Here is a 70,811-nt window from a genome sequence, read left to right on the forward strand (position 1 = left end):
ATTGAGAGGGAGAGAGAGAGAGAGAGAGAGAGAGAGAGAGAGAGAGAGAGAGAGAGAGAGAGAGAGAGAGAGAGAGAGAGAGAGAGAGAGAGAGAGAGAGAGAGAGAGAGAGAGAGAGAGAGAGAGAGGGGTGGGGGGGGGGGCTCGTTTATAATTAATCATCTGATCAGTTCGGCCTCAATGTGATTCTACACATTTCTTCTCCCTGTTCTCTTCAGCAGGCCCATCTGGTCGGCCAAACTGTCCAAGTGGAAGCAGTGTTGGAAGCCTCTGGCCTCCCTTTGACGAGGAACTGTCCCTCTCGATGCTGGTGACTGCCACTGAACCCATTTGGTGTGTCTATAAAGGCAGATAGATGTATTGCTGACGCAGGGAACCTGTTTTTTTTTTAACCCCCATGATTTATGTTCCAACTCATCAGTCCATCCAGGGGATTTATGGGTTTATCCATCAAATACACTGCGCTGACAACATATTGGCCACAAAATGGTTCATCTGGTTCAGAATGGCAGCTTGTATCACCCAGGCATTTTCACATGAAAGGGTAAGCAGACCCCCTCAGTATTTCCTGCAGTGTACCCCCTCTACCCCTTGTCCCTCCCTAACGGTATCCCACAATGCACCTGCCCAGTGCCTTGTAAGGGATGAGAAGGGGGGAGAGAGAGAGAGTGAGGAAGGAAGGAAGGAAGAGAGGGAATCCCATTTGACCTTGACAGCTAATGCTAATTTTGGCGGCCATGCAACTGCAATGGAGCATCCCACTGCAACCGCAGCACAGGGGCCGGCCTGCCCGCCTAGCCCATTCTGAGAGCCCCAGAAAGACTATGGGTGAGGGGCCTCTGCGGGGAATAAGCATTGAATCGTTACATAAATCCATAGATGTATCCGCCATGGGCACCGAGAAGCCGTGCCAACCGCGACTGCTCGAGTTATGCAACCCAGAAAGACGAAGCCGTTGATCGTGCCCCCATGTTGGTTACGCGTTGGTTTCTGGTGTTTTAACGCTCTGGCGCTGTTGGGGAATCGGCCCAGGGTCTGATCTTCCATCGCTGCATGGACGATCACAATGCAGTTGCACCACAATGCAGCTCACTATGGTGGGCCATCCATTAAGGAATTTGGCTTAAAATAAACGCCGATATGTTTCTTCTGAATTAGAAATATCAGCCTTGCGGTTTTATTGTAAAAATATATATATATTCAAACGCACGTAGGGATACAATTGCGATGATGTAAAAAATATTATTGATTCATGATTTTTTTTCAGGAAAACAGAGGAATACTAACGACGACTCGTCGTTGTCCCAATCGAAACAGAGCCGGCGTCTCATACGGTGATACCGAGCGGCCCCCCTCCCCTCCCCGGGTGGGTCCCAGGATCTTACCCCAGCTGCTCGCCGTGCGCCCCAGCAGCTCGCCGGTCCGCGGGTTGTAGATGGAGTCCTTCCAGCTGGACTTCTTCTCCTTGTCCGCGGCGACCACTGCGGCGGTGGTGAGGGCGACGGCGGCGGGTTTCTCTTCGTTGCTTGCCATGGTGGAAAGACTGGTGGAGGATGGCTCCGTCTTATTGCCTTCTCTTTTAAAATATCCTTCCTTAAAATAAAGAAAAGCGCAGCGGGCAATGTGGTGATGAGACGATGTGCCGATGAGTGGCTGGGTCTGTGGTGAGGACAGAGTGGGCGGTAGAGAATCAAGGAGCGGGGCTCTGGTGTGAGGAGGAGGAGGAGGAAGAAGAAGGAAAAAAGAGGAGAGGAAAAAAAGGGTGACGTATACAGCAGCGCCGCGTGGCAGCAGATGCGACCGGGGCAGATGAGAGCGTTATTGCACCTTATATATAAAGCTCGCGCAGTGTCGGGGCAATAACGGTGGTTATTAACGATAGAAGGGGATCTTAATGTGTCCACGGTGGTGTGTGAGGTGTGGAGGCTTGCACCCATTCGGGGTGTTTCATTTTGCACTTAATTTCACTCAAACTCTCTATCAATCCGTTCCAAACCCGGTGCATTCACACGAGGCATGTGTGTTCTCACATTTTAGCATGGATGCATCTCAGTTTAGTGACAAAAGGTGAAATGCAAAGCCGCGAACATGTTCCCGTACATTAATTGATTCCCATGGAGGTGCGCAGTGGGTGGATTCCAAACCCTCGAGAGATCCACTTATCGCGAGTTGTGGCCTCTCGCGAGCACCGCTACACCTTTGCAGCAAGAACCGGAATTTATTCTTTTTTTTCTGCCCTCACCGCGTTGCCATGGCAACGCAGCATCACTAAAATAAGAATGTAAGCCAAGTGTAGCGAGCGAGCGAGAGCCTACCGTGAATGTATACGTGTTGTCAGAGTGAGAGACCACACAAAAAATATGTCCCAAAACGAATGGCAAAGGGCCACTACAGCCACAGCCACTACTCACTAACAAAGACGATGCCATTGACAGATAAAGGACGTTACATAACCACCGTTTGTCTAGAGGGAGGAGGAAGGGTGCTGCTATCTGATAGCAGTGCTATCGTGATGTGGGGAAGACGGTTGCAAAGCAGGCCATGTCGGAACTCAATATTGCCCCTTACAAACACACACTAACGCACCACACTGCAGGCACTGACGTTAAGGCTAGTCTATTTTAAGACCATGGGTAAAATTAAACACACACACAGTAAGAGAGAGAGAGAGAGACAGAGAGAGAGAGAGAGAGAGAGAGAGAGAGAGAGAGAGAGAGAGAGAGAGAGAGAGAGAGAGAGAGAGAGAGAGAGAGAGAGAGAGAGAGAGAGAGAGAGAGAGAGAGAGAGAGAGAGAGAGAGTTGTGGACATCTGGGATTGGAAAGAGTGGAGGAAGAGGACAGAGAGCAGACAAAATAAGACAATGTACGAAAGTATGCTGGAGGGAATGCTGGCAAGAAGGGAGGAACGTGAGCAATGAGGAAAGGAAGGAAGGGAGAGAAGGTTAAAATTCAGGAACAAGCAAGAGAGGGGAAGGGAGAACGATAGAGACTCAGCAAGAACATGCGAGCGGGGGAGAGGTAGAGAAGAGAGCTTTGACAACCAAACCAAGTGCCTGTGTGTAGAGGGGGAGGGGGACTTTGAAAGATCTTGAGGCTGAAAATCCTGTATCTCTCTCTCTTCTGCAACTGACTCTCACACACACGCATAATTATACCATTGTTTGTCCCAAAAACTAAAAACAGAAAATGAATCCCGTTACTGTGGATTCAATTAGCGTGAGCGCCGCCGCGGCCACACAATGAGGGAGAACAGGTCTCACTTGTGCTCAATCAATCCATTCATGGGTCCCCATGGCAACCATGGCAGTGGAAATCAAATACATTAATGGGAACATCCCCAAAACTGTCCGACCCAGGGTCTGCCCCCCCAAACTAGAGAAGACTGCATTAACCAGTGGGCTTTGCGTGGAAAATGATCTTCTGTACATCGACGTATTCTGTAGCAACAATCATCAGCAGCACAATTTTTTTTGTCCAGTTTATTTTAAGAATTTGGTACAGATAATTACGCAGACCAAACTTTAAACTACAAGTCAGTGATTACTTTCCTCCAATCATTTTAGAGAAATTGCCATCGTTAAGAACAATTAATAGAATTACACTTTGACATTAGAACAACGTTAAATGCACTAGCCCTTTAGTCCCACAAGAAGCAATAAAAAAGTTACTCCTCAACAAAATAAAAAAATATATTTGATATCACTTTCTAGTATGAATGCTTCTGTGACTCATGTTAGATTCACCTGGTAGAACTGGGTCAATGCTCTATAGTATTCAATAACCTCATGTAACAGGCAACTTCATCCTGAGTTCAACTAGACTGCACTCTCACTCTGTAATCTGCAGTGTGCTCAGGGGCACATGGACAAAACAGTGTCAACAACATCAGATAGCACATTTACAGAAATGTCCCATTTCATTTAACAGAAGGAAGATAGGTGACACAACGCTCAGGTTAAAGATCAGGATGGAGATCTTTAGATGAACCTTAGTGGGTTCGTCTGTCTTATCTTCTCAGGCCAGACGGGGGGGGCCTGGGCATGGACTCCAGACCCTCATGTCCATTCTGACACCAAGTGAATATTTTGGAAAATGGCAACAGAATAGAGTTTAACCTGAAAATGACTTATATTTGACATGAAGCAGGGATATTATACAAACAATTCTGCAATATTAGTTCATGCTAATCCAAGGATTTAAGATGGCACATATTATTACAGTATCACTTAACTTGATTAGATATTGTATTATCCAGGAGGAGGGGCTGCTTCGGCACTAGAAATGATTTCCAATTGCCTGCCTCCAAATAGTTTTGCACCAATTTCAATAATACTAATACTTCAATAATACAGCCTGTGTGTTTATGTCCTCATAGGAGTACACAGGGTAGCTTTTGGAAACAGTATTCACCCCATATATACCATCTGGCCGTTTTTAGGGTATTGTATGGTATGCTGATACTTGGCTCTTGTGGTACTACTGAGCCCCCGGATAATATTTAATTTAAAATACTATTCAATCAGCTCAAGTATACAAAAAAACATGTATTTAACAACAAGGAAAAAGCCATTTTGAAACTTAAGAGATGAATTGAATGCCAATGGCATCACCTAGTGGACTGTATGGAAATGACGATACAAAGTAAACCAATCTCAATTTGGTATTGTAATTTGGAGCTTTTAAAATACAGTATGATGCATAACTATGGAAAATACAGAAAATACTGCCGTCAAGGGCTTCTGTATAATGTACCTATACTTTATTGAGGTAACTATTTACATTTAATTTGAGGTATGAAATACATGATGTAAACACAACGCAATAGATGAAGGTATTCCTAGTGTGAGATGCACTAGTGTGAGATGCACAAGTGTGAGATGCACTAGTGTGAGATGCACTAGTGTGAGATGCACTAGTGTGAGATGCACTAGTGTGGACAGGACATGTGACATCATAGCAGCCCAAACACGGTCATTGACTTCAAGTCAGGTTTGTAGTTTACACAATGTGTCAAACAAATAATTCAGTTAGACATTTGGAAGGCCATATACAGTTATATTGCATATTTGTTTTTTCTCTTTCAAACACGCACACAGTCAAATTACAATTCTGAAGGAGCAACCTAGAAACTGACACAGTGGTTGGATCTTTCAGAGTTCAGTTTACACCCGCACATTGTGTATCACAGAAAACATGTTTTTAATGGACACTGGGGAGGGTTAGGGTAACCTAACCCTAGATAGGGTGAACCCAGCTTTGCACATTATCTTATAAGGAAGTATTAAAGGGACCATGTATAGGAGTAGTCAGGCATTAAACCCTTTAAATTGCTAATAAATGAACAAAAAAAGAAAAGACTGCGTTGGCAAGTGCTGAAAAAACCTGCCCACAAATCAATCATTGAAAAGAAGTCGGCATAATGGTCTCTGAAGAGCGAGCGAGAGGGAGAGAGAGAGTGATGTCGGTAAACCACTCCAAGGCCTCAACAGAAATGTAGTTGCCACCAGCGACAAGCTAATTGATATGAAATGGGGGTATGATCATGGAAACCTTTACGAAAGCTTCCACAAACATGTCCAGTGTGGTTGTCGGTGTGAGTGGCTCCTAGAACGGCTCTTTGAGCTTCATGCTCCCGTGCAGCGTGTATGAAGAGCACTGCAGCGTGGCCCTGACGGTCATGCCCTGCTGCTGTACCAGCCCATTGAGCGCTGCAGGGCCTTCTCCCAGCTCCGAAGGACCGCCTCGTACTCCGCACTCACCACCCCCAGCTCGGTGCCGCTCTGGGCCGCCTGTCGGGGCACGAACATCTGGTCAGCGGTGTGGAGCCGCTTCAGCTCCTCCTTGTCCTTCCAGAATCCTGCCGGGACAGAGGACGCCATTAGAGAGGGCGACTTTAAGGCAGTCTGCCATCTGTGTGGGCAATGCCAATGCAAATTTCAGAGTCATTGTGCAGGCAGCGCTAATGTGTGTGTGTGTGTGTGTGTGTGTGTGTGTGTGTGTGTGTGTGTGTGTGTGTGTGTGTGTGTGTGTGTGTGTGTGTGTGTGTGTGTGTGTGCGTGTGTGTGTGTGCGTGTGCATTTGCGCGTGCTCATGTGGCTCATCTCGGTGAGTGCTACTCCGGTGCTGGATGGAATGCCGTGTGTGCACCCGCTTCTTGGGCTGAGCTGGCTGTCGCTCTGCACGGTTGACGTCGTTGTGTGAAAGAATGTGTTTAGGAATGGGTGAATGTGAGGCAATATTGTGCAATATCGAACGCTTTGAGTGGCCGCTGGTTGGAAAAGCACTGTATAAATGCAGTCCATTTAACATTCACAAACATCGCTTCCGCCAGAGCCAACGGACCGGACTCTGATCATTAAGGATAAATTAGTAGGCATTACTTTGAAAGCTGTTTAGCCATGGACAAAGCCAGGCTACGCCAAGTGGCGGACCAACTCAACCGAGTCTCTCCGTCCGGTGTCTCCCGCCCCACTCCCTGCATGCATCACAGGCCGCGGCAGATCCTTGTGTGACTGGACACGTTGAGACGCGACATATAAGTCGACATATAAACAGGAGACTCCACCGGTTTTTCTACCTCTACCTCACCGTTACTATTGTGGTGAAAGCCAACACTGTGCTGATGCTTGGACTGTGGAGAGTCATGTGGTGGTGAGGCGAGGGGTTCCAGCCGAAAGGATCTGGTTTCCTACCCCAATGTCTGCAACCCAGGTTGTATTCACCGTTGTGCTCAGATGCCTCTTACTGTTCATTAATTACGTGATGTAAGTTGCTTTTCCCGAGTGACTAAATCAGGCATAGTCGGACAGAAATCCCAGCAGCAAGCTGAACTCGCCTTCATCAGACTGAGGTCACAAGTGTGACCTCATTGTTCTCCTGTTACACAAACTGATCTCCACGGGTCCAAGAATGCCGGATTGGAAGAGTGTGGAAAGTAGTTCTTTTAACCCTTTCTACAGTGCTTTTCTGCGTGTCTTTGGTACTCATGACATGGTTGTGCTCTATCGGATAAGGGCTAAAAATGAGGAAACGTAGGACGTTGGTGCGAAACATGAATCAAGTATTCATGTATTAACATGTGTGCGTCTGAAGTTGACACATACCCACTCCAAGTCCGGCCACAAAGGCTGCCCCGCGGCAGGAGATCTCGTGGTGGACGGGTCGGGCCAGCTTCTGACCAATCAGATCGGTGGTCAGCTGCATGACAAAGTCATTAGTGCACACGCCCCCGTCCACACTAAACACATGCACACACACACACACACACACACACGAGAAGAAAGAGAAAATACAGAGCGTTAAGGAGTCTTAATGTAGTGCATGTAACAGTATCAACGTATAGAGTCTGACCCATAATGTATCGTCTGTCTGCCTGTAACATCATCGCTCTGCGGATTTGTATGATGCACGTAATGTATTGACAATAAAACTGAAATTGCATTAGCAGAGGAAGCAGACATTCCTCACAGGGAAACTACTTAGTGATTCCCCGTGGTGAGCTGCTATAAATGGACGCCCGGCAACCGCTCGGAGAAGGGCTGCACACAAGCTTTGCTCCATACCCACGATTGGAAAAGGGCGATATCATGAACATTTGTAGTTTAACAGCCTTTTGTGTATTTGTGATTCGTTTTCTAGTGGAAACCAGGGCCTCTTTAAAGCGCGTTTGAACCAAAAGGTCCACCGTACCGGATCTTAGTGACGGGAATGCAGGTCTCTCTCAGCATGGTCTGGTAGAGCTGACGGACACTGAAACACAACAAAGTAAATGGTGAATGGACTGCATTTATACAGCGCCTTTCTAACCAGTGGCCACTCAAAGCACTTTGCAATGTTACCTAACATTCACCCATTCATTCACACATTCACACACCGACGCCGGAGTCGACCATGCAAGGCGACAGCCAGCTCGCCGGGAGCAGTCAGGGTGAGGCGTCTTGCCCAGGGACACCTCGCTCACTCAGTCAGGGATTGAACTAGCAGCCTTTCTGTTTCCAGCCAACCCGCTCCACCTCCTGAGCCCCATGCCGCCCCCCAGTACCATCGACCAAGACCGGAACAACCTGAGCAGTCTAGGTACAGGCTACAACTCACAGCCTTACAAAGAGCACATGGCCACGACCATTCACCTGAAGGCTACGGACTCCAGGATGGCTCGGACCAGGTGGCACTTGTTGGTGGATGGTGTGAGACCCATGAAGGAAGCACAGGCTGTGGGGTCATTGAGTGGAGCCTGTAGCAATCAAGAGGATGGAATGTTATTTTAAATAAAAAAAAAGATGTATACAAAAAAAAACACAAGTCAATCGCCTATAGATAAATGTAACCTCCTCTATACAGGGAGCCCTTTTACTTTATTTATTTTTTTGATGTGAAGCGCATTGGGTCCTACGAATGCTCTATACAAGACGGTTTTACTATTATTACATCAACATGTGCACACATCAGTGCATGCTAGGATTAGGTATTGTACATGATCGACAGAAAACAGACTTACACAGGCGACCACACAACATGGAGCAGAAAGGGAAGAGACAACAAGACCATGTTAAAGAAACTAAAATAAGAGACAACATGAAAAACTCAGACGAATACAAGGGCACTAATGGACAGCATCTTTTCACAGTTAAATTGATGAAAAGGACTTAAGACAGTTCTGTTTCTGATAAATTATATTTGCACTCGATATATAGTTATCAGTGTGATGTTGTTAGATGAAACTGAAAACAAAAAACCCGCAAGATAACCCTGATCAGAGTCTGACACACACACACACACACACACACACACACACACACACACACACACACACACACACACACACACACACACACACACACACACACACACACACACACACACACACACCTGTAAGCCGCTGAAGGACGGTACGAAGCACACCCCGTCAGAGTCGGCCACGCTGTAAGCCATGGCGCTGGTCTCCTGGACATCAGAGAACAGCTCTGGAACCACATCACCGAGCTGTCAGCCTCTCACACTCCGCCTATTAAATCTCCTTTCTGTCATCTTACCGCCACCTTACCGTCAGGTCATTGAGTGGACTGTTACCCAAAGAGATTAACAATGGAGAAAAGGTTTGGAGCTTCCAGACAGCCTTCTTAAACCACCCTACATTCTAGTCCTTTAGTGGACTGCTATCCAAAGAGACAAACACTGGAGATAGTGTTAGGGGCGTCTTGCCCAAGAAGGCCTCCCAGGTAGTCTGTGCTGACATGTGGGGCCCCATCCCTTTAATCTGTATACAAATAACAAGATTGGACACTTTCAAACCACGTGCAATGCTGCCCGAAAGTCCAAACCTGCGTGCAGTTGATAAACCGATCCTTCCATATGACTTCTGTGGAGAGCAGAATCGTCCGAATACCAGGTATTGATTGAACAGAAATGTGCAAATTGTTGTCATAATCTTCGTTCTGTGATGTTTATAACGTTTCGCTTGTCAGTTATTAAGAACGGTTATTCCTTCAGGTCCAGAAAAATTCTTGAATTACATTTTTTTATCGTTGATATGGACGCTGCTTTTGCTGAAAAACAAACATGGCTGAGATTCATTTTATTCTCAGTTCAAATTGCAATATTATGATTTTTCCCGCATTGAACTGCGAGAAATTAGCCCTTCATAGTCATAATCAGTGGTTGCATATTATGTTTATCTGTTGGTTAACTGCTTGTTTTACATGCAGATGTTGTGTTTTGAGGGGTTTTAAATAGGGGTAGGCGATATTCCATTTAGGAAATATCCAAAATGATTATTACACAACAAGAATTCCAACATGGGAAAACAATGAGCTACATTTTTGTTCGGAATACACGATGACCACCCCCAGTTATTGTATAAATCCATAAGTGCTTGTTTACGACCTATGGCCATGATTTAATTTCTTCAAGCATATATCCTGTATTTAATACATGAACAAGTAATATGCACACAATGTTCTGAACAACCCCAAAATAATTCATTCTTGGTTCCTGTGATAGGAGCGGGACGCTGTGATGAGGAACATTAACGTTACACAATGTAAGAACAGGTCAGAACGTTAGGTCAGAACCTAGTGGATCAGAACCTAGTTGATCACTACCTAGTTGGTCAACCAATTAACCGAGAGACTCAAGATGTCACAGAGTGATCCCGAGGTCCCCCCCGGTTGAAACGGCCAAGTGTCCATCTCGTGGTTACGAATTTAGATTCATTTCTAGCAGCGGCTTGTGGTTCAATGGAGCGTTTGATGACGCTTGCCTGCTGGTGACATAATGACCGTTCTAGGTGATCTGTGGTACTTGGACACATCTGCTCTCTGCAGAGGTCAATGGGGAGGATTGGCGTATGAACTGCATGCAAAATTGGACTGCACGCAGTTTGAAGGGTCAAATTGTGTTGTTTGTACGCACACTGATGAGATCGTGTAGAGTGGAACCCAGGGCCTTTAGGCCAAGGGGTTGAGACTAGAGATGTCCGATATTATCGGCCCACCGATATTATCGGCCCGATATTAGCATAAAAATGTAATATCGGTCAATATCGGTATCGGATTTTTTTGGCCTTAAAACCGTTTTTTTTTTTTTTTTTTTTTTTTTTTTTTATAGCTCAAATAAATGTTTTCAAAATTGTGCAGTACAGTGCACATTGTAATTGACTCATATTTGTGCATTTATTCAATTAAGGTTATTGAGTTTTAGTTAAAGAAACATACTGCTATGTTGCACATAGTTGTTCAGGTACAATGTTTTATCATTTGTGAAGTCAAGTTTGCCCTATTTGTTGTGGGCATTGTCAAGATTATCTCAGGGAGAGTGTAATCCAAACTGTTGTCTGAGACCATTAAAAAAATAAAAATAAACATGGCACTTTTCCCTTAAATTAAGTTGAAGTATTTTTCTTATTTTGCACAGACAATGTTAACATTTGGAAAGCCTTGTTACATTCAAGAATGCATCCAGTGGGGCATCACAATAACATTAAGCATGTTGTGTTCATTCCACAACAGGAGATATGTAATGTTACCTAAATTAGGTTTGAGGAAAAATAAATAACCCAAATATCGACATCGGTATCGGCTGATATCGGAATCGGAAATTTAGAGTTGGACAATATCGCATATCGGATATCGGCAAAAAAGCCAATATCGGACATCCCTAGTTGAGACAAAACCCTGGCAGCTCCCGGCCATCCTGCCCGTGTTGTCAGTCACCCCCAACACACCAGTGATGGTACTCACCCAGGCCCTGAGCCCATTTGATGGCGGTGCCCGTGTCGGCCGCGTTGCCCTCCGCCAAGTACACAACCTCCTCTCCTATCTTCCACCCCACCACTGGATACAGCCCTAGCAGAGTTGCGCACACACACACACACACACACACACACACACACACACACACACACACACACACACACACACACACACACACACACACACACACACACACCTTGAGATAACTATATTTATACATTATTTCTGTTTCGTTTCCATCTTATGTGACGTTACCTGCTGCCGATGTATGTGGTTTGCTGCCGGTGTTGATGTCGACGAAGGCGCCCGTTCCCATGGTGATGTTGACATTGCCCACATCAAAGCAACACTCACCATACATGGCCGCCTGCTGGTCGGCAATCTAACACAATAGGAATGCGTGATCATTTTTATGAATCCATGCAATTTATTATCCAGGTCCTAATTGTATACAAGTAAAAACAACAATACACATACAAATACATAGTTCTTTCATTTGCAGTATTCATTTAAAACTGAGAAAGTAGTAAAAGTTCTGGTACCAAAAAGTATATTCTTCACTTTTGGTCGCCTTTGCAAAGTTGAGAGGTGATGAATAACAGGAGGAGTTCAGCTAACAGGACGGCTTATTATTAACAGGACGTGCCAAACAGCAGCAATCTGGGTCAGGTACTTGTTTGTTTTTTTCCACAAAAGGCTAAATATTTCAACGAATTCCAGACATAACAGACAAACTTTCAGTCAGCATATCTGAGGTATTTAAACATGTATTTTTACCAGGAAGTGGCCTGATTTAACTCACAACATTGGATTTACACGTTCAGGTCCAAAATATGACTCACCAGAGCCATTATGGGTATGGAGACACCGAATATAGAGGAGTGTGTGGATCCAAAGCTATGGCTGTACGGATAGAAGGGACACACACAATTGTATCTGCTGATCGACTTTCACTTTTTACCTTCAATCTTCAAAAATTGTGTTAAAATAATATACTGCCCACAAGAAGGGCTTTGCCGGTCTAGCTAGAAGCAACCTGTGTTCTTGATTTCTACGGTGATGCTTCAGTAGGACATAGACCACGCCACCTAGACTCTGCGTAGCCCCGCCCTCCCACTCCTCCTACTAATGGTATGTTGTACGTCCTGGTACTTAATGTAAACCCTCATATTTAGATTTGTAGCATCTTATCCTAGCTATCTTTGTTGTATATGGGGAAAGGGTTAACTTAGCGATTGTTATTGCTTGACACTTTGTTCTATGAACATCCTTACTGCACCGACATCCTTCTGACAAATGTACTTATTGTCAGTCGCTTTGGACAAAAGCATCTGCTAAATGCCCTTTATGTATATGTATGCCCGCACTTTATCAGCTTAATATAAAAACCCTCAGGAAATACAAGTCTTGTCTCACGACAGACGAGCTTTACAACAGTGCTGTAACAAACTATTGTTATAAGATATGATTAAATACAAACTGCTTACTCACATTGTATCTTCCACTTTGGGGAGAATGGAAAATGGCAGTGACAACATAGAGAAGAGTGGGCCACTCCAGCACATCTACAAACACAGGAATTATAGTCACACAGTAAAGTCATATACATCCTGTTACTCTGTAAACAACACACACACACACACACACACACACACACACACACACACACACACACACACACACACACACACACACACACACACACACACACACACACACACACACACACTAGACCTGGTAGGGGTCAAACATCCCAGTGGAACTAGCATTAGAGTAGTCTGTGGCATGGACTTCACCTGAGGAGTCAAAAACAAAAGACAGTGTAAAACACAAGCCACAGTGTCGAAATACAAGACACAGACATGGTGTAAAATCACAGGTACAGTATGAAAACAAAGACGCATAGAAAAGGAGCAGTTCAGAGAGCAAAAACATTTGAGTCTTAACTGCATACCCTTCAAACACATGCACACACAGACACAGACATAAAGTACCATGAAATCCAAACTACTATAAGCCATGCGGTGGACTTACAAAGAAAAACGAAAAAAGTCTCATTTGGTAAGCACAGCACATGGTTCTCCCAAATGACTTTCAATGAACAGAACATAACACACAACATCTGCATGAAATGAGAAGAGCAACACCCTGGCTTCCTAGCAACTCAAAAATAATTGTAGACATATGAACAGCTTAGTTTGTATGCTTTGTGCACTCACACTCACTTTCGATAAGAAAGGGTTGGGTTGGAAAGTACTGAGAGTAAAGGCGAATGTACCCTTGGTGAGCTTGAAAAGAAGCCACGTGTCAATGGTCCCGAAGCAGCAGGTGTCCTCGGCCACGGCCTGGCGGAGCTGGAAGCAGAAGGTCATGAGACACGGCATGAGACACGGCATGAGACACGCCTTGAGACACGGCATGAGACACGGTATGAGACACGCCATGAGACACGCCATGAGGTACGCCATGAGACACGCCATGAGACACAGCATGAGGTACGCCATGAGACACAGCATGAGGTACGCCATGAGACACGCCATGAGACACACCATGAGGCACGCCATGAGACACGCCATGAGGCACGCCATGAGACGCGCCATGAGACGCACCATGAGACACGCCACGAGGTACGCCATGAGACACACAATGAGGCACGCCATGAGGCATGCCATGAGACACGCCATGAGACGCACCATGAGACATGCCACGAGGTACGCCATGAGACACGCCATGAGACACACTATGAGGTACGCCATGAGACACGCCATGAGACACGCCATGAGACACGCCATGAGACACGCCATGAGACACGCCATGAGGCACGCCATGAGGCATGCCATGAGAAACGCCATGAGACGCACCATGAGACGCGCCATTAGGTACGCCATGAGGTACGCCATGAGACACGCCATGAGACACGTTACGAGACACGTTACGAGACACGTTACGAGACACGCCATGAGGTACACCATGAGACACTCCATGAGGTACGCCATGAGACACTCCATGAGGTACGCCATGAGACACTCCATGAGGTACGCCATTAGACACGTTACGAGACACTCCATGAGACACGCCTTGAGACACGCCATGAGACACGTTACAAGACACGCCTTGAGACACACCATGAGGCACATCATGGACACGTCTTGTGGGAGGAATTCTGAAGAAGCTGACAAGCTAATGATACCAAATCGTACTCTTTCGCTGTAGCCTCTTTCGCCCACCTAATGACTAACTTGAATGAAACCATCTGTCATGTCAACTTATGAGGGTCTGACACTCGATGTATAGTGTGTGTCTAGCATAATATATATTGTTGTTGGAAAATGAAGCCTTATAATAATGTCAGAAATATATAACCCTCTCAACGCCATTAATGGCTTGTAAGTATTTCTATTACCAATCCTTGCACCTAGAGATAGCTCCCTTCTTCTCAGATTGAAGGTTGTCAAATGGTTAGCGTTTGCAGGTCTACTGTATATAATAAGTCTGACCCCACGTCCAGGTCAGTCCATACCAGGGCCACGATACCACTCGGCTCTATAGAGACATGACTGACCATGTCTGACTCAAACCCTGCGACTTGATGGGGTGTGCTCGTTTCTGCTCAAACGCTACTTCCGTAACAGTTGTGAAATGACACTCTGCGGTGGGCGGGGCTGAAGTGCAGAAATCGGGGGAACTCCATCTTTGGGATCACCGTTGGATTCTTTATTCCCCATCATCTGATCTTTGTGACAGTGTAAAACTTCCCCCTCAAAGTCATGTGCTTTCATTGCGTCATTGGAGACGCTTGGTAAATGCGGCCAGTGTGCCATGATGCCGTTTATTAAATTAAATGTATGCAATGGTAAAAAAATAATGTTTTATTTTGATCTCATATGATATAGATAACGTTGTATTACTATTAGTAGATTGTAATGGTAGTAGCACTCCTAACCATGATGATTCATTCGCTGGTTCAGAAACGGCTGCTATGTTGCGTATCAACCACTGCTAACTTAAGGGACTGGTTGACCAACAGAGTGGCACGGCGTTATGGGTGGGCCTGACTGACCCAGGCCCACCCACTGTTCAACAGGCCCACCCAAAACTTTTATTAAAAAAATAAAAAATAAATAATATATATATATATTTAATTTACTGCACGGCTCTTTTCAATGCTGTGGAACGAAAGCGTCAAGGGAAGACGTCATGAATACAGACATTCCAAATCAGCGCACTTGAGCCTCCGTTTTTTCAAAGGCGAGCAGAACAGCTAGTGCTCGTTTTACACCAAACGCAAGTTTTAGCCATTGGGGGACCATAGGCAGGCTAGGGGAACTCATATTTGTGTAAATTAAAAACGTTATCAAATCCCTGTTTACCTAATAAAAATGACTGACTAATATACTGTTATATTTTCTGTGCATAGTAGAGATTTTAATAACTTGATGCTCTTTAATATTTTGTTGCATTGTAAAAAGTTTCGTTGCATAGACGATCGCTCTCCTTGGCTCTGAACAAAGAAGAGCGCTTTTGGAATCTCAATTACGCATCATGCTTTAGCGCGTCACTTTATAGACATAATGCCTATAGATAGACTGTCACGTGATTGACATGTGAAAGGAGGACGTTTTCCCGAATATCCATGCTTTCAAGCTCTGATTACACTACCAATGCACATCCTGTTCAGTTGAACGCGTCTTTTCCAGTGTCAACCGAATTAAAACAGCAAATAGGAGCACCATGCTTACAACTCGCCTTATGTCCCTCTGTCTGTTGACATTTGAGAGAGAGCTTACAGTAACTCTCAACTTCGATGAAATCATTGACATTTTCAAGAGCAAACCCCGCCGATTACTCCTGTAAATGAATTAATACATTTTCTTCTCATGCTCTCTCTTATTCCCATGCCTATCTATTTTCATGTTTGGCAATCTTTTAAGCCTGCCTGTTGGCGCAAAACTACCCAGTTGTTATCTTGATGTTCTGCCCTTAAGGATATTGTTAGTTTGCCTGATAAGTTAAAGACTTCTGAAATGCTTTGTTTTTGAAATGCGGCAAAATAAATGTTGATATTGATGGTTGCTCTGATTTGCGTTAAAGCGCTGTTAACCTTCTGACTTTGGATGACCGTGAATTGGTGGTAGACTATTGTATTAGTTATTATCTCGTAGTAGCCTAAATTTGAATGCATGTTCTTGTATAATAAGCAAAGCTCAGTCAGTCTTTTGCGACACAATTCAACAGAATTATGAAATGGTCGGCCTCATGTTATACGAGCAGATCTAAACCACGAAGGAAATATTCGATTCCTGACAACTTTTACAGTCTATCTATAGGCATTATGTCTATAAAGTGACGCGCTAAAGCATGATGCGTAATTGAGATTCCAAAAGCGCTCTTCTTTGTTCAGAGCCAAGGAGAGCGATCGTCTATGCAACGAAACTTTTTACAATGCAACAAAATATTAAAGAGCATCAAGTTATTAAAATCTCTACTATGCACAGAAAATATAACAGTATATTATCTAGTCATTTTTATTAGGTAAACAGGGATTTGATAACGTTTTTAATTTAAGGACCACCCACAATATGTCTGGCCCACCCACAACTGGAATCCTGACGCCGTGCCTGCAACAGACTACAGGCTCACGTCTCCAGGTCCACAAAATAAAGTTCACAGCCCGAGTCCGGAGTTGCAGCCAGCAGACGCGTGCCACAGACCTGTGTGTAGTGTGTGAGGGCCCAGAGCAGGCGGAAGGTGACTTGTTGGGGGGAGAACACCAGAACGCTGGCGGCCAGGAACCGCTTCTGTCTGGACACCAGGTAGAGCAGCGTCATCGCCCCCTGGACCGCCTGCGGAGAGACGGCGGGAGAACCGCCAGACGCTGCAATAACCAAATGACCACCACTTACCAACATGAGTCCTTCAACAGCAGATTTAGAGTGCCATAAATTCAACCGATATTATCCCATATGCCATTTGGAGTGGACATTTTAATCCAAAGCCTCTTACCATGAGTGCATGCCTACATACTCATGACGGATAGCCCAAGTGGGAATTGAATCCATAACCCTGGCAATGTTGATAGAATGCTTTACCAGTTCCTACTATAAATTGAAGGCCAATAAAGAAAATCATGAAACTTGCGCGCTCACCTTCATGGTGTAGGAGCCGTTCCAAGAAGTCACACTGTCAATGGCCCTGAGGTCCTGATAACTGATGAAGTTATGAAAAGGACGTCCAGTGGTTCTGGAGTAGTGAACGCACACAAGTGGTCAGGAAAGACACAAGACATGGAGGAAAATACACAATAGTGTTGTCTTAAAGTGGCATGGAATTATGGTGCAGTATATGTTGACATAATGCATAATATAGAATTATGGTTTAACTACACATGTATTAGCAAGTTGTGTAACATGGTCATTGCTGACACATAATCATCATCAATGTAGGCCAATTAACCCATAGCGACAAGAAAGCTATCTGTTTACCTATCCCATGTCGTGAATGTCCCTCTTTGAGTGGCTATGCCCAGTGACACGATCTGGCTCATCTTCACACCTGCATCTGTTTGTGTACGTTTGTTTGTGTGTATATTTGTGTGTGTGTGTGTGTGTGTGTGTGTGTGTGTGTGTGTGTGTGTGTGTGTGTGTGTCATATCCACAGAGGCAAAACGAGTATAACAAGCAACTTAGATTCGGTGTATTGAATTACATGTGGAACAAAGCTGTACAAAGTCGATGGCCAGTGTTACCTTGTACAGCCCCCTTGACGACCGCTATAAATCCATTAAATAGTTCCTCTGGATCCAATTCCACCAAGCCTGGTTCTGGATACAACAAGACAACCTGGAAAACACAAATTAGTCTCGGTTTTTCTGCAAGGCGATTTAGTTGCATGGATAAAAAGCATGGAAGAAGGGAAATAATTCACTTTGCTGCTGCACGTCCCGCGGATCTTGGCACCCTTGTCAAATACATTACATCTTATTGTGGTTGTTCCTACGTCCACTGATAAGATGAAACTTTCTTTTTTAAATCCATTCCTTTGAGTAGCCATCTTCTGCAGCGACTACACTACACAAATCCACAAGTCCATGTGTGTTTACCCCCTGCCTGCAGTTCAGACGTTGCGTTGGACTTAGGACCTTGCATCACTTAATGCATTAAGCGGGTCTTCTGCTGGCCAACTGAGGTGACCCCGACATTAACTGAGGCTGTGGTCTGGAGGTGGAGTTGGTGGACTTCCGTGTCGAGAGTATTTGATCTACAGCGCATATCTTGCTCGTAATTCCCGTTTGACGAGACTACGGTATTTAGTATGGAAGCATTTTTAGGACAATTGTCAAAAGAAAATGCAATTAAAAAAATGGCTTTTCAACTAATGCACTTATGATTCTTATTTATCACTCTATGAACGAAGTTTGGATTCACAATAGAATGTAAAGAAAATACAATCATCATATTCACATATTCATTTTCCAAAATTTGCCCTCGCAATAAAGTGGTCAACATCGTTATGCATTTTAAACGGTCAATTTTTTTATATTTGTCATTACATGAAAAGGTGTTTTTGAATCATGATTAAAATTATAAAGAAAACTTCCAATAAGCATTTGCGTTCGCTTTCATAGACCCTTCTCGACTTCCGTAGGAGTTTCCGGGTTTTAAAGATCCCAAAGGGCAATGTCGTATTTGTATATAACTATTCCATAATTTGAAAAACGATATAGATATAGAGTGAGTGACTTTTTATCAGTAGACTCAATAGAGATGATCGCAATAATAACCGCTCTTAGATGGGTGGTTAGTGGTAGATACTAAACCTCTTAGATCAGTTATATGTAGGCCTACTGATTCTATGGCAGGTCTACAAAGTTTACAACAGATAATTCAATAGCCTACGTGAAGATTTGGTAATAGAGGCAAAGCATCTTCTTTTAAATAATATAAGCCTTGGATTAGTTATTCAGTTCTGTTGGATTCCAGCCCACTATAGAATTTATGACAATGAAATTGCTGATAAATTAGCTAAAAAAGCACTGGAATTAGACCAAACAGATATTCAGGTTCAATTGGGGAAAGGACATACTATATCATTAATTAAATCAGAGGTTATGTTAAGGTGGCAAGATGAATGGGAGTCAGAGAACTCAGCCAGATACTACCATAGGAACCAGAGCAGTGTTGGAGGGAAAATAATCACCTGAAAGGGGCTAAACAGGCATGAAGAAGTTGTAATAACAAGGTTGAGATTAGGTCATACTGGACTTAATTCCACTCTAGCAATAATAGCTAAAAGTAACGGTGTATGCTCTGAGTGCAAAGTTTTAGAGGATGTTAATCATGTTTTTTCTAAATGTAAGAAATTTGACCAGCACAGGCAGAAATGGAAAGAACTGGATGAAGAAAATGACATTCACAATATTTTACAGGTGCAAGGAATTGAGGGACAAAGAAGCAGGTATTTTGTTATGTATCTTAATGATACTGAACTAATTAGAATAATTTAACCTTAAATAAGTATATATATATATATATTATTTATTTTATTTTTTATTAATTCATTAATTTTGTTAGTTTGTTATTATTATTATTTTTTTGTTAGGATGTTTTTTCGCTGAATTTATTTTTATGATTTAAAGTATCATTTGCCAAATTCCTTGTTACACACTCCTGTGTAGTGGTCCAGTAGGTGGCGGTATATAGTGAAAAACTATGACCCGCCATTAAACAGAAGAAGAAGAAGGAGTTTCGCATACCAGTGAACCGTGGTGCCATGTGTTGGTGAGGTGTGTAAGCTGTCGGACTTGACGACTACGCATGTTCAGTCGGCGACTGAATAACTTCAAATTACACCCAACAGTCGATTATCAATGGTTGTCACAATGATGGCATCAGCAGAGGTAAGATTTCATTCCTACAATTACAACGATCGTATGTTGTTTCAGACACTTAATGAACTTTCTCAGATATCTAGTAGCATAAATGCTATTCGGTAGCTATACAGCATACACGTGTACTAGCAAAATTGTGTTTTTCTCTCATCTGATCTTCCGCCTAAGATAATGGTCTGCAACGTTCAACATTTCTCCTAATTCACTACCTGTATTTAGATCGTGGTCCCCGAAGAAGAGAAACCGAAGGCGGAAGAAGCTGGAGTTACTGGTAAATCAGCCACTGTTTGTTTGCAGATTGTGCGTGTGTATTTATTATTGTTTATAAAACGACAATGATTGTGTTTTGCTACAGTGGACGGGAAAAGGAAAGCGGAGTCAGAAGACACTATTTGCCCTACAAAAAAACAGAAAACCGTAAATGAAGGTATGTAAAAACTAACGTACGAAGTGTCTATTCAGAATTGTGCAAAATAACGTTCGGTTTTCTTAAGCTGTGCCCGTCATTTCATTTCCCTTTTTTTTTCTTGAATTTTCTTTATAGGTTTCTGTGTTTTTATTGGCAATTTGAACAAGACCAAGAAATATGAAGAAATAAAAACATCGATTATAAATTACTTACTGAAAGAGAGTCTGTTGGTCCAGGATATTAGACTACACGCTGACAGGTGAGAGTAAAATTGTATTTGGTGTGTTGTGTGTCATTCAATTAATATTCTGTTAACAATAACAATGTTGTTTTGAATTCATACAGGACGTTTGCATATGTAGACCTGGCAACCGAGATAGACATGGCCAAAGCCTTGACTCTGAATGGTAAAAGGGTCCTTGATTTGCCCCTGAGGATTTCCAAAGCTAAAGTCAAGGTCAAAGACGACAAGAAGAGGAAGAGAGTAAAACCTAATGCCGAGCAGAAAGCAGGTAAATTTAACAAATAAGCAAAACGTCAGAATGATTGAGCTGTTGTCGGGTTTATAAAATGGTTGTAGTGTAATGATCAGTTGTCTCTGTAGATGGGACCAGAGACATTCTTATAAAGTAGCTTAAGTAAAAGTGTTTTCGCTGTGACTTTTTTTTTCTCTCACAGACAAGTTTGCCAAGTGGTTGTCGGTGACAAACCTTCCCCACAATGCAACGAAGGCTGAAGTTATGGGCATCTTTAAAACTGCAGTTGATGTAACGTTTCCCGGAGGAACCTCAGGCCCAACCAGAGGGTGAGCCACGAGTTGGAACCTCTATTTAGTAGTATAACAGAGGCTTTTATCCAAAAGAGGCTGTGAATTCAGATGCATAGTTTGCGTCTTGCTCAACAGATGCATCAGAGTGCCTAGCTAGTTGTCACTTTATTGTACTTCCCTAACTAATGCTGAACCTACCTTTTGTTGCAATAATCTTATGATGTATTTTGGCCGGCATGCGGTGAAAGAATCCCTACAGGACCGATAAGCCATGGCCTAGTTAGTTGTCTGGATCATGGATTCTATTCCCTACATTTTAAAAACTCAATGAAAATTAACATTTTCAACAGCATCGCAGTTCTGCACTTTGAAACCAAGGAGCTTGCTGAAAAAGCCATGAAGAAGAAAAAAGGGAAGAAGCTCAGAGAGAGAGTGATAATGATCAACGCTTACAGATGTAAAAATATTGGCAGTGTTGATGACGAAAACACTGAAGGTAAGCGTTTAGTACCGGTACCTATTTTTGCCTGAAAACTACTAAGAAACTGATATTTTTTTGAACAATGCCATTTACAGAAATCTATCTTCTCTATTCACTCAAGCCATTGCGCAGGGAGGTGCTCCCACTAACACATTGGTTATTAAAAACCTGCCTCGTCTGGAAAGTGAGAGGAAGCTAAAGAAGATATTCAAGAATGCTGTCGGTATCAACGTACCCATGGACGGTAGCAACGCAAGAGGGTAAGACTGTATTACAGTAGAACCTCAAGGGTTACTTGTCGTGGTGTGACCCACCAGATTTTTAGAGCAGTAAAAATAAGCAAGGCATTACCATATCCACAACGTTGGATACATTTTTTACATCTTCTTTGCTTGCCATGGTAGACTGCGATCTACTGCCGGGTTGTGACCCAGTTTGCAAACCATGGCCCTAGACCCTAATGTTTTTAGGAGAAAAACATTGACCTAACTGTTTTCCACAGATTTGCGTTTGTTGAGTTTAAAACTGACAAGGAAGCCAAGGACGCCATGGAAATGGCACGAGGCGTGAAGATATTGAAAAAGGCAATCGACGTTGAGTACAGCAGATCTAAGTTACGGCCAGAAGCTAACGAAGGTATTGGTGATTTTCTTTCATGTTATCAAAAGCCACCTTTATTCACGAAGCGCAGCGCAAGTAATCCAATGGATACAAACAATTGCGGTAGTCAGTTGGTGGCAACCTCACTGCTAGTGGCCTCCTCGATTATATACACTGGACCTGTTATTCTGTGTGTGCCCAACACATTAGGTTTATTCAGTACATTTGCAGAAAACATTGAATTTGTAAGTCTTCCTGATGTCCACATATAACGCATAAGAAATCATCCAGAGATTGAAGAGAAAATTGCATTGAATATGATTAATACACTAGACACCGTTCAACCAAAACAGTTGAGCATTATGATAAGGAAGTATTATCTCTTATCCACTAATGGGAGGACTTGTTTTGATAACTTTCAATGAATCAACGCAGACACACTAGTCAGACATGCTCTTTTAAACACGCATCTCATGCATCTTCTTTTGTAGTTCTCTTGACAACCTTGAAGGTAACTGGACTGGATGAGAAAACCAGTGAGGAGACTCTTGCAACTATGTTCGAAGGATGCACGACTACCAGGATCATTCGAGACAAAAAAACGTCAACATCGAAAGGGTATTTATCCTTCAACGCATTGGATCTTATGTTCTGTTCTGTTCAATATTTGGACACTATTGCAGTCTGCACTATAATATATTTCCAATTGAAATGACTAACAAGGGACATTATATAGGAGGAATGTGATTGGATCGAGCCATTGTAGACTACCTATAGGGGGGGCGCCACTAAAGAATCACATTGTTTCCATTGTAGAGATGGAGAAAGATGGATGGATTAGATCACAATATAATTTGAATCCGATCTGGCTTTATTTCAAGGTACACTTAACACATGTAATAAGTCGTATATAAAACTAATATCTCCGCAATTAATATATTGAAGGAATAAAAGGTATGATGTAAAATAACATTCTGTTGCATATGTAAATAATAGCATATAAATAGTAACATTGGGGTAACAAGAAGTGAAAATCTCCTCAAAAAACCCTAAACAGTTATTACCTTCCTCAGGTTCGGCTTTGTTGATTTTGCCAAGAAAGAAGACTGCCAGGCTGCCAAAGAGTCCTTGGAGGACTGTGAGATAGATGGCAAGAAGTTGACACTGGCCTACGCCAAGCCCCAGTTCACCCAGTTTACACAAAAGCCTAAAACACAGCCCAGTGTCCAGTCTGCAGAGAAGGCTAAAGTCCAGTCTAAACAGAAGCCCGGATCACAACCTGAAAAACCTGTCTCTAAAGATCAACCTTCTGCTGGCAAAACGAAGCTGTCAAAACGTAGAAGGAACAGGAAGAAAGGTAATGTTGAGATGCACTTAGGCTTTTTTCAGATTTATTTGACCACAAAAAGCTTTGAGTCTAAATGTTATGATAATCCGAACAGTTAAGGCCCCTATAGTTAGACTCGCTGTGTGCGGGGCTGTTCTTTGATTTTCTCCACAACCCCTCACCCTATCATCCTCATACACGCGCTCATGCATGATCAGGAGACGAGGAAGACCAGTGTTGAGGGTGAAGTGGTTTAGATGAGTGTCTCGAGATAGCCAGGAGCCCAAAAAGCACGTTTTGAACTGGCACTGCCCCAGTCAAGGAAATAAGACAAACATCTGAATAGTTACCAGCCATTTTGACACGCTCTTGCGATATTACACATTTTGGCTGATGCATCTCATATTGAAAACGTTTTATTTTTTATGTTAACTACTAGCCCCAATTTACAAGTACTTTCTTTGACTTTAAGCTGCAGCAAAAAATGCCGCAAAAGACGGAGCAGAGGAAGCAGCAGAGGAAGCAGCAGAGGAAGCAGCAGAGGAAGCAGCAGAGGAAGCAGCAGAGGAAGCAGCAGAGGAAGCAGCAGAGGAAGCAGCAGAGGAAGCAGCAGAGGAAGCAGCAGAGGAAGCAGCAGAGGAAGCAGCAGAGGAAGCAGCAGTGGAAGGAGCAGTGGAAGGAGCAGGAGATGCAGCAGCTGCCGGAGCAGGAGATGCAGCAGCTGCCGGAGCAGGAGATGCAGCAGCTGACGGAGCAGGAGACAAAGTAGAGGCAGCAGTGGATGGAGCAACGGCAGAGGTGGCTGAAGTCAAAGAATAATTTGTTCCCCAATGTCGGAAGATTCTCCATCACAATGTTTCATTCAACTTTTGCCGTGAGATTAAAATGTAAACATACATTCTCTGGGGAAAAGATTTTCTATTGATTGTGTTCTCCTATTTCATATTATTGTATTGGTTATAATGTTTGAAATGAAATAATCTGTTAATGTAGTCCTTCAGTGTGAATAATTGAATAACATTGATCAATTGTTAATCATTCAATTGTTTTAACGTCTCTACCATTGGGCTATGTCATTGTGTATATTGTTGATCAATTTTTGTGAGTTGAAATTTTCCCAAGCAAATTCACTGAAATAATCATTTCTGTCAATACCACTGTTGCGGCTTTTTTTTTTTGCATGTCAAAAGTGCAAATATTTGAAAGTATTTTTCGGAACTCATCCCAGTTAAATGTGGTATAAGTTGAGTGGGCTGTACACCGTGTTCTCGTCGTTCTTGGCAAGTTATCAGGAATGCGCCAAAGGGTGTCCCCCAAGGGGCACCAGCGCGTACCATTAAGTCAAAGTCCTGATAGCATCGACCCCGGTTCGATTCCTGCCCGTCGTCCTTTGCTGCATGTCTTCTCTCTCCCATACTTTCCAGTCTTCCTCAACAATAAAAGGATAAAACCTTTCATATCTTAAAATTAGAAAAAGCGTGTCCCCCAATGACCTCACATCCTGTTGTCCACTTCCTCGTCAGTGGTTGTGAATGGTGAGTGGTTGGAGCGGAGCGGGTCTCGCATGGTCTGCAAGCCGCGTGGAATATCATACTGCACATCAATATTGGGCCCGTGTTGGATCATGTTGATAGATATCTGACGGGCGCGGGAAACCATCATTCTTGCAATGCACTGTTTTGCATGTTCAGGGAAATAATTGGTAAGTTGAATAGCCCTGTTGGAGCGGCTCATGCATGATGTGCTCTACGCACAGGTGAACTCGCCAGAGGTAAATATATAAGCGGGTGAACTCAAAAGGACTCGAGTTGGACTCGATGGTCTAATGCATCCAGAAGACTTGCACCGATTTGAGGTTTCGATCGTTGTGCAAACGGGCTGAACACGCTTTTCCTTTGCACGTTATATCTGCTTTTTCATTTAAACGCTTTGACAAAGTTGTTTTATACCAACATATCGTATAAACTTGTTTAGTCAAGCAGTGATACCGAATATTGCGACCATAGCCTAAACGCATAGCCTTAACCATTTCAATTCAAGTTATTAAAGGTTCGTTTTTAAAAAGTAAATTACATTTAAATATGAGACAACCTGAGGTGCATCTCAGTTTATAGTACGGGATGCAGCTTCACGATCAACAGAGACATGCTGGGGACTCGAACCCAGAACCTCAGCGAGTCTTTCCCCTTGTCCTATGTTCTCCTGACCTATATCACAACACACAAACAAAGATCTCCTTTTAATGATTAACACTGTTTACAACATTGTCCGAATCCTATCGTTAAATAACCAAATCCCATGTTATGATAGGCCTACTGGTACAATGCAATATGTAACAAGTAATAACTCTTGAATAACTTTCTTCTCGTGTTTTTATAGAAAATGTTATTCATAAATGCAATGAGTGTCACAGTGTCCGACCTGTCGATATAGAAAGTGTCTCGGTTTGAGCCTCTTTTATAAGCGCCTCATGCTGCATTCCCAAGCAACAAGTTATCATGCAGATGGCGACGGGGGTTCGGACTTTGGCTCCAGCCTGCTCAGCTGCACTCAGGGTTTATGACTTTGCTTACGGATTTGTTGACCACCGTTGAAAGGGAATCCATCAGTAATGATTTAAGCTGCAGAAAGCTGACCAGATCGTGCACCCACTTTCTGATGGTCACACGATTTACCTTATCAAATGTGTTATTTAATCAGCAACTAAATAACACAGCGTTTATTGCTCTCCTAAGTAGTAAAGTTGGCCTATCGACACCTGGTCAAGAACCTCCTTGTCTGATCAGGAGTGATATATTCACCATGACTTGATCAAACGAAGATGCGATCATTCAACACTGCTCTTGTTCTGTGTGTAGCCGTGGTTTCTCTGTTGGAATGGTGACGTCGGAGGTGAAGCTCATCAACCAGGGCCAGGAGGATGAGATGGTGACATTTTCTTTGAATCCTTTAACACCTATTTAGTCTGGCCTACTATAGACTAATCATTTAGTTTACAACTTGTTACATTTATATATTTGATCATTTATACAGCATGGTTCGGAAAATGAACATACACATAGGTAAGCGATTCATAATTCAGTTATAGTTATAAATAACAATAGGTATCCACGGATACACTGTGATTTTCTACCTGGTTAAATAAATGATTGATTGATTGATAATCTATGAATTCAGTCTTTGCCAGTACATGATTCATGACTCAGAGTCACGGCGACCGAAGGCCTCATCATAACCCTGTAGCACTGTGACACGGGGTTGGCAGGAGGTGTGGGCGTACCGGCCGTGTGTGTGGAAGAGGGTCCTGGTGGGGTTCGGGGCGGCGGCTTCGGGGGGGCTCCTCCTGCTGCTGCTGTACTGGCTGCCTGAGTGGAGGGTGAAGGCCACCTGCAACGCCTCCCCCCTCAGAGACGCCCGCACCCTGCTGCTGCGGGCCACGGTGGGTCACAGCACATTACCCCTCATCACCGTGCCAATGTAGGCCTCTGGGAGCCCTCAGCCACACCGGGGTGTAAGGCAGAAAGTAGAACGTGTTGTAGCAGGTAGAATCCTTGTAGAAAGTAGAACGTGTTGTAGGGAGTAGAATCCTTGTAGAAAGTAGAACGTGTTGTAGAAAGTAGAATCCTTGTAGAAAGTAGAACGTGTTGTAGAAAGTAGAATCCTTGTACAAAGTAGAACATGTTGTAGGAAGTAGAATCCTTGTAGAAAGTAGAACGTGTTGTAGAAAGTAGAATCTTTGTAGAAAGTAGAACGTGTTGTAGAAAGTAGAATCCTTGTACAAAGTAGAACATGTTGTAGGAAGTAGAATCCTTGTAGAAAGTAGAACATGTTGTAGGGAGTTGAATGAGTTGTACAAAGTAGAACATGTAGGAAGTAGAATGAGATATACAAAGTTCAATAAGTTCTCCTTAGAGCGCAACTTTGTTGCTGAACAACTTTATTACTAATACAATAATGAGACCTTGCGTCCCGGATGCCGATAGCACTCATGCTTTGGAGGAACCTGCTCATGTAACACATGAATGTTCGTCACTCTAACTCGTTAGTATGATTTTAGTGTTCCCAACGTCAATTTTCGACTTGGATAAAATCGTATGTTAAATGTAGGATTGAGTAAATATGATAAAACAATTGACAATATCGTCACATAAATTCGCTTAACTTCACCCACAACTCTGTTCATGGTTAATTTAAGACCAAAAACAATTGTGAATGCCCGTCAGATGATGGTTCTGTGTCGTCACCACAGGATGAGTTCAGGCAGTGGTTCCGGGTCACAGTGCACGTGATGCTGGCCCCGGGGAAGAGGCCCTTTGACGCGGTGCCTCCGTGCGCCGGGGACGGGCTCTCTAACGGAGAAGGGGCCCCTAGCCTGTCCACTGAGCACGGGGACTGCTGCGGGAAGTTCCCCCACAACCAGCTTGTACCGGTACCTGCTCAACACGGCTAGCCGTTCCTGGTGCAATCCTGTTACTATGTTGAGGTCAAAATACTGTTATTATAATGGTATAGATATCATATAAACCTATTAATTCATGACATTCTACAAAAGGCATTTTATAAACATATGCAAAAAAATGTAGCTGCATTTGAAGGTATTTTAAGTTTAATATAATTTCAGTATGTACCTTTTATAGTTTTTTATCAAGGATTATAGTGAACCCTAACTGTGTCCAATACTATTTATATCGCCATCACAACAGATTTACTGACATTTTGATCATTCATCAATAAGGACGTTGGACAAAGACATCCATTATGGCTTCTCTGTAAAAGTCCAACAGTTCATCTCTGCTCTCCTCTGGTTCGGCTCAGGTCCATTTCTTCAGTCACCACAGTACCAAGTATTACTGGAGTGATGACATACAGAACTTTGAAACGTACAAGTAAGCGTGCCGCTGAACAACCTCAATATATACACTGAATGTGCTTTGTTTATTCATGAATTCAATAGGGGGGACCACACAGTGGAGTGGCTTATCACTGGCTGTATTCATAAGGGCTCAATAGTGACCCTCATGCATGCGACTGCCATAAAGATGAATTCAAATATTGAATGAATGAATACTGAATACTTTGTGTGTGTGTGTGTGTGTGTGTGTGTGTGTGTGTGTGTGTGTGTGTGTGTGTGTGTGTGTGTGTGTGTGTGTGTGTGTGTGTGTGTGTGTGTGTGTGTGTGTGTGTGTGTATTTTACAGAGGTTTGGAGGATATGAAAGTGAGCTGTGCTGGTATTCACTCTGAACTCAGCTCAGGTCCCAGTAAGCACTTGCAGGCCTATAGGTATGTATGGATGTACATCTACAAATTAGCATGGAAGCACACACACAGACGCACGCACGCACACACACACACACACACACACACACACACACACACACACACACACACACACACACACACACACACACACACACACACACACACACACACACACACACACCCCATAGGACAGACGAAGACTCCAATCTTCCCGCTCTTTTGTGTGTTGCTTTCCATTTGACCCCCATCCCTTCATTCCATCTCAGCCTACAGAAACCCATCAACACACACGTGCACACATTCATCAACCCACTCCTCCAACACACATACTCATACTCTGGCTTCATGTATTTGTTTTTCTGTCCACTGTTGTTGGGCAGACTACTTCAGCAACAATGCTACCATATGCTATTCCAAATATTGCTGCTCATTCCAACATACACCTCTCTATGAAAACACCCATTCAATTGATTATTTACAGATTTATCTTGAATAATTGGTTCATCTTAATTTTTTTTTACTTTTGACAGGAGGTTGTTTTTTGAGGAGAATGAAATTGCCGTCAGAGTTCCGTCTTTATTTGAACTTCTCATCAAGGAGGTGCGTTGAGAATTAAAGCTGTACTTCTCTTCTCTAATATAAATACTCACTGAAAACATAATCTCTCTCTCTCGCTCTCGCTCTCACTCTCTCGCTCTCTCTCTCTCTCGCTTTCTCTCGCTCTCTCTAGGTGTTGAATCCGTTCTACATCTTCCAGCTCTTCAGTGTGATTCTGTGGAGCTTTGATTCTTATTACTACTACGCTTCGGCCATAGTCTTCATGTCTGTGATATCCATAGCCACCTCACTGTATACTATCAAGAAGGTCAGTTTGGTATTTACTAATTTTACATGAAAAACAAGCTTTTGTCCAATGGGAATTATTATTTGTAGTGTAACATTGGTATTGATATATACTTCAAACCAGTTGATCTCAACTCCTCTGGCCTTGGGACCCACCTTTTCCCATGGTATTAAGTTGCGACCCACTTTTATACAGTTCAAACCAGGTACATTTATTTCCTCGAAAATGGGCTAAACACACAATGTCATCATGACCTTTTTTAAACAAGGATATATATATTTTTTATCAAATACATTGAACACTTTTGCACCCCGGAAACTGTTAAATTTTTCTAAATGGAGTACGGTGTGCAGCCATTAGAAAGCCACCACTCAAGACAAGCTTTAAGCCAAGTGGCCGACGTCTGTTGTTTGACTGAGAATGTATTGAACACATGGCTTTCTCCGCTTTCCCAGCAATACGTCATGCTTCACAACATGGTGGCGGCCCACAGTGTGGTCCGTGTGACCGTCTGCAGAGGGGATAAAGGTATGCTATGCATCCCAGCTTCTCTGATGAGAAGCTTTTAAAAAATTCAAGGTACAATATTTGGCAAAAGCAACATAATGAAATAATTTTTTTTATAGAAAAATAGATAAATAAATAAAACTGATAGGGCAGTTGGTTGAAAGAGAAACTTCATCAATTTTATTAAAATAATAGATGACAGCAGACTGTCCCAACCTTTTCCAGCGTGTGACCCCACTTTGACCCTTACAGAGTTCCAGTGACCCTAGTCAATAACAACACAGACAACTCTGCTATAATGAAAAAAACACGTTTAGGGTATTCATTTATGGAATATATATTATTGGAGCAGTATAGTCCAGATGATCCACAGATTAGTGCACAATGGGCAGATATTATCGTCCCAGACCAAACTATGTACAGGGGAATATGTATATTTTACACTCTGAATATAACATCAGGAGCTATGAAAGAACCCTGCTGCTCCTTGAGCGTGTCTACACCCTCTCAGCTTGACTACCGACCCCCCGACAAAGTCTGGGGTCCACAAATACGCCTTCAAAAGAATCTAACCGTTTTAAAAGCAGATAAAACATTTTTTAATCAACCCTATTTGGGCTGAAATGAACACTGGATGAAAGTCTTATCGACTCAAGAGTCCGGGACCTTTTTGTGGTTTTCGTCCCAGAATTGGAGGAGGCCATGTCCACAGAGCTGGTCCCTGGTGATGTCATCGTCATCCCAGCCAATGGGATGATCATGCCTTGCGATGCTGTGCTAGTGTCAGGAACCAGCATAGTCAACGAGAGCATGCTGACAGGTCAGTATACCTATTATATTATCTATCTTATTACATAAAAAAAAAAGAATAATAAAGTAACAATTTATGTATGTGTGTATGTTCACTACCGTTCGAAAATTTGGGGTCACTTTGAAATGTCCCTGTTTTTGAAAGAAAAGCACAGTTTTTTTCAATGAATATAACATGATATGAATCAGAAATACATTCCAGACACTGTTCATTTGGTAAATGACTATTGTAGGGTTTTTAATGGAATATCTACATAGGTGTACTGAGGCCCATTTCCAGTGACCATCAACCATCTACTGTGTTCTAATGGTACATTGTTTAGCTAATTGTGTTTAAACGATAATTGATGATAAGAAAACCCTTGGGCAATTATGTTAGCACAGCAGAAAACTGTTAAAAGTTTGAGTGTTCATGGAAAACATGAAAAAACAAAAAAAAAAGGAAATCAACCATTTTAAAGCAGTTATTATAACTTCACATCCTATCTCGTTGCTGCGTTCCTCCACCAGGTGAGAGTGTGCCCGTCACCAAGACGGCCCTTCCCAGCTCCGGGTCGGAGGGGGCCTCCACCTACAGCACAGAGGAGCACAAGAGATACACCCTGTTCTGTGGCACCCAGGTCATACAGAGCCGCTTCTACACCGGCCAGCTGGTCAAGGCTGTGGTGGTCACCACCGGTGAGGAACCCTGGCTGACTGCACCAACTAGGGCCAGGAGTCATGGCGCTCCCTCTTTCTTCCACCTACTAGATGGGTAGATAACAGGAGATATGGTTTCCACTATCTGTGGAGGAAGTTATACTGCAATCAGGAAAAGATTCTGCTGACATAAGTTGTTTGAATTGTTTGTTTTGGCTTGGTGACAAGTTAAAATGTATCCATGGTCAACCTAGCCAAAGTCCTGTAGGATTGTCAAGACTATCCAAAATATAGTCTTTAAAACAGAACAAAAACGATTGTAAATAAAAAAAGGGTGTGAAAAGACGGCCAACAGGACGAGTAACAATGCTTGCTGTTCTACTTCTTTACTTTGTGGCTACAAAAGCACCGGGCTCTGAATACTAAAAACATAAGTGACTGGCTGGCCCTCCACCTCCCTCAGGCTTCAACACAGAGAAGGGCCAGCTGGTGCGCTCCATCCTGTACCCCAAGCCCACGGACTTCAAGCTGTACCGCGACGCCTACCTCTTCCTGCTGTGCCTGGTGGGCGTGGCCATGATCGGGTTCATCTACACCATCGTGCTCAGCATCATCAACCAGGTAGTTAGAGCCACGTATAGCTTTGGCCATCAGAAAGATATTGCTTTTGATGTCCTTCTCTGTATGCCTTGAAGATGATGATTGCTATTGCTTTATCACTCCACTTTAACGTATCATAAACTGTAGTGTGTATCGGCCAGGGTGTTGGAGGCAGGGTCCGATCGGCCAAGTCCACAGTCTACTCAGTAGTAGTAGCAGTCTACTCAGTAGTAGTAGCAGTCGACTCGCAGGCCTCCATGAGCAAGATGTCCGAGCCCCAACCTGCTCAGTCATGGATCCAAGCCCCTGCTGAATGAGGAAGTCGTACCAAATAACAGCGTTAGGGATCCATCTCCAGAACGTCGCGTGTCTTTTCACTCTGCTCTTCTTCTCTCCAGGTTCCCGCCAAAACCATCATCATCGAGTCCCTGGACATCATCACCATCACGGTCCCCCCCGCCCTGCCCGCCGCCATGACAGCGGGCGTGGTCTACGCCCAGCGGCGCCTGAAGCGCCTCGGCATCTTCTGCATCAGCCCCCAGAGGATCAACATGTGTGGACAGCTCAACCTGGTCTGCTTCGACAAGGTCAGCTCGTTGTCATGGCTACGGCTGCACTGGTTTGGAGGTTCGAATTGGAAGTCAGGTCGAGGGATTTAAAGTAGGGTCTTTTATTCGGATAGCCTTAAATCCTAGTGAAAAAAAAACAACTCTTCACTGGGCCATACTATAGGACGCGCCCTCAAACACTAAGCCTGCTAAAGGGCTAAGAGACCCCCCCCCAACCCTTGGCTCCTTTCTCCAGGGGGCCAAGGCTTATAGAATAGGGAATAGTTCCGTATGAGGATCTTCAAATATTATAAAATACTTTTGATGGTGTTCATAGACAACTCCCACTACTCCGTGCAGCACGTATGCCTAAATCCATCTGGCCAAACTAAAACATGGTGTTCTCCAGTGGGTTTCGACACCCCGAACACAGCTTTTCCCGACGTGGGGTCTGCAGACCGGTTGACTCAGCTGTAGCTGTTGTCTATTGAACGGCGACCGTAGCTGGCTGTTACGACCCTTAATTGATAGACGTGGCAGGGAGGTAACCCAGCAGACAATGGATTGCAATGACACTTCACAACCCGGGCACCATTCAAGGAAAGGGTTTATTTGATCCCAACTGTACGAAGCACAGCCACAAAATAATAACAAAAGGAAATAGCTCCAGGGCCAAAGCAACAACCAGAAAGATCCGCCGCCCTCTTACTTCCAAACCAAACCCCACAGCCTATAGGCTCTAACCTGACGGCTGTGGCCCCGTGTCTCCACAGACGGGGACGCTGACGGAGGACGGCCTGGACCTGTGGGGCGTTCAGAGAGCGGAGCACGGCAGGTCAGCGCCTCCCTCCGAGAGCGCATGTGTGTACAGACTCTCACTCCCTTACGGGTCAGCAGTCCAGTGACACCTGCATACACCGGCAGGTGTATGCAGGTGTCACTGGACTGCTGACCAGTAAGGGAGTGAGAGTCTGTAAACACAATCTTCCGCTTCCACTGCTGTCACTGAATCACTCCGTCCTCTGCTGTTGCCGGTCCGACCCTGACCGAAATCAAGTGCACCTCCTCGCCCCTCCCGTGTCCTGCATACATCTCCCTGTGCTCGCAGAGATGTGTCTCCCATGGCGACGGCGTTTCTCTCGAGCAGCTTCATAAGAAAATCCTTTTTCTTGTTGACCGCATGCCTTCCCTCCGTCACCCGCCCGCAGGTTTTCCCCGGCCGAGTTCGACCCGTCGAAGGAGAGCTTGGTGTTCACGCCCTTCGTGGTGTGCATGGCGTCCTGCCACTCGCTGACCAACATCAACGGAGAGCTGTCCGGAGACCCCCTGGACCTCAAGATGTTCAGCGTCACCGGATGGGTGGGTCATGTGACGCTAGAACAGCCTTTTAGACGACAGGCTGATTCATGAGACTCTAATGAATAGAGATTCATTAGAGACATCAAGACAGGGAGTCGGTGTCATGGTCAAAACAACCACTCTATTATTCTTGTTACATTATTAATATTATCTGATAATCTTTTTGGCGTGACATGTTCTATTCTCGTGAAGGTTTCATCACTCTTATCCTTGTCTGTTTAACGTTAGTGGCAACTCACATTTATTCAGTTTTATATTTATTCAGTCAATCCAGTTGTCGGTACGAAATATTGGGCAGCAGAGAGACGGTAACATTTAACATCCCCGCTACGTTCTAGATCGGTTTGCTATCCTAGTGCTAGGACACAGATAACGTATAGAAGTCCATAATGATTGACACCAAAGGTCGTTCCTCTTAGACCCTAGAGGAGCCCACGGAGGAGGAGACGGCGCTCCATAACCCCATCATGCCCACGGTGGTCCGACCCCCCAAGCACCTGGTGTCTGAGGCCCAGCAGAACTTCACCCTCTCTGAGACCATGGTACCAGGGGCTTCAGCCTCCCACCGACCCGCCTGCCCACTCTGGGCAGGGTATTACAGACAAACGTCTATTCTATCTACATGAATGACAAATATAAATAAAAGACAACTAGTGAATATTATTTTGAGTACAGAATGATTCATTAATGAATCCTTCTGCCCTTCGTTCCAGGAGCTGTCTGAACTTTCGGTGAGTTAAATCCTTTTCTACTTTTTGTTTACCGCTGAGTCCCCGTGTGACCGGTCCAAATTGAGGGGCCCCGTGCTCTGATGGGCCCCGCCTTGAGGGGTCCGCCCTGTGTCCCCCAGCGCTACGAGGTGGGCATCGTGCGTCAGTTCCCCTTCTCGTCGGCGCTGCAGAGGATGAGCGTGGTGGTGCGGCGGCTGGGCGAGAAACACATGGACTCCTACCTGAAGGGGGCGCCAGAGGTGGTGGCCAAGCTCTGCACGGAGGACTCAGGTGGGCTACCGACAGGGGGCCGCCCACCAGGGCCCACCTAGGACTGGACCGGAGGCTTCTAGGCTGGACACACTTCACATTCCTCATCCATATCGATGTTCATAAGCTACTTTAGGCCTCTACAGGTGGCGATATATTCGTATCTTATCAATTGATCGGCTGATGTTGAGGCAACGTTTTTCTGTTCTCATATAAGGCTGCTACATGGGATGACATGTCTTTTTTTTGTATTACTAAATTGAGCAAAAGACGCGGTTGTTTATATCTTGGGGTCACTTCACGCCATCGTTGGATACTGATATCCCTCAGTCATCTGTCACTTAAAATCCAGATTAAACCTCCTTCTGTCTCTCTGCCTTTGAAGCAGATGTCTGGATCAAAGGCCTCTAAAATGAGCACCTTGTTTGGCGTTGTTGTGGTTTGGTTGTTAATCTCTTGTGTTCCCCGTGGCGTGCAGTTCCGGAGAGCTTCGGGGAGACTCTGGAGGCCTACACCAGGAAGGGCTTCAGGGTCATCGCCCTGGCCCACCGCCAGCTGGAGCCCAAGCTCTCCTGGCACAGGGTGCAGAACCTCAACAGGTCAGACAAACCAGCACAGCCCAGGAATACCAACTAACACATGACTAACCACTAACCAACACATGAATACCAACTAACCAACACATGAATACCAACTAACCAACACATGAATACCAACTAACCAACACATGAATACCAACTAACCAACACATGAATACCAACTAACCAACACATGAATACCAACTAACCAACACATGAATACCAACTAACCAACACATGAATACCAACTAACCAACACATGAATACCAACTAACCAACACATGAATACCAACTAACCAACACATGAATACCAACTAACCAACACATGAATACCAACTAACCAACACATGAATACCAACTAACCAACACATGAATACCAACTAATCAACACATGAATACCAACTAACCAACGCATGAATACCAACTAACCAACGCATGAATACCAACTAACCAACACATGAATACCAACTAACCAACACATGAATACCAACTAACCAACACAGGAATACCAACTAACCAACACATGAATACCAACTAACCAACACATGAATACCAACTAACCAACACATGAATACCAACTAACCAACACATGAATACCAACTAACCAACACATGAATACCAACTAACCAACACATGAATACCAACTAACCAACACATGAATACCAACTAATCAACACATGAATACCAACTAACCAACACATGAATACCAACTAACTTACAAATTGATACTAACTAACTAAAAAATTAATACTAACTAACCAACAAATGAATACCAACTAACTAACACATGAAAACAAACAAACTAACAAATGAATACTGACTAACTAACACATGAATACCAACTAACTAACAAATTAATATTAACTAACTAACGAATGAGTACCAACTAACTAATAAATGAATGAATTCAGCAGACACTGATTAAATCAAACCCCAAAGATCCACAGTCTACCTGTGTACCCCTACCTGCTCCTTAAAGATCCCATGTCATGCTTTTTTAGGGTTAATAATTGCATTTGTGGGTACTTCTAGAATAAGGTAACATGCCTGTATGTAAACAATACCCTTTATTATTCTCACACAGTTTATTTCTGCAAAACCAATTTCAGCATCTTTAAAAAACGTTGTGTTTTGTATCATGTCGCTTTAAGGCCCCCCTCCCGAGGTGCCCAGTCTGCCGTGATTGGTCAGAACTCCCACTCTGTTGTGATTGGTCGAACGCTTTGCTCGTGTGTCGCAAATTCGGGGGTCATTTTATGCACGACTTCTGCACTTCAGCACCGCCCACTGCACTGTCTGACGTCACACTGGTACAGAAGTAAAGTTTGAGCGCCAACAAGCTATTTGACGCACTGAGGGGCGTTCTCTGTGGGCCGACTACTCCCCCTGGCTCAGACTTTCTCCTTTAGCAGACGTCAAACATGTATACATACGTCATATACAGTCTAAAGCAAAGGGAAAAGTCGAAAAAGCATGATATAACCCCTTTAGCGACATGGATCTGAGTTCAAGTCCCTTTGAAAAGAGGAAGCTGTTCAGACAAATCATAAGTAAATATAATTATGCAAAATCGGGAGCATTACAAATGAACCGTATGCGTATGTAATATGTAACCATGTATGTGACCCATCATGTGACAGGGGGGTGATTGTGTGTCCTGTGTGGCTCCCAGGGACCAGATAGAGACCAACATGGACTTCCTGGGGCTGATCATCATGCAGAACAAGCTGAAGTCTGAGTCTGCTGGAGTCCTGCAGGACTTACAGAGAGCTGATATCCGCACGTTGATGGTCACAGGTCAGATAAACCTCATATGTATTTAAGAATTCAACCTTTTTTTTTGTGTAGTTCACAGTGGTACTGTTCAAAAGATATGCACCATGTATTGTACCATAAGAGATTGATCCTCAATGCCTCAGGATGCATTCTTTCATGTACCCTGGCCGATTTGGCCCTCCCCTCTTGAGATTTAATCACACATTTCCAACATCAATTACAGAACTGTATCTTGACATTACAGCTATTACACCTAGTCTATACAGCTCTGTATAAAACTGTTGTTATCAAACACAGAGTGGGTACAGCCTATTCAGTAGTGGTTAGCCAACATTGATTCCGTTGGTTGTAAGGCATATTTGCAAAATGTAACACCCTACATGTCTGATAGTGTTTGGATACAGAGCTAACATCAAATGGAGAGGCCCTTTGTGAATCTCATGTTCTTGACCCTCTCTTTGTATATGTGTGTGATGTTGTCTGACTCTGTTCAGTGTTGAACTCAACTCAAACTCTACCCACCCTGTGGTTCAGGGGACAACATGCTGACGGCTATATCAGTGGCCCGCGACTGTGGGATGATCCGTCCCCGGGACAGGGTCATCATCGCCGAGGCAACGCCCCCTAAAGATGTCCAACCAGCCAGCATCATGTGGTGCTACACAGAGAACCCAGACCCCGGCACCAGCAAGGACCACCAGCTAGGACCAAGCAAGACCAAGGTATAGCAACATGAGCCGGTAGATTTGGCAGATCATTTAGGAATTGAATGAATTGCTACTTCATACTTCATACTTTGATGAACCCTAGCTTATGAACACAGTTTTGGACCAAGGAAGATCACAGAGATCAATGACAGATTTGTGTATTTGACTCACAGGGTTTGAAACCCTGATCTGCAGCCTACTGTCAGGCATTCTTGAGCGAGATACCTGCTCCTTAACAACATGTATCTAACATTCAGTGATACCTTGGATAAAAGCATCTGATTGATTACACAAAACACAGATATAAGTCACTTTCCAACTGGTCCAGTCTCCTAAGGGCGTTCTTGGACCGCCGCTAGGTCAGGGTTCAGGGTTCAAAGTTCAGGGTTGGAACTTTGAACCCTGAAAAAAACAGCCTCCAACTTGTTAAAAATGTATAATAAAAACGATAATTAATTAATTAAACGATTTCCAGGTTGGAAACTCTGGTATAATTGAGAGCTTGTCCGTCTTGACGTCATTCACATCATCAAACATGGCCGCCTTCGTTGTTATTAGAATTTGCAAAATGTTTGTTTTTTGTAGTTTCTCGTACGGTCAGCCTTACTGAACTCGGTATACTCTAAGAATCCTGTGTGGGACCGACCGAAAGGGGGCGTTCCTCCGTGAAATGCCGCAAGAAAGCTGGAAGATTTCCCCACTTGCAACTCGCAATGCTGGTGTACCATACAAATGATGGAGCCAAGATGGCTTCTAGGTGAATCAGGTGTTTTGATATGGTGTGGAGACGGAGCCAAGATGGCCGCTGGGTGAATCAGGCCCGTGTTTTGATGTGGTGTGGTGGGCTGCAGCTGCCTCCCATGAAGGTGACCGTGGGCCGTGTGGTCTGCTTCTCCAGCTCCCTCCACAGGACTCCAGGCTGGAGGAGGGGCTGGGCGGCGGGCTGCTGGACGGAGACGCCCAGGACTTCCACTTTGCCGTGAGCGGCAGAGCCTTCGCCATCATCACCGAACACTTCCCCGAGATAGTGCCCAAGGTGAGCGCTGATCAATCGGTTCATTGATTCAGTCTTTCATGTCAGTCATTCAGCATCATTTATGTGTTAGTTTACTTACCAATCAATGTTTGATTGCTATTATTATTAGCACAACAATGTTTAATTGATGTTTGGTTGATTAAATCATTCCCCTAATTTATACTTCCTTGTTTATATAGCACGACATTTTTTTTAGCTGCTTAAGTATACTTTGTGGTGTGTGCATAAAAACAGACCCCAAAGAAACCCACCTTCTGCTGCGTCCCAGCGCTGTGATTGTGTGTTGTAACTCATGGTTCTGTCCACACGGGGGCGCTGTTCCAGCTTGTGCTGAGAGCGACAGTGTTCGCCCGCATGGCTCCCGACCAGAAGACCCACCTGGTGGAGGTCCTTCAGAGTGTGGAGTGAGTCCCTGTCTCTCCTTCTGATGCCATGTTCAGTACATCTGTGTATTGATACCCATGCAGTAGTCTTCTGTCATGCTAGTGTAATGTTTGAAAATGTGTCATTCAAATGGGTTCACTAGAAAGTGGTGTCTTGTTTTCTGGTTCTTCAGCTACATCGTTGGAATGTGTGGCGATGGGGCTAATGACTGTGGGGTGAGTATGGATTACTTTCATTGGTAACCGAATGCTCATGGAACAGCCAGTTTATTGGCATGTTCACATCATTCCTTAAACATACAACAAATATAATGTCTCTCTCTCTCTCTCTCTCTCTCTCTCGTGCTATCTGGTGCTATCTCAGGCGTTGAAGAGGGCTCACAGTGGGATCTCTCTGTCTGAGTTGGAGGCTTCAGTGGCCTCTCCCTTCACCTCCACCACCCCCAACATCTCCTGTGTCCCAAACCTCATCAGGTGGCTGCATCACACCTCATCACACCTCATCACACCCATCACACCCCATCACACCCCGTCACACCCCATCACACCCCGTCACACCCATCAGACCCATCAGACCCCGTCACACCAAATCACACCCATCAGACCCCGTCACACCAAATCACACCCCATCACATCCCATCACACCCCGTCACACCCCATCACACCCCGTCACATCCCGTCACATCCCTTCTCTAGAAGAGGCCGGCCAATACAAGGAGATGTGTTATTATTTAATGCATAAAGATATAGATATAGATATGCGTCATCAGAAGGGAAAGCTAGCCTCACAAATGTCTGACCCACCTCACGTTGCCATAATGTAGCCATGTATATTTATTGCAAATGTTGCAATTAGATAATGAAGGCTGGGCAAGAAGAAATGGAAAAATTATTCAAAAACACGAAACGCTAAAACTGCTCCCAATAGGGGATCCTAATTTGAAGAATATGGTGCCTATTTACAGGAGGCAAAAATGATCACGTCGAGTGACATCATTGTAGACATGACAACACTTCCTGGTCTAAACGGCAGCCTTCTGATTGGTTCCCAGGGAGGGCCGTGCTGCTCTCATCACGTCCTTCTGCGTCTTCAAGTTCATGGCCCTGTACAGCATCATCCAGTACGTCAGCGTCACCCTGCTGTACTCGGTACGTAGTACACAGTACCACGTAGTGCTACACACACACTACCATCTATTACTACACACACAGTACCACGTAGTACTACACACACACTGCCACATAGTGCTACACATACTACCACGTAGTGCTACGCACACTGTACCACTTAGTACTACACACACAGTACCACGTGGTGCTACACACACAGTACCACATAGTACTACACACACACAGTACCATGTAGTACTACACACACAGTACCATCTATTACTACACATACAGCACCATGTAGTAATACATAAACAGTACCCTGTAGTACTACAGTTTTCCCCTGTTATACTCTTATTGTAAGTATACCATGTGCTTGGCTTCCATCTAGAGCGACCTACAGTGACTGGTGGCCTACAGGTGGGGGTCCCACAGCCTAGCCAGTAGCCACCAGACTATCCCCCCGCCTGGAATAATGCCCTTTGTGGTCTGCTAATGATCCTCTTTGAATGATTTAGCACAGGAGTTTAAAACATATCTGTACCCGTCTACAGTGCACTTGACTACCAATAATAAAACATATTGATACAAATGAATAAATAAATAGTTTTACTTTGGTATATGATTCATATAGCTCTTCGGCTCTGACCAGTGGTTGCTTTTCTTAACTTGCCTGTGCATATTTAGAACTTCGAAGAGTGTCCGATATCGATGCTATGCTGGGAACGTCGCCTCTGTGAATCTCAGAGGATTAGAGCATCAGATGCCAAACGACTAGATGTAAATGATTGATTTCTCCCTGGGAGGTAGCCGCATTAATCTCCCTCCCCGCAGCCGACCGGGGGTTAATCAGCCTGGGTGTGAGAACCAAGCGAGGGGAGGGGGCGAAGGAACTTTGCGAAACAATAGCGTTTGTGTAACTCGTTCTTAAGCCTTCTTCCAAGAATGTGTACATCTTGTTTGAACGCTAAACAGTTTAACCGATATTCTGTGTTTTTTTTAAATGTCCTGATATTTAACATGACTTTTTTTTTTCGCATGTTCACTTTATCGTCAAATTTGTCACAGCGTCAAACCAATTTCACATTGGATGTGAACAACACGGGTTTCGAATTAAACAAATCAGGGTTTATTGAAGCGATAAACATCTTGCATACAAAATAAGTATGTACATACTGAATACTTTATCCAGTTTGTATAATTTAATTTAATTACCATTTGGATTTGTCCTTTCCTTGTGCAGATCCTCAGCAACCTGGGAGACTTCCAGTTCCTGTTCATCGACATCGCCATCATCCTGCTCATCGTCTTCACTAGTGAGAACAACACATGCATCCACCCTGACACTCGGCCCCTCTGTAGCGAGACACTTCATTCACATGATGTCCCAACATTGAGAATGACGAGATCTGGGGTCAAACTATACTTTACGAATATCACAAATATATTGACTGATGATTCCTTCCATCCTCCTCCAAATGAGGGGAAACACCCTTGGAATTTAGGTTTTATGAGACTGAATCATTATCAGATTTACATTTAGGCAATACACCCAGCCACCGCGCAAACTCTTTAATCCAAAGCAAGTTGCAAGTGAGGTTTAGATCAATCAAAGAAATCACACAGACTAACACAACACTATTATTAAACTACAGCACAGCATTCAACTCCACTTTATTTATAGGACATTTCCTTCCCTTAAACTTTATTTATATTGCAACTTTATTTATTGGACATTTCATTCAATTCCACTGAATCAAAGTTTCAAATAAATAAATGACTGAAATGAAAGAAAGAAAAGAGCATAAATTGTCAGCCATGCATCCACTCATCCATCCTACTATTATTAATCCTTACTCTGTTTTGACTCACTAACCAAATGGCTGAACCAATGAACTGACAGCGGGCTCTTGGCTCCTCCCCCCCCCCAGTGAGCCTGAACCCGGCCTGGAGGGAGCTGGTGTCTCAGCGCCCCCCCTGTGGGCTGATCTCGGGCCCGCTGCTCTTCTCGGTCCTCACCCAGATCCTCACCTGCCTGGCCTTCCAGGTCCTGGCCTTCCTGCTGGTCCGGCAGCAGGCCTGGTACCACGTCTGGACCCCCCTCTCCAAGTAGGGATTATGTTACATCATAAATACATGATCAACACTGTTATTACCAATCTATACAGCACTATGAATACATGATCAACACTGTTATTACCAATCTATACAGCATTATGAATACATGATCAACACTGTTATTACCAATCTATACAGCATTATGAATACATGATCAACACTGTTATTACCAATCTATACAGCATTATGAATACATGATCAACACTGTTATTACCAATCTATACAGCATTATGAATACATGATCAACACTGTTATTACCAATCTATACAGCATTATGAATACATGATCAACACTGTTATTACCAATCTATACAGCATTATGAATACATGATCAACATTGTTATTACCAATCTAAATAGCATTAGAAACACATTAACACCACTGTTTTTACCAACGTTAACAGCATTATTTAGACATTAGTAACACTATTAACATTTTAATACCTTACTATTGGGTATATCACTGTTGTTAATCAGCGTTATTAAAAACATTAATAATATTGTTATCAAAACAGAAAAAAAACATGGACTATATTAACACATTTATCTGATTATTTTGCCACTGACAATAAATGGTTGCTTTGCCCCTATTGTTGCTTAATATTACCTTTCTAATAATTGTCTCATGTCTATCTTTATCTGATATCTTGCTTGTCTGTCTATCAATATATCTGTCTGTCTGTCTCTTTCCTTTGTCCCTTCCTTCCTTCATTTCCTCTGCTCGCCTCTCCTCTCCTCCTCAAGTGCCTGTAACGTCTCGGCGGGCCCCGGGGGTCCGTCTCACGGGGCCAACGTGACCACGGGGCCCCACGACCACAAGAACATCCGTAACTACGAGAACACCACGCTGTTCTACGTGTCCACCTTCCAGTACCTGGCCGTGGCCATCGTCTTCTCCAAGGGGAAGCCCTTCAGGCTGCCCAGCTACAGGAACTGTGAGGAACCTTATTGAGACATTCAACTCAACCTTCTTTATGCAGCACATTGGAGCGCATTTCATTCAACTCGCATTCAGCTCTCATTCAGCTCCCATTCAACTCTCATTCAACTCTCAACTTTATTTATAGCACAATTCATTCAACTCGACTTTATCGATAGCACAATTCATAAATTTGACTCTATTTATAGGACATTTCATTAAATTCAACAGATTCAAAGTTTCAAATGAACAAATGACTGAAATGAAAGAAAGAATAATGAGCAGAACTGTCAGCCATGCATCCAGGTCCCACTCCTCTGTCATCTTCTCTGTTGTGTTTTATTCACTAGGGCAATTCATGCTGGCCTGCATCAGCCTGTACATCTTCCTCTTCCTCATCCTGCTGCACCCTCTGCCTGCCATTGACAGCTTCCTTGAGGTACACCCGCTCACTAACACAGGTTAACAAAGTGTGTTATTGTGAGGTAATCGGGAGGTTTACTGTGTTACGGTGAATGAGGGCAGCTTAAAGAGTGAGGTAAGGAACGGCGTTGTTCTCCCGGACCAACCAAAGAATGGGACTCCTTGTCTCATCGAGTTCTGTTCATCTGACCCTCCCCTTCAGATAGATCACACTGAGGAGCAGGTAGGGAAGAGGGCGTCCTGCTGTAGAATGCCTACAGGTGAGGCTGTGAACATGGGGGATTGAACCCAGTATATTTGAACTAGGAGTCAAAACAAAGACCAACCATGCAGCACGCCCCCTGCCCGGGATAGTGCAGAATGCTGTGCTGGCCCGTCTGGAGCTGTGCCTGTGGGGCTGCTATTCCCAGTAAAGCTGTGTGTGTGTGTGTGTGTGTGTGTGTGTGTGTGTGTGTGTGTGTGTGTGTGTGTGTGTGTGTGTGTGTGTGTGTGTGTGTGTGTGTGTGTGTGTTTGTGTGTGTACTGTGTACTGTGTACTGTGCCTTACTGTACAGACAGCGATATATTGTTTCACCTTCTTCTGAAAATGTAATTATTGCAAGTCGCTTTGGATTGAAGTGTCAGTTAAATTCCCTAAAGTTAAATATAAATGTGTGTGTGTGTGTGTGTGTGTGTGTGTGTGTGTGTGTGTGTGTGTGTGTGTGTGTGTGTGTGTGTGTGTCTGTGTGTCTGTGTGTGTGTGTGTGATCTGGCTCCCTCCGGTCCTCAGATCGTGTGCGTTCCTCAGGACTGGCGCGTGACGCTGGCCATGATTATCATAGCGCACGCAGCCGTGTCCTTCGTCCTGGAGGTAGGATTCATTCAAATCAGGAAATATTGTTGCTTTCATCATGAACCTATCTCTTTCATACTTCCTTCTTCCAATCTTTGCTGGTGTTGTGTTTCTTTGCCGGTGTTGTGATTGGGTGAAAACGCCAAATCCTCCGTATTCAATCAGCTGCATTGTCTTGCTTCCTTAAAACCATCCGAAACCGCGGCTAGACCTTAGTGCTGGACATCCTCCTGTGGAGGCTGGTGTTCAGCCGGGACGCACAGGAAGTCAGTCAGGCCACCCGCTCTCCCCCCAGAGCGCCCCCACAGGTCGGGATCACTCACTACATCCTCTGACACTGCTGTCCGCTCCCACTTTTTACACATTGAGAGGCAATTTGAACAATTTCAATCTTGTTCTACAATGCAGTTCATAGTAAATCATTTGTTTCATTTCAATTTTGAATCAGCTTGATTTCATAATGATAAATCATGGTCATTTTCGCTTGGATTATGTTTCTGGTTGACCTGATCAAGATTTATGTTTTCATACAACATATGCCAATCAACCATTATAATTAGCACCACTTCCCTGGTTCATTAAAATAAAAACAATCTTGGATAGCAAATTGTATGTCTGATGGTGGAATTGGCCTGGTCACCATGTACATACAGCGTACTCGTCTTCTGAAGTACTTACATTAAGCAGACACAATCCCTATTTCTTGCTACCATTGATCACTTGTAAGATCCGAACCATGACTAGAAAATTCTTCAATTCTACTGTTTTCTGGAAAGGAAATGACTCTCTACCACATTCTATGTGTTCTTGCTCGCCCACTTCCTCTCCTTGTCTCAACCCTTTTTACAGTTGGCCAACGACCGCTGGGCCTCTGCCTTCCTATCCTGGCTCTTCTGCCGCAGACACAGGCCTCCCAAGGCCTGCTACAAGCAACTGTCGCTGGAGCTGCGGGACGATCCAACATGGCCGCCGACGCCTTCCGCCGTCACCTTCGCTAACCCCTCCCAACCGGACCTCTCGGATCGCATGTGACCCCATTCGCTGGTGACTCATGGATAACACCCCTCCATAATTTGAACCATGTGTCTCCCCTTTTTGTAGATTTATATCCAGTGTCAAACCAATGTTTACCCTCGCTGGCTAATTGACCAACCACAGACTATAGCCTAGTGCCTTCACATCAAAAGCCAAGCCAATTTCCTACTCACGCAACCTCAAACTTTATCACGCGAGTGCTTCAGCATCTACGATTTGCGCCAAAGTTCAAATATTCCAACCGAAGTGAACACGTGAATGAGGCAGAATGCGTTGTTCGCCCGAGTAGAATTGTCCTGAAGCGGAAAAAATATTCACGTCTCTGCATTGACTTTGTATGAATATGCGCCGTGACAAAAATTCCTTGGCTTTTAGTGTGAACAAACCTTAATCCAATACTTGAATGAAGACCCTGAATGTGACTATGCAGTGGACTCTGGTTTACTCTTTAATTTTGCTAGCAAGCAAGGCCGCACCAGCATCCAGACAGAACCGTCCATGTGGTTCAAAAGTCCAGTACGAGAACATTTCTGTGTGTGTGTGGTAGGAGTGTGTGTGCGTTTGTGTGTTTGTGAGTTAAATATACGTCTATTAATGTGAACAAACATGTTGAACTGAAACTACTGACCCTTGGATTAGCGTTTTTTTCTGAATGACTTAGTAGTGTGCCGCAGGATAAAGTCTGAGCACACTGCGCTACGCAGAATGAATGCACAGCCAGAATACATTTCAAAATCATTTGCAACAAAATACTTTATTTTATGTGGCCTTTGGAACAAAGGCCTTGCTCTTAATCTGTGAATAACCATAATTTCTAAGACTTTTGGAGAGTTACAGGTAGCATCTCACCGGGCTTGTTCACACTACCTCCGTCCGTCGACCGATCTCATTGATTTTGCATGGGGCACTGCACGCGTTTCCTAGATCCATTTTGCAATAACGAGCAGGAAGAAGCAGGAAAAATCTGTCCGTTAAATTTTTTTAAAGAAATGTGGAATGATAGGATTGTTTTTATTCACCTGTTGTTTGTGTCATCTTTTGTATTTATATCCACACATCGTCTTTGTAGAGCAGGGATGGGCAACTTTCATGATAATGAGGTCCACATTTTTCATCATAACCACTGGAGGGCCACATGACTGCACACTTCAACTAAACGTGAGCTGAGAGAAGCTACACAATTTTGAATTTGGTAGATATGATTTCCTGTATTCTGGTGCATTTTGGGGATGGCCACTACCTAAAAAATCATCCAGAATCATAACCTATGTACGGTATGTTAATTGAACCAACATACATTAATTTCATGTTTTCCATGCTGAAACAGCCACATGAATGGTCAGTATTTTTATCAGTGCAAAGGGCTCACATACATCATCATTCAATGAAGTCAAAAAACTGAAAAACAGCGGCCCAACATTAAGTGCAACAACTCAATGAACTCAAACCCAACAAGCAGTTGTAGTAGTTGTAGTGGCGACTTAAGTGGATATCTTTAATGACTGATATCGCTTCTAAGCAAACTAGACGCATCGGTTTGCCTTCGAATTCTATGAATTCTTCTCATCTTTCTTGACCGAGTTTTCTGTAACTCGAACAATTATTATTATTATTATTTTTTTATTATGTGCGGGCCTGACTGAGTGAGGATGCGGGCCGCATGCGGCCCGCGGGCCGCCAGTTGCCCATCCCTGGAGGGAAGCAATTTGACTGGCTGCAGTATGCGTCTACAATGACTAGTCCCCTATACGTGAGATACGCCCTCGGTCATCCGTCGACGGACGCATGTAGTGTGAACAAGGCGTCAGTGTTCCTTCCCCTCTCCATACAAGGACAAAACCTTGTTTAATAATGATTAAGATAATGATGAATAGTATTTTTATAACACCTTGAGATTGTCCCTGCCAATGAAACAGGCTGTATATATAAACAATATAATAATAATAATTATTGTTAATGAAGGGCTCAGATTTTAAGACCAGGTTTGATTTTGATTTAACATTCCAATCCATTCAATAAAATCAAGCCTCTAGTGACATCCTACGGGGGTGTGTCCACCCAGTACCATGAATATATCAACCGACCAACCCGATCAGGGTCTACCAACCAACCCAGATCTGGACTGGACCAACTGGTAGGCTGATTGATCGGTCACACCTCGTGTTTAAATAGGAGCCTTTGAAAACCTAGGGTTGATGTTTACTTAGAACCTGGCCCATTTTGTCTAGGTCTATTTTTCTATTTGACATGATTGTTAAAAAGACTGAAATCATTCCAATCTTTCGTTTTATATGTGTTTATATGAAGCAATGGAGAGCAGTCTGATTGTACTACTTCCCGTGGAAGACATGTGTGTGACGTTGAGAGAGAGCGAGGTAGAGTGTATGTGTGTATTTGTGGAAGAACGATCCATCTGGATAAGATGTGAATTTAGACAATAACACAAAGATATATTCTTGAATAAAACACATTTTTAAGTTTATTGACATTTTTTTAATACAATTTACAATGTGGCTGAATGCTGTTTTAATTAAAGAAGCTGATTATCGCAAAGAACGGATTGTTCTGTTGTCTGATTTTGAACTCTGTGTGAAGGCGTTCAATTCAGGTTTTCTTCTTACATGAGTCTTTTATGGCAGACAGACATTACGTCAGTGATTCCTCATCGCTATTTATCATCCATCAGAGCTGCAATACTACACATAAAAGCATGTGGTGATCACAACAACACCAGCCTCCCACAGCACATGCCCCCATATAATAACTGCGTATATTAAGCCACCCTTGCCCACTTCATGGGGGGGCTGACCTTGGCCGCACTTGTTCAGCCACGTCTCCCTGATCAGTTATGGGCTCCGCGCTGGCTGGCATATGGGCGCTTAAAGCCACCAGAGTGGAGGAGAAAGAGGGGTATCATTTCATGTGGAGATCAGGGACTATACGGCCCAGTGAATGGGTGGATTTAGAGGTGGGGGGCATGGGGGGGGGGGGGGGGGGGGCGCTTTGAATGAGGGGGGGAAAGGGGGTCCGAACTCCTAAGCAGCGCCAGTGAAAGGGATCTCCCACAAATCTGGGAAGAGGCTTGTTTGGGAATATTCATGATGAGGATGAGGAGGGGTCATGAATTCATGTGCTCATGTCTTCCTCCTCTCTCTCTGCGGATCATCTTTTGGGTAAACACGCGCGGCAGCGGCGGCAAGATCGCGCACAAGGCCCGGGCGTGTTTGCGATGTCGTCTGCAGGATAGTGTTGCCCCCTGGACAAAGCGATATCGGGGCTTGTGTGTGCTGTGCTGTATTGCTTTGGAGCAGCCGTGGAACAGATGGGCCGCTGCTGGGGGGGACCTGAAGAGGCCAAAGCACACAGCCTTTATTTCTCACAGTGGGCCGCGTTGCCACAAGGCCTTCTATCAAGCTTGTGCTCAGACTCCCCCCCCCCCCGGCCTCCCAGATTTCTTTCCTTACACTTCGATACGTTTTTGTTAGAGTGGTGTTTTCAATGTTTGTGTCTGTGGACACATTCTGTTTGCGTTGCCTTAGCTTTACGACGAAGATCCCGCTAAGCCTTGAGGTCCTGCGCACACACACCAGGGAGACCGAGCACGGCGTCACAACGATCAGTCAGTGTGACATCTAGCAAGAACCGGCCCCCCTGGAACCAACGGGAGGGTTGCATGGTCCGCAGCTTGACCTTTAGGCATCCCGGTCAAGAGACCTATACCTTCTGCTGAATCCCATCAAATCAAATCGAATCATTCCCCTTACATGACGTCTAAATTAGTCCCAATTACGCATAAACCAAAGTATATAGGCTACATCCAGTGTGTACGTAACCTCTGAGCACACGCACGCACACACACACACGCACAGACATACACACATGTACACACACGCTGACACACTCACACACACAGACACACAGAACCCTAAATGTACACACACACACACACACACACACACACACACACACACACACACACACACACACACACACACACACATACACACAAACGCTCCTCCACAGCACCTAAAAGTCACATACCCCTCTCCTACAGAGGTGAGCAATGCCGGGGGCCACTCGTACCACCGGGGGCCACCGGTAATTGATAGTCTGAACCGCAGGCCGACCTGATGCTCACTTGCGGTCCGCCTCATTCTACGGCCGACACAAAGGAGGCCATGTCTGCTGGACGGCCTGCTGGGGTCTGGGAGCGGCAGACGGACACAAAGCCAGCGCTCCTCCGCCTCCTCCTGCTCCTCGTCCTTCTCCTGTCCCCTCAGCTCATCTCCGTCCTCCACCCCTTTATGGCATCCCTGTCCCTTCTTGTTCTTCTTCTCCCCCCCCCCCATTTATGGCGTCTCCCAGCCGCCTGAATGGGCGCTGTGGTTGGTCAATAAATCCAGTGATTCAGGGGGAGGACAGTTGCAGCCGTGTTAGCATTTGTTCACAGGCTTGTCGTAGGGACGGGCCCCGCCCCGCCGCTCTTTGTCCGCGGTGGTCCCTCGACAGGTTAGAAGTCAATGGAGGGCCTTGTGCGGAGGTGGCAGGGGCCGGGACGGGGCCGCCTCCCACATGGAGGTTCACATAGGGGGGGTGGGGGAGCAGGAGGGGAGGGGGGGGGGGGGGGGGGGGGGGGGGGGGCACCGCCTCATATCACTGTGACACTTGTTAGTGTGGCTGCTACACAACGCCGCGGGCTTGTCTTCCTTCTTCTCCCACAGGGACCCCACACTCCCGTGCTCCTACCCACCCCCACCCTGTAAGACCCACATCCCTGCATTAACCAAATGGGAGGGTGGGGGGGTTGGCGGTGGTGGTGGTGGTGGTGGTGGGGGGGTAAGACGATCTGCACTTAGAGGCCTGGAGTGACCGCGCTGAATGGACGGTTGCAAGTGTATCTCACAATCTTAGTTTACAGCGCCGACTCACAATAAGGTCAGGGCCTTGGTTTCTCCTCCGTCTCCCCCGTCTCCTCCGCAACGCTCTCAGATATGATGGGTTTAATCCGGGGATCTGAGTGTGACGACGGCGCGGTCCGTGTGACTGGAGGCCGGTCGGGTACCCGGGGCCCCGCGGCCTGGTGGGAGGACTGCGGGGGGAGGCTCTTGGTTCAGGGGAGGGAGGCATGGGAACCGCCCGGGAGAGAAGGAACAAGAGGGAGAGAGCGAGGGTCCTATAGACAGAGAAACAAACGCTGGTGTCTTTTGGGAGACAGAAAATGACGTCCCCGAGAGAGAGAGAGAGAGAGAGAGAGAGAGAGAGAGAGAGAGAGAGAGAGAGAGAGAGACGGAGAGAGAGACAGAGAGAGAGAGAGAGAGAGAGAGAGAGAGAGAGAGAGAGAGAGAGAGAGAGAGAGAGAGAGAGAGAGAAAGAGAGTCAGAGAGAGAGAGAGAGAGAGAGAGAGAGTGAGAGAGAGAGAGAGGGAGAGAGAGAGAGAGAGAGAGGGAGAGAGAGAGAGAGAGAGAGAGAGAGAGAGAGAGAGAGAGAGAGAGAGAGAGAGAGAGAGAGAGAGAGAGAGAGAGAGAGAGACAGAGAGAGAGAGAGAGAGAGAGAGAGTGAGAGAGAGAGAGAGAGAGAGAGGGAGAGAGAGAGAGAGAGAGAGGGGGGGCCTAAGCAGTAACTGTCATGAGAAGATGAGCGTTGCCATGGCCACCCAGGAGCCACCCAGCAAGCATGTGCGAAGGCTTTCCGGGGCCCCGACTGGTGCATCGCATGCCCTGACCAGGGATTATGTGCATAAGTGATGAGCGGCTAAGCCGGCAGGTGAAGGAGGCAGGCCCCCGGGACAAGGAGCGGCCATCCCTCAGGACACCACCCAGAAAAGAGCAGGGACGGGCTCCCGAGGGAGGCTGATCTCCTGAGTGAAGGGAACGCAGCCAGAGCTCCTTGAGTGCTGAAAGGCCATCTCCCGGGCTGCTTTCACGCGCTAGAGTGGCCAAAACGGTGGTCTGGTGAGGCATCTTGAGTGGCGATAATGGGCCATCTTCACATTCATAAATCCCAGGGCAAACACACTCGTGGATATGGACTGGGATATATGGTGGGAGATAAGCCGCGCACGCTGGGCCACCTCAAGAGGTCTTCTGAGGACTGCGCTGGACAACAATATACAGGGAAGAACAGAAACCAGTGCATTGTGTTCAGGGCTTAATCCAAAATTTAAATATATCGCATCAACTGAATAATATATTTATTTGGTGTATATTCATTGAACACATTCATTTTTATTCATGATTATCCGAACCCTTCACAAAACTTCAGGTTTAAACTCCCCTAAATCTACAGGTCGTTGTGTCTGGTAATACCCATGGCCTAAATGGAATGCGTTTGAACCTCGATGGCACAAAGAAACTACATTCCCATGGTGCACAGGGACAGACTTCACAGCTCGGCCAGCTCACCCGCCTCCCCCCGCTACCTTTTCAGGGCCAGGGTATCCCTGAGCATATTAACATGTAAATACACTTAGATACTTTGACAATACACCCAAATGCATATAATCTACATGTTAACGAGGCCTTTAAAGACTTTTGGCTGCTGAATGTGGTTTAGAAACACTTTCATGTCTGGGTTTTAAAAATTAAACGTGAGGCCTCTTTTAGAAATTCTTAAACCGTTTTTTTTTCCTTCTTCTTCAACTTGATGAGGGATAAGGCGATGATGGCTGGGGTCCCTTTCAAAGGGACTCCAGTCAATAAGACTTCAGTCTCATTGCCTTTGCCACTGAGTGCAAGGTCTAAATGCAGACTCCTCAAGAAAGAAAGCAGCCTTAGGTGACAGATGGCAAGTTGTTTTGCTCCTAGGGACTAAAAAGAGAAATACCGGTTGCTATGGTTGCGTCTCCTCCGCATTTAGCTCGGTGGTACAGAGCATCCCTCCCGCTTGCTTCCACTGACTCGGAATTAAGCTGACTTGAAACCCGCTCAGGTTGTTGTTGACAAACATGAGCCTGGATGAGTCCACTAATCTCTCCCCCACCACCACCCCGGCCTTTGTCCGTTCAGCCTCATTGCCGTATAAACAGGCGTGGATAAAACGCAACAGAAAACAAACCTTTGTTTTTTTTTCCCTCTCCTTCTCATCTCTGCTCCGACGCCGGTTTTAATCGCACGCCCTCCACCCCTTCCTTTCTCCTTCTACATCTCGGCCTTCGCTAAATTCAACCAATATTTTGGATTCGGCGCATCACCACGGCAACCAGTTATTTCCCATCCTCCTCATCCATCACCCCCTTCCCCGCCCCCCGGACACCCCCGCTACCACCACATCCACCACCCCCCGTCCCCACCATTGATACCCCTCCTCCACACTCCGTCTTTTTTTTGTCCAAAATAAAACAAAGCGTGTGAGTGAATGTGCTCTGAGGTAGGTAAATGTATTCAGTGACATCAGCCCGGACGATTCCATTCTGGCCCATTCCTGTACCACTTGTTTCCAGCCTTGTCTGGGGGCTGGACACTCTGTCGGGCCCATTGTCCCCTGTGTATTCCACACAGGCCCGCAATTAATGGGGCCCTTGTCTAAGGCCTCTGGAGCAGAAACTGCTGTTGGGGAGGGGGACAAAAGGCGTGTGGGCCCGGGGGCTGGGAGTTGCTATGGAAGACCCTGGCCCATCCCCTCCCTCCCCTCTACCTCTCCCTCCCTCAGAGAGAGGGAGGATGGAGCAGCGAGCGACGGCGCTTGGATGAGAAGTTTAAGTGATCCCCTCCGTTCGTCCAACACCTCCCCCTCTGGCCCAGCAGACGTGTTCGCACCGCCTCCCCTGGGTCTGATAGGATGAACACTGGGGTGATATGGGGCCGCCGGCGTGGTGACGCCACAGGTGTCACCACAGGTGTCACTGCTCTCCTCCTGGAGAAGAGTCAGGGAGCCAGCAGGAAGGACAACCTGCTGGGACCAATGTTCCTTGCTGCAGTTCTAGGATAATGTATTGGGGCCAGGGGGTCCCAACTGAAAGGGTTAGGGTTCGATCTTCGACGTCTGAAGCCTAACCTTCTCCTTGATTAGCTGTATCTGAACTCACCGGAACTGGCTTTGTAAAAAGAGGGTTTGAGGGTCAGATATTTTCCCTCTTATTGATGGATTTGTCCTTAGATCGAGGGAGATCTAACGTGAAGTTAACGTCTCTCTCTTACGTCTACTAGGCGCTGTATTGACCCTGACCCTGAGCTTCCATTTGGATCGACTGGTGCAGCACGCTGCAGCCTGGGTGGCAAAAATTGTTCTGGAAAATATGTCCCAATCCGGCCACGCTGTAGAAGACAAATGTCTGAACTCTGGCTCTCGTCCAACATTAAGGATCAATATTGTCTTTAAAGTCACACAGAGAAGGTTTGGGACAATGGGGGAAAGATAGATTGGGAATAATCGTACACGCATTGGTCTGTGCAGTGGTTTAAGGTGATCTAGTTGAACCGTCACCCCTTGAAGCAGGTATAGGTTAAGTGTCTTCTTCAAGGCTGTGTTGAAGCAGTGGAGTTGGAAGAGGAGCTCACTCATCACACAGTGAAGCTCTCCTGTTTAACCCACCCCCATTTCACCCCTCCAAAGCACTTATTGTGTACGTTGTACGTCCTGGCACAAATAAATATACAGAAATATTAATAATAATGAAGAATAATAATAATGGTACTTATAATTGTGTAGCATCTTATCCTATCTTTGTTGTATACAGGGAATGGGTTAACCTAGCGAATGTTAGTGCATGGCACTTGGTTCTACGAACATCCTTACTGTATAACGACAGCGATATATCGTTTCTCTTTCTTCTGACAAATGTACTTATTGTAAATCGCTTTGGACAAAAGCGTCTGCTAAATGCCCTAAATATAAAATGTAAAATCTAACTAGAGGGCTGTGACAGAGCCACTCCGCTGACCTGCAGACTTCTGGGGTCACCTCCCTTCTGAGGCCCCTGAGCCGTACCGGTCTATGAAGGAGGATTGCTGCTGGGGCCTCTAATGAACCCATAGCAGAGGGGTTCCCCCAGCCATCGCAGACCCAGACAGGGGACAGAGAGGTGTCCGTTAAGCCTAGACATTTAATGCCTGGCCTCGTCATCAATTATAAAATGACTGAAACCCATTTTCTAGTTTATATTGCCCAACTGCAATAAAAAGCAGATCTAAAAATATATGAACTCATCATTTCTTACTTAAAAGCCTACTGTATTCATATTTGCATCCTTGTTATTTAAAGCCAGACCCACAACAAATTATCTATTATATTATCAGCTGTGGCCTCTGTGAGTTTCAAGCTAATTCTGTTTTTGATTTTGGTCTGCATGATTTTGTCTATACGTTTACAATTAAATACTCTTCTACGACATTGATTCCAACACACACACACACACACACACACACACACACACACACACACACACACACACACACACACACACACACACACACACACACACACACACACACACACACACACACACACACACACACACACACACATACATACACATTAATCATTGTCCTTATTTTTGTCCTTATGTGTCCTGTATTTAATGCTTTTCCTATTCTAACATTGTGTATTGTGTTTAACTTTGCTTGAATAACTTTTAGTGTAACTTTTGGATAAGGCCTAACCAGGGACAGGGATTGCAAATTAGCCTTGACTAGAAACCTGTATGTATGGCATCTATTTTATATTTTACATGAAACAATGTTCGATGTATTTGTCCCTACTCACTAAAATTCTAAATAAATAAATAAACCTTTGTATCTAAGGCCAGTGGTCCTCGGGTCTCCGTGTGGCTGAAGTCCTGCCCGGAGTGTGGCAGGAGGATTGATACCACAGGGAGATCAGATCATGGGAGGTCTCCTCAGACCTCATCGTGTTCAGGCGTTCAGTGAGGAAACACAAAAACACTAACTCTCTCACACGCCGCATCAAGAGCAAGCATTCCACCTGCCCAATGCAGCATTTGCATAAAAAAGAAAGCAGTTGTATATTTATTCACCCAACTTTTGAATAATCTCATGAGACGAATTCATTCTATTCGGAGATATTTATTTGAAGCGCCATGCTTACAATTCGTCGGCGAGCAAATGAATGACCCTGGACATTAGCCAATGAGCGGCCGCCTCGCACGAGCCCTCCACTTCCCCAGCACCGCGCCGCGCGCTCATTGGCAGGAGGTGATGGAGGGTCGCTTTAAGACGCGCCTTTCAGAGGACTTTAACACGAGCCATTCGCGTGCAGACGGCCGCCCCATAAATAAGGACTCGAGTTAAAGCAGAACACTGATATCTCGGGGTACCTAGGACGACAGCCCAAACAGAACCGCTATTTCTAAACGTAAGCACCTAGACAGGGGCAGAGTTGGAGTTGATACCGCTGGAGGCATATGGTGACAGGATATATGCATGCATGAACTTTTTTGGGAGCAAGAGAAAAGATCTGTGTTATTCAAAGCGTACGCACAACAACATCTGAGGATGCCCGCCAATACTCCGGAGAGATCGTCGCCCTCTTCCGTCGCTGCTTCTCCCTCGAGCGGCACCGCAACACCCGGTAAACTTCTCCGGTCCTTCTCCGAGAGCAGAAAGGTGGGCCCGTGTTCATTAAGTGGTTCCATTAGACAACACAATGGTTAATGAGCAGGCTCCTATGCTGTTTCAATCAATGCCACATACTGAGCTTCACTTTTTTCATTTCTATGTCAAGTCCTCCAAACCCATCATGGAGAAGAGGAGACGCGCACGCATCAACGAGAGCCTGGGCCACCTGAAGACGCTCATCCTGGACGCGCTCAAGAAAGACGTAAGGAGGACGATCAGCCATCTGATTGGTTGATTGGCACTCTACTAGTATAAACCCGCTTCCCTGATTTTAAAATCGTGTATAGAATTAAATGTAATGTGTATCCTGTTATTCTTCGACTCTTAGAGCTCGAGGCACTCCAAGCTGGAGAAGGCGGACATCCTGGAGATGACCGTGAAGCACCTCCGAGGCCTCCAGCGCCTCCAGATCACAGGTGGGACTGTCACTGGGGAATGCACAACACGCCAATGGGACCTCAGAATCAGAATCTGAATGAAATGAACTTTTATTACATCTTATTGTACAGGTAAACAAGAATAAACATAGTAGGCTTGGTTCCTCGAAAGCCACATAGCAGCAACAATACAAGATAAAGTAATTAAGATGAAAAAAAGTGTAAAAAAAAGTAGCAGAAGTTGAAATGAGAGAAATATGTATTGTTTCAGACCCACATCGGAACAGTTTTTAATGTTTATGATATGCCTCCGTGATGTCAAATGTCGCACGTCAAATGCCGCCCCTAGCACCAATAGGAAGCATCGCTCTGGAGCACCGTTGTGATTATGTTTTGAAAGAAGCAGATCAACAAACATAGTCCGTATGTCTACGTTATACCATTTGTTTTATGACTAAATACATGATGGCCCTGATGCCCATGATCCTCTGTTTGTCATTACAATGATAGTCACATTAATTCATAGTTACTTTATGTAGCTACTGTCGGGCACTTTGTTTACGTTTTAGTCACTTCATTTGCAGTCATTTCTCATTCTGTTTGCATTGTGGAATTATTCATCTACTGCATCAACATCTCCATATTGTATCAAGCCAGGATGTAGGCCTACAAAACAGCTTTGAAAAGGCGCTTTTTCAGGGGCGGCGAGGCTAGGGGATATAACAGCGGCGTGAAGCCTAGTGGGGCGGCGCAGCGCCGGGCGCTCATACTGGCGCGCGTCTAGCCGGCGCGCGTGTGGGCTAGTGTGTCGGAAATAATGGGGGCGTTCTTTTTGACGCGCCGCTTCGGCGCCGGTGTATGTGTTGGGCTTCAGTCAGTATACTAGTGATTTAACATCCGTCATATCCTCTGCAGCGGCTGTGAACGCGGACTCGTCCTCCCTGGGGAAGTACCGGGCCGGCTTCAGCGAGTGCGTGGGGGAGGTCACGCGCTTCCTGTCTACCTGCGAGGGAGTGAGCGCGGATGTGCGCACGCACCTCCTCGGCCACCTGGCCGCCTGCGTGTCGCAGATCAACGCCGTGAACTTCCCCGCTCAGCGCGGCGGCCAGGGCGCCGTCTACTCGCCGCACCCCGCGTCAGCACTCGGCCTCCTCGGACAGACTGTGCTGCAGCTACCAGGGACCATGGTACCACAGCAGATGAATGGGATTCCGTGTAAAAGTGTGTCTGCGATGAACTTAAGTTGCGCCGATGCGGTGAAGCTGTGCGGTGGATTTCAGGTCGTGCCTGCGGCGGACGGCCAGTTCGCGTTTCTCATCTCCAACGCGGCCCTCGCGCCGTTGAGCGCGCCAAACTGCCGACCCGCCCATGCGGCGCCGACGTCACCTGTTGAGCATCATCCTGGGACGGCAGACTCTGTGTGGAGGCCTTGGTGAAAGACAGACGACTTTAATATTTTTGGAAGGACAATTACGAAGAGACCTTTTGTAAGTTTTGTAAATGAATTTGTAAATGATTTTTCAGATGTTTATACACATTATGTTGTCACACATTCATGTTCTAAATCTTTGCATTGAGAGCCAGCCATTCTTGTACTGTTTCCACAATAGCTCTTTAAAATGCTCTCTGATAATTTCACTCTTAAGAAATGAAATAAAATAGCTTTTGAATAATTTGGTCAACTGCCCCCACCACATTTGTGAATATCGACACAGACTTATCCATCGTGAATTGTCGAATAGGTTAATTGATGGTTGAATCTCTGAGTTGATTGTTGCCACCATTAACCTAGATGCATTATCTCCCATCACGTCTCAGCACTCCCAGTAGTTTGACTGGTAACACAGGGAATGATGTATTAGAGTTCTATTAGACGAACCCTCCAAGCTCAATGCATAGCAACAGACGTTAGCATACCATAGACCACACACACACACACACACACACACACACACACACACACACACACACGCACACACATATATATATATATATATATATATATATATATATATATATATATATATATATATATATATATATAAATATAATTTTTTTTCGATTATAAATCCGCCACACTCCAGACCAATTGGAATATGTCCTTTGACAGGATTTGCTCCATTCAACTTTCCCCTCTCTCCCGGGAAGTGTGTGTTTCCCAAGGGAAGTGCGTGTTGGGTGTGACTGTCCCAGCACATGTGTACGGTGTGTGTGGCTGCCCAGTGTGAGGTTGTGTGTCTGTGTGCATTCCGTTGTGTGCGTGCGTCGAGCCCGGCCGTCCCGCAGCAAGCCACAGGGGTTGGGGGTCAGAGGTCACAGGTGCCCCTTATTCAATCTCTGCGACGCAAGGCCGCTCCGTGGGGCCGCAGCACGCTGCTCTGAACCTGGGGCCCGCTGCACAGACCTGCCTGGCCGTCTGAGGGCCTCCAGGGGCCGCCTTTTGATCAGGGTTGCCAGATTGGTCCAGACTTTGGCTGTAGCAGGCTGCAGCCAGGGTCGCCATATGGGCAGGGAAATCAGGCCCAATCTGGCAACACTGCTTTTGATACCATCAAACCGTGGCGCCCGACGAGCTCAATGGCAACGCACATTCCATCACTGTTGTGTGGAAGCTGTTCTTGTTGTTGTTGTCTGTTGTGGTTCAGTTGTTCAGCGTTGGGGCCCCCCTTCCCTCTGTTAAATATGATTTTAATTACTGCTAAGATAAATCACTTCCCTTTCAAGGAGCTGAAAAGGGGTCCATGGCTTCAATGGAACTCGTTTTCTCTTTCGTCTGAGTGAATCAATCAAGCAGCACGTTGTTTTGGATGAATGAATGAATGTTCAGAGAGAATTGTGCAACTGAAAGACGGAAATAATTTTCAAGACATGAATCTGTAGCACTCTATCTATACAAGATAAGATATATCAAACGTTTCCCTTTGTGCGAAGGATCCAGTCCATTAACTCTCATCTCTGTTTTGGTGCTGGAGAGAGAGAGGGACCAAGTCTAACAGTGATTAGTGAGAGAGAGAGAGAGAGAGAGAGAGAGAGAGAGAGAGAGAGAGAGAGAGAGAGAGAGAGAGAGAGAGAGAGAGAGAGAGAGAGAGAGAGACAGAGAGAGAGAGAGAGAGAGAGAGACAGAGAGAGAGAGAGAGAGAGACAGAGAGACAGAGTGAGAGAGAGAGACCAAGTCTAACAGTGATGAGAGAGAGAGAGAGAGAGAGAGAGAGAGAGAGAGAGAGAGAGAGAGAGAGAGAGAGAGAGAGAGAGAGAGAGAGAGGGAGAGACAGAGACAGAGAGAGAGACCGAGTCTACCAGTGATAAGAGGGGAGAAAGAGAGAGAGACATAGAGAGGGAGAGCCTGAGAGGGAGGCAGTGATAAGTGCTAAAAGACAAAGTAGAGCCTTTGAGAAGCTCCTCCGCAGTACAAAAAACAAAAGCCGGCCCCTCGATGGCTCAATGGCCGCCCTCATTGTGGCGCTCTCCATCTCTATAAAAGCCCTTCTCCTTGTTTATCCAGGAAGAGGTTTATTGGTTCACGGGATGGAGGGGGGTTGCTCTGTCACTTTCACCATAGTCAAAAAAAGTGGTAAGGGCTTATTGTTAAGCCCTTCCCAAAGGTCCCGGCATAAAGGCTTATGGCAGAGCTCTGGAGCCCCCTGCCCAGGTCCTCTGGGCGGGGGGCTGTGAGGGGCAGAGCAGGCTGCAGCCGTCCTCTCCTGCTGCTGATAGCGCGGTATGGTGCAACAATGGTGGCCGTGAAGAGGCCTGAGACAGAGCCACCTCCACCGCAGAGGATCATTCTGGAGGAAATATGTAAGTATCGTGTTAGCAGTGAGTACCCCACCCCCATCCACCCCACTTTCTTTTGTGTCCCATGCGTTCGAAATTCCCAGAGCCTCTCAGCAGCTCACTTCCCCCGTCCACGCCACAGTCATGTGCGTTTGTTCCCATCGTTACACCCGAGGAAATGGACAACACGGAAATGCTAAATCCCTCTTCTGTGTGGCCTGTGATGGATGTCCCTTTACCCCACAAAGACGTTTGACACCTCAGGCACGACCACCGCTGAGGGGGCCACACTCCCCTCTGACACACACCGGAAACCCCCTTCCTGCTGTCGCTGACGGGGGCCCGGCCCCTCAGCTTTTGTTTACTCACGGCCTGTTATATAGTTGTTGTTGTTGGTGTTTTTTCGGTAAACAGTTGAGACAGGCACAATGTCACTTGGCGGTCAGAGAAAGAGAGAGAGAGAGGGGGGGAGAGAGAGAGAGAGAGAGAGAGAGAGAGAGAGAGAGAGAGAGAGAGAGAGAGAGAGAGAGAGAGAGAGAGAGAGAGAGAGAGAGAGAGAGAGAGAGAGAGAGAGAGAGAGAGAGAGAGAGAGAGAGAGAGAGAGAGAGAGAGAGAGAGAGAGAGAGAGAGAGTGAGAGCCTAAGAATAAGTGTGAGAGAGGTGATTTCCAATCATGCCTTTTGATTTAAGGGCTTGTTTTGAAGAGGCAATCTAGATGCTCTATAGTGTCATTTCCGGGGGGGTATATAGTGGCAGCAAGACAGCAGGAAAGCATTATAAAAACTAAAATTTATCTCTGTTGACCTGTGTGCCGCAAGCACAGCACTACATCAGGGCCTTAATGTGGGGAGCTTCAAAGGAGGTTCAGCTTGAGAGGGGTCTCATTATGACCACATGCTCCCAACACCTTGTGTTGAAGACTGAAGAGGTCCATTAGAATTAATGAATTATTAGTTATCAGTTGTATAGTTCACAACAGCTTGTAGCACAGATAATATGCAACCGCTCAGTTATTACAATGATGTTAGCCTTGTGAAAAAGTATATGTGTCAATATTTGTTGTGTCGTTTTGCATTTTCTAAAGATGTTTAGCTTCCAATATCTGTGAACGTTAAGCTAAGTTTCTCTTTGAAAGGGGCTCTTGGCTTTTGTGATAAGGCTTCACATGACACTGCTGCTCGAGCCACCGACCTGTAGGATTGGTCCAACGTTGAACAAGCCCTCCTCCAATAATTCAAACTATAGTGGGCCCTCAATGTTGAAGTGTAGAAGAACATGTTCAGCCTTCCCTTTCTTTTATCCAAACAACAGAATGCTAAGCTTCTCACAAAACCCCCCATCTCCTTGCTGGAACAGCAAGGACGACTACAATAAGGCCTTCTTCTCCTGCCTCTGAGGCCTCGCGGAGCCCATCTGGGAGGACAACAAAACCAGGATCACTATTTACGATCCGGGGGCCCCGGGCCCCCGTAGACGCTGCTTCAGGCCCAATAATTGTAGTATGATGATAAGGAGCTTATTGGCCCTTGTTGTTCTGCATTGGCTGAGGAGACTGGACAAATCTCAGCCCCAGAGCAAGATTACCTCTATTTGCGCGATGCACTTAACACCCACATCAGGTCAACTGTTCTTAATTTGTCCTGCAGCACCAATTAAGGCCCTCCCCTGGGGGGAGCGGGGTGGGGGGGGGGGGGGGCTGGGGGGTTACCCGGGGGTCTGCGTTTGTGTGTTGGGGGAATAAAAACAGAGCCCTTGTTTGCAAGCATTTTGCTCCGGTTTTGTTCTGGAGCAAAATACCCTGTTTGTGTTGGGGAGGCGTGCGGACCCTGCATGGTGGAGCATGTGTCCCGGCCCCTCAGCTGAAAGGGATCTAATAGACACCTTTTAGAGAATAGGGTCCTGTGTTAGCTGCCATCCACGTCTCACTGGAGCTGCACAATCGGTTTAAGACAAAGGAACGCAGCAAGGGCAATATCAACGAATGCTGTTTAGACCATCGATTACTCCTATGATTACTTCCCAGGTCATTTTCCACATTATTGGTTTTGTACCACAGCCTGATGGCACTCTTCTCTTTGCATTTATGGAGAAAAATACAAACCTCAACTAACTATGGACAGAACGTCCTAAATGACCCTTGACCTTTGTCCCTTGAACCCTGTCCGGCCCCCCCCCGCCCTCATCCTCTCCAATCTCACTGTCTCTCCTCAACTCTGTGGGAACCCCAGGACTGATCAACCCCCCCCCCCCCCCCCCCCCCCCCCCCCCCGCCTCCATCACCAACATCATCTCCACCACCTTTGTGTTCCTCTGTGCCATTGTCTGTGGCCGGCCCTAGATAATGCCCTGACTCCCCCCCCCCCCCCTCATTGAACCCTCTCCATCGTAGGAGTGCAAGGGGTTGTTTGGAGAGGTACGGTTGCCAGTGCCATCACTGTCTGCTAAGTGAGATGGAGTGATGGGATCCAACTGGGTGGAGGAGGGGGTGGGGGGACCTGGTCCCAGCCCGCTGCCTGCTGCTCCCATGGCCCCATGCTGGGCCCATCCGAGGAGTGCGTGGCAGTGATGGATATGTGACAGATTGACACACGCTAAGTGATGGAACAGAGAGGGCAAGGATGAAGCAGGAACCACGAAGAGATGAGAGGATAAAAAGAGAATACGTTATTTGAGCAAATTGCCAGGAATGTTTATTTCCGGGATCATGTCTGTTCTTATCGTCAGATGAGAACACACATTGAGAAATTGCTACGTCACAATTATTATGAATATATTGCGGCATGAGTTGGCGAAACTCATTATTGTCCCTGGATATTGAAGTGTGTTTGAAATCAACTTGTCTTTAATTCGATTTTCCAATACTGGTGCATTAGGTAGAATATAATTTTAAATATGAATAGAGAATAATATACATGTGAACTGCTTATATATATATATATATATGTATATATATATATATATATATATATATATATATATATATATATATATATATATATATATATATATATATATATATATATATATGCATATTATGTGTATATAACTGCTTATTATATATACATATATTATGTGTATATAACTTCTTATTATATATATATATATATATATATATATATATGCATATTATGTGTATATAACTGCTTATTATATATACATATATTATGTGTATATAACTTCTTATTATATATATATATATATATATATATATATATATATATATATATATATATATATATATATATATATATATACATATAATCCAATTCCATCCAATTCAATCCAAACATTTTCAATTTGACAGCAAATGTAAAAATAATTTTCTTATTTATGTTTTTCGGTTTCTGCATCTAAAAGCCGGCCTGAGTAGAGATCCAGAATCCACCATCGCCGTGCGTTCTGTGCTCATTAGTGTCCGGCGCAGAGCCATGGCCGTGTCTCTCCACTCGAGGTGCTCCGGTCAGCCCATAGTCTCACTCAAGTGAGGATTAGCTGCCACATAACACCAGCCCCTCCAGCCTTTAGAAGGAGCCCCACTACTACTTTGCTGTTGTTGGGGGAATTGTTATGTCATTCAGTTCGGACCAGGGAGGGAGGAGGCTGACCTCTGACCCTTATAAACTGTGGGGTCAGAGTGCTGCATTCAGGTGTTGCCATCTGTGAGCCTCTCTGTGTCCAGCCTTCCCTCCTCACCCTGCCGCTCTGCCAGGTCTCCCTCTCCGCCCCGTGGGTATTCAGGGGCACTGGGGTGTGAAGAGGAGTCCCCTTTGGTTGTCCCTGTTTGTCTCCATCGATGTTAAGGAGCCTCAGTGAAAGAGACGTGTCCCCTTTTGTAACCCCCACCCCCACCCCCCTATTTACCTTTTGTATTCTTCTATTCTATTCTATTCTATTCTATTTTATATTATCGCTGCCATCCCACAATTTCATCACAAAATATATGTGATTTAAAATAATTTATTCAAACTCAATTTAAGATGGATTGACGTTGCCACTAACCCCTTGAATACAACTTCATGAAATAATAACATGAAACCAATGAAAAAAGATGCAATCGATTTTTGCTGAGGGCCTCTTTAATATTCAGAGTAGAAAAGTGAAATAGTCCTTCTTTGTTGAGAGTGGACTGATGGCAGACATAACACTGAACACCAACAGAGAACCAGAGGCATCTAGTGGAAACACACCTAACTGCAGCCCACGCTCCAGTAAATCATTAACCTTTACTGAAGGTCCTGGTCTATATCAACATAGCAGAGTGAACCTTAAACCTTATGAAAAAAGGGGTCATCCACCCTTTCTTATCTTCCAACTGTGTCCAGAAACAGACTGATAATCTCCTGGCTGTCAGTTGTTGAGGTAAAGGTTCATTTGATATATCGAATATGAGCACAGGGCCAGAGGGTTTGGCAGGAGAATAGACCAAATCCACGTGGAGCAGATACATTTTGCTTCATCGTACCAATGATGAAAATGTGCAGAGAAAAGGAAATACTTCTAGGGTGTCTCCGTCTTATTGTATATTGTATTGTTGTTGCATTGTTTATTCCCTTGCCAGTGCCTCTGCAACACATTCTCATACACCGTCCCATCCTGCGCCTCAAACTGTACCTTCACCCTAAGGGGAGAACACCGGTCCACCTTGCAGTTTACCACAACGGTGCCGTTGAAGGCACGCAAAGCGCAATTCTCTGGATCCGCCATAAGCCTGTTCTCGGGCAGACGGCACACCAGACGCTCCTTGTCGACGGAGGCTATAGTCCGGCCCTTCAGAGGCCCAGGGCCCCCGCAGCGCACCTTGTCCTGCTCCTCCGGGTCCAGGCTGTGGTTGAGCATCCAGTCGTGCAGATAGGACACATGGCAGTCGCACTGCCAGGGATTGCCATGCAGTCTGACCACGGGTTGGGAGTGGAGCGATGTGAAGAGGCCCGGGGCGAGGGTCTGGAGCCGGTTGTCTGACAGGTGCAGCTGTCGCAGCATCGGCAGGTCCGCGAACAGCTTGGCCGCCAACTCAGTCAGGTTGTTCTTTTGCAGCTGGATCACCTTGACGCTTTGGAGGTCCCTAAAGATCTCCTCCGGAAGCGAGTCGAGGTGGTTTTCGGAGAGGTCCAGGTTCTCCAGGCTTGTGAGGTTCTGGAACAGGTCCGATGGAAGCTGGGAGAGCTGGTTGTTAGACAAGGTGAGGCAGGTCAGCGAGGTCAGTCCATAGAAACAAGAGCCGGAGAGCTCAATCAACTCGTTGCCCTTAAGCGACAGCTCCTTCAGGCGTGAGGGAAAGCTGCCAAACACGTCCGAGCTGAAGTTGGAGAGAAAGTTTCCTCTGAGGTTCAGCACCTCTAACTTGGTGAGAACCGAGAAGACGTCACGAGGAAGCTCAGCTAAACTGTTCCCTTCTAGGTGAAGCTCCTTCAGTTGAGACACATTGTGGAATGTATCCACTGAGAGACAGCTAAGAAGGTTGTAGTTCAGGTTGAGGGTTCTGAGCTCAGTCAAAGCTTCCAGATCTTCCCGCTTTACTTCTTCCAGCCAATTGCGGGACAAGTCTAGGAAAACGAGACGCTGCAGGCTGTGAAAGAGAGACCCGGGCAGGGTGGCTATGAGGTTGCCCCTCAACTCCAGAGTCTCCAGGCTCCTCAGCGAGCTGAAGGTGTCCGGGAGCAGAGTTTTGAGCCTGTTGAAGTTGAGCTGTAGCTTGGTGAGGTTGCACTGCTTGGAGAAGGTTCCCTGGAGCAGCTGTTCCAACCACGGGTTCCCGCTGAGGTCCAGCTCCTCTAGCCGAGTCAGGTTATCGAAGGCCTTGGCGTGGATGTCCCGTATGCCGTTGTTCAGGAACACCAGCTTGGCCAGCTGGGGACTTCCTTGAAAGGTGTTGGCAAAGAGGTACATGAGGGGCGTCGTCATGACGATGACCTCCTTGACCTCCCCTGAGAGGATCCTGGGTAGCGAAGACATCTGAGGGTCGGAGCAGAGCACCCGATTGGCCGAGAAGCACAGGCAGTTGATTGGACAGTGGCGTGGGAGTTCTGCGCCGGCTGTTGGCGTCTGAGAGGAGAGCAGCATCAGACACAGTGCGATGCCTATGTGTCTGCTCATCTTCACTGTGGAAAGAACCAGATCAATAGGATGAGGGGCCAGTCAGGTTACAAATAAACTATCATATAATGTTTTAATAGTAAGCACTTGTTACTAAATAGATCATAAAGACAAAGTCTGGTTTGAATGTGACAAATTAATAAAAATCATTTTAGAATAATTTGATGTGCCTAAACAATCTGGTGGGCTTGTTCAACTCTTTTAGTTGTAGGAGCAAGAAGGTCTGGGTTTGTTCACATGTTGACTGATTGATTCTTGTTGTTTGAGTGGGAAGGGGAAGAGCTCCATGTTTGAGGAACTTAAGCAAAGTCTTCAACAGCAGAAAGAAGATGGTGTTCAGCACTAAGGAAAATATACTTCAATCACTTGCATTTCTATCTGAGCCACTTGCTGACTAGCGTATGACCTACTGATGTTCACCCATAAAGAGGTACTGTGGATTTAGGCCTGATGACTTTACACATTCATCTTCTTTTTGTTACTGTTTTACAGCTTTACAGTTACTGTAAACCTGATTATAAATACTGTAAACATCTGGTAATAAATACAGTTTCAAAATGCCTCCAGATTTTACCTTTGATTATAAGGACACAAAGAACCATTGTTGTTGATATACCTCGAAATATGTAATCTAATTAGAGTAAATGAAGTGAAACCTATGTTAAGCCCAACGTTAACTTCTGTTTATCACTCATAGTTAGACAGTTGAAGACTCACTAGTGAACATACCTGTGCTCCTGGGATCCAGACCACCAGCCTAGTGTGGGCTTAGAGCTGAATGAGCCCCTGAACAACAAGCCCGCATTGGGAAAGAGCTTTTGCCACGTCCTGCTGTGATATCAACAGCCAACCCCCAGAAAATCCTTAAAAACCTCCCAAAATAAATAAATCACTATTCATGGCAATAGTTATCGGGTTGTAGTATTTGAGCCGCTTTGACTTGCTAAAGTGAGTTTAACTCACAAGAGGTTGTTCAATTCCTAATGTCTTTTAAAGTGACATTTATGTTCATGCCCTTCCAGCAAAGGCCTGTTTACATTCGGAGTCATAACTTCAGACCGCCGGACACAATGTTTACACATGACAGGAGTGGGCTCTATCTCTTTAACTATCTATCTATCATGTATCTATCTGTGCATCAATATGTCTGTCTGTCTTTCTGACCAAACATTACAGATCTGTGATGTTTAAAGAAAGAGCTATTTAACACTTATTTCAACACATTAGGCTTAATGACTTGTAAGTTGTGTTCAAATAATAGGGTTAGTGTGTATAGTAGGAACTTTATTACTTTCAGTATTTGGGCTACTAATATGGTAAGTGTTATTAATATGAAAGGATAGTAATAGGGTTAGCTTACGTAATAGGGTAAGGGCTAGTGTAAGGGTTGATTTTAGCAACAGGGTTAGTGTTAGTAATAGGGTTCGGGTTAGTTTTAGGGTTGATCTTAGTAACATGGTGAGTGTTAGTAATAGGGTTAGTGTATGTAGTAGGGACTGATTAGTAGGTTACTTTTAGTATTTGGGTTACTAATATGGTTAGTGTTTCTAATATGAAAGGATAGTAATAGGGTTTGTTGGAGCCATTTAGAGGTATTTTGTGTTGAATATGTTTAAGTAAATATATTTTGAGTCTAAGGATAAAAGTATGAGTTATGAATTATAAAGTGTAGTAAATATTAATCAAATTTTCATTCATATATATATTTATGCATTTTGTGATGATGTGGCTCTACCTGGAGCCTATTGGAGGCCCTCATATATAACTACTGTTGTTCAGGTTTGGAAGGAAGGGAGCCAACAGTTTTCTGACCGCATTATTTCGCATTATTGGACACAATATTGGACGTATTATTTGACATATTATTTTACATTGAAAGGTCCTTTTTTGTACAATACTAAGAACCCTGTTTTGGCCGCAAAAACAGTTACTTGTTTGGAATTTTTATGTTTTGTTATTTCCTGGAAAGTCAACCGGAGTTATTGCTTAATAAATTAATCAACACAAAGTTAAATAATCTCTGTGCGTGCTTCCCAAGAAATGTGTGTCGGACTATCTCTGCCTCAGGAACAAATAGAGCGAACAAAGGGTTCGCCACTTCATAGTCAGAAAACTCTGTGAGTCTGACAAACTTTTGGAGAGAACACTGGAAAGGAAGATACCCGTGAGTAAACGAACCCATGGATGAGCCGTGCACAATAAAGTGCTTTTGAATATGAATGTGCAGATGAGATCCGCGTTTAAAGCCCCGTTCTATGAACTGTCTGTTTGAAATGAATTATGATGCGATCGCTGAACAAAGTGACCAAAAGGAAAGTGGCAACAGATACCCTGTGTTAACGTAATGGAGCAAAATAAATAAGTATATCTAATAAAAGGAAATCAATAAATCAAACTACAATAAAAATGGAACAATGACTGAACTTAAAATGGCCGCGGAAGCGGAGGATCGTTTTGCAACATGCAGAGGGAAACTTGGAGTATGCACAAGGAGAATACATGAAACAAAAGCCTTGTTGACTGAAGGTGGAAATATTGATGATGTTGACAAATCTATGCATATGTTCAATCGAGATGAGTTTAATAAGGTGCACAATTCTGTTCAAGAGCTGTTATCACAAGAGGAAAAATAAACTGACACTCTGGACTGGTATGAGCCAAGAGTGATGAACTTCAACTACTTAACAAAGGAGGTTAAAACATGGAAAAGGGAACAGAGTGCACAGTTAAAGGTTGACCCGCTGGACAGCATATCAAACATCTCAAGGAAAACAACTGCATCAACTACTTCTTCTGCTGCTCGGCTGGCTTCAGCTGTGAGAGCAGCTCTGGAGGCAAAATCTGCTGCATTAAAGGAAAACATTCATTGCAGTTGCAGGAAACTATCATCAAATCAAAAATGGAAAAAATGGAACTGGATGCAGAAATTGCAGCGGCAGATGCAAAATGAAAGTACTCCTAAACCCAAATGTAATAGAGTCTTATGGTGATGCTATGAATGCATATTTTGAGGAAACAAGCAAACAGGAAAATGTGGAACAAACATTTACAGATCTGCTTTGGAATTCATTCAATTGGGTGCCGTGCCTAAAACTCCACTACAGAGAACGGTTGGTGACATTCATACAACCCGGTATCACGCAATTGCGTGCTCCTGCGCACGAACGTTAATCTATTGAAGCGTGTTCCCGAGCACGATAGTCCGACTTTTTGCGTGTTACACAAAACGAAATGTAAACCAATGCATTCTGAATGGGAGTGTTCTAAGACAATTAACGTGCTCCACAAAACGGTACGAGAGAGAGAGAAAGAGAGAGCGGGAGGGACAGAGAGAGAGAGAGAGCGAGAGAGGCTTCAGAAAGGGTGTGCGCAGATAGTACAGTGCACCCTAGTTATGTTTATGCCAAAACCTATATATATAATTAGGCTGTGGAAATTGCAATAAGTTAAGAACACAACTTCGCACGTTGAGCACACAGCCGTGTGACTCGTTTATTTTGTAAAAAAGAAAACCGGAAAACAAAGCGTGCTGAAGGTAAACAAATCCAGCATGGTCTGTGACGTCATGAGACGCAGGGGGGGGGGGGGGGGGGGGGGGGACACGTTTGTTGAGGGGGGGGAGACACGTTTGTAGGGGGGGGGGCACGCGAGAGTTGGTTTTTATTGAACGCTCGACAACGAGAGTTGGTTTTTATTGAACGAGACTTCAACACGGAACAGCTGCACGAAACGATGGTCACGTCACTCTCGGTGACGGTGTCGACAATAATGAACACACGAACAATGTTAATAGAACAACACACAACCACATA

General features: G+C 45.0%; 6 protein-coding genes across 8 annotated transcripts in view; 3 read left to right on the forward strand and 3 right to left on the reverse strand.

Annotated features, from left to right (window-relative positions):
• The window catches only part of atp1b3a (ATPase Na+/K+ transporting subunit beta 3a), a 7,458-nt gene extending 5,735 nt beyond the window's left edge, over positions 1-1,723 (reverse strand). Inside the window, exon 1 of the mRNA XM_030364951.1 lies at positions 1,386-1,723. Within this exon, the coding sequence (XP_030220811.1) occupies positions 1,386-1,533 (148 nt within the window). The 5' untranslated portion in view covers positions 1,534-1,723. The remainder of the gene's footprint in view (positions 1-1,385) is intronic.
• A 1,741-nt stretch (positions 1,724-3,464) lies between these two features.
• Positions 3,465-18,557, reverse strand: gk5 (glycerol kinase 5). Of its 2 annotated transcripts, XM_030364927.1 has the most exons (16): positions 18,174-18,556; positions 17,995-18,088; positions 17,732-17,807; positions 17,396-17,489; positions 16,961-17,092; positions 13,528-13,603; positions 12,984-13,045; positions 12,741-12,814; positions 12,092-12,152; positions 11,505-11,631; positions 11,238-11,342; positions 8,869-8,963; positions 8,130-8,233; positions 7,690-7,749; positions 7,104-7,237; positions 3,465-5,857 (listed from the first exon to the last, which is right to left on the reverse strand). In XM_030364927.1, the coding sequence occupies exons 1-16, from the start codon at positions 18,297-18,299 to the stop codon at positions 5,676-5,678; spliced, it is 1,602 nt and encodes a 533-aa protein (XP_030220787.1). In that variant the 5' UTR covers positions 18,300-18,556; the 3' UTR covers positions 3,465-5,675. The 2 variants fall into 2 exon arrangements, with proteins under 2 accessions (XP_030220787.1, XP_030220789.1); XM_030364929.1 differs by lacking the exon at positions 16,961-17,092 and having other exon boundaries at positions 18,174-18,557.
• A 1,410-nt stretch (positions 18,558-19,967) lies between these two features.
• Positions 19,968-24,876, forward strand: LOC115549616 (nucleolin). Its single transcript, XM_030364925.1, has 12 exons — positions 19,968-20,145; positions 20,356-20,407; positions 20,492-20,563; positions 20,681-20,804; positions 20,891-21,057; positions 21,224-21,350; positions 21,665-21,810; positions 21,917-22,055; positions 22,298-22,431; positions 22,887-23,013; positions 23,469-23,752; positions 24,195-24,876. Exons 1-12 carry the CDS (start codon positions 20,116-20,118, stop codon positions 24,539-24,541), a joined length of 1,749 nt encoding a protein of 582 aa, XP_030220785.1. The 5' UTR covers positions 19,968-20,115; the 3' UTR covers positions 24,542-24,876.
• Positions 24,877-25,191: 315 nt separating this feature from the next.
• LOC115549611 (probable cation-transporting ATPase 13A3) lies at positions 25,192-47,252 on the forward strand. 2 transcript variants are annotated; one of them, XM_030364911.1, is made up of 33 exons: positions 25,192-25,424; positions 26,581-26,650; positions 26,988-27,161; positions 27,972-28,151; positions 28,538-28,608; positions 28,920-29,003; positions 29,513-29,582; positions 29,713-29,847; positions 30,282-30,354; positions 31,022-31,153; positions 31,654-31,821; positions 32,246-32,403; positions 32,781-32,969; positions 33,704-33,765; positions 34,139-34,289; positions 34,709-34,831; positions 35,003-35,020; positions 35,140-35,290; positions 35,748-35,868; positions 37,520-37,644; positions 38,158-38,345; positions 39,229-39,366; positions 39,691-39,770; positions 39,923-39,965; positions 40,114-40,223; positions 40,802-40,898; positions 42,103-42,175; positions 42,791-42,968; positions 43,720-43,910; positions 44,245-44,333; positions 45,087-45,167; positions 45,359-45,457; positions 45,999-47,252. In XM_030364911.1, exons 2-33 carry the CDS (start codon positions 26,600-26,602, stop codon positions 46,179-46,181), a joined length of 3,786 nt encoding a protein of 1,261 aa, XP_030220771.1. In that variant the 5' UTR covers positions 25,192-25,424; positions 26,581-26,599; the 3' UTR covers positions 46,182-47,252. The 2 variants fall into 2 exon arrangements, with proteins under 2 accessions (XP_030220771.1, XP_030220772.1); XM_030364912.1 differs by lacking the exon at positions 45,359-45,457.
• Positions 47,253-56,336: 9,084 nt separating this feature from the next.
• On the forward strand, positions 56,337-58,796 carry her6 (hairy-related 6). Its single transcript, XM_030364948.1, has 4 exons — positions 56,337-56,743; positions 56,862-56,957; positions 57,084-57,171; positions 58,048-58,796. Exons 1-4 carry the CDS (start codon positions 56,561-56,563, stop codon positions 58,566-58,568), a joined length of 888 nt encoding a protein of 295 aa, XP_030220808.1. The 5' UTR covers positions 56,337-56,560; the 3' UTR covers positions 58,569-58,796.
• Positions 58,797-64,960: 6,164 nt separating this feature from the next.
• Positions 64,961-68,028, reverse strand: zgc:153913 (LRR and PCC domain-containing protein). The gene is made up of 2 exons (XM_030364930.1): positions 67,729-68,028; positions 64,961-67,004 (listed from the first exon to the last, which is right to left on the reverse strand). The coding sequence occupies exon 2, from the start codon at positions 66,997-66,999 to the stop codon at positions 65,404-65,406; it is 1,596 nt and encodes a 531-aa protein (XP_030220790.1). The 5' UTR covers positions 67,000-67,004; positions 67,729-68,028; the 3' UTR covers positions 64,961-65,403.
• Positions 68,029-70,811: the final 2,783 nt, after the last annotated feature.

This window comes from Gadus morhua, chromosome 8 (assembly GCF_902167405.1).
Source record: "Gadus morhua chromosome 8, gadMor3.0, whole genome shotgun sequence".
NCBI classification, from domain to species: Eukaryota; Metazoa; Chordata; class Actinopteri; order Gadiformes; family Gadidae; genus Gadus; species Gadus morhua.

Excerpts from the sequence above, each read along its gene's own strand:
- LOC115549611 (XM_030364911.1), top strand. The coding sequence starts at position 26,600 with ATGGTGACGTCGGAGGTGAAGCTCATCAACCAGGGCCAGGAGGATGAG. Across the intron at positions 32,970-33,703 it reads ACCTGGTCTGCTTCGACAAG|ACGGGGACGCTGACGGAGGA; the intron begins GTCAGCTCGTTG and ends GTGTCTCCACAG. Across the intron at positions 33,766-34,138 it reads CAGAGAGCGGAGCACGGCAG|GTTTTCCCCGGCCGAGTTCG; the intron begins GTCAGCGCCTCC and ends ACCCGCCCGCAG.
- her6 (XM_030364948.1), top strand. The coding sequence starts at position 56,561 with ATGCATGAACTTTTTTGGGAGCAAGAGAAAAGATCTGTGTTATTCAAA. Across the intron at positions 56,744-56,861 it reads CCTTCTCCGAGAGCAGAAAG|TCCTCCAAACCCATCATGGA; the intron begins GTGGGCCCGTGT and ends TTCTATGTCAAG. Across the intron at positions 57,172-58,047 it reads CCAGCGCCTCCAGATCACAG|CGGCTGTGAACGCGGACTCG; the intron begins GTGGGACTGTCA and ends TATCCTCTGCAG.
- zgc:153913 (XM_030364930.1), bottom strand. The coding sequence starts at position 66,999 with ATGAGCAGACACATAGGCATCGCACTGTGTCTGATGCTGCTCTCCTCT.
- LOC115549616 (XM_030364925.1), top strand. The coding sequence starts at position 20,116 with ATGGTTGTCACAATGATGGCATCAGCAGAG. Across the intron at positions 20,408-20,491 it reads GGAAGAAGCTGGAGTTACTG|TGGACGGGAAAAGGAAAGCG; the intron begins GTAAATCAGCCA and ends GTTTTGCTACAG. Across the intron at positions 23,753-24,194 it reads TAGAAGGAACAGGAAGAAAG|CTGCAGCAAAAAATGCCGCA; the intron begins GTAATGTTGAGA and ends TTTGACTTTAAG.
- gk5 (XM_030364927.1), bottom strand. The coding sequence starts at position 18,299 with ATGGCTACTCAAAGGAATGGATTTAAAAAAGAAAGTTTCATCTTATCA. Across the intron at positions 17,093-17,395 it reads ACGGCTCCTACACCATGAAG|GCGGTCCAGGGGGCGATGAC; the intron begins GTGAGCGCGCAA and ends GTCTCTCCGCAG. Across the intron at positions 7,238-7,689 it reads ATTCCCGTCACTAAGATCCG|TGTGGACGGGGGCGTGTGCA; the intron begins GTACGGTGGACC and ends GCATGTGTTTAG.